Below are 72089 nucleotides of genomic sequence, written 5' to 3'. Positions count from 1 at the left end.
ATTCCTGGAATGATGCAATAGATCGAGCTGGCAAGCTGGAAAGCCATCGTAAAGCTTCTTCTTTTAATGTAAATGAAAAAAGTTTGCATAAGAGGGGGTCATCTCTGCACCAGAGAATTAGTCTGCTTTTAAACTCCATAACATGATCATTCAGGTCACCTTCTGCTTCTTTGAACGTAGGAAGGTCTGGTTGTTTGAATCATTCCTGATGCTCTGCATTTTATATCTTTAGGGAAAATCTCCCGATGACATCTTCGTTCACTACAAGGTTTTTCTATCGTGCTTCAGCGACACCCACATTGGTCATTGTTTTCTTGATAATGTCTTTGATTTGTTGTTCCGTGAATGGTGCTCTTGTGGCTTCTAGATTTCCGACTTGAGGTGGCTTCTAGATTTCCGACTTGAGGAGTAACTTCACTACGTTGCATCTCACGGTATTGTCACCCCCAACTGTTGCTTGCTTCTATATTTGGCTGGTTCCTTGGGCTGCGAGACCTATGCCGATAAAAAGGGCTAGGCTGTCGAACTGGGGAGCCGTTTCTTTGGTGTCGCCATACTCTGGGCTGACCTTTATTAACCTATCTATATCGGTTTGCTGCATTCAAGCCATGTCTAAGGTCATGTTGCAATTCATTTCTGAGGTCCTGATCTTGGCGTCCAGCATTGCATCTTATGGTGGATGTTGTCCACCTTTCTGATGCGATATGATCAATATTCAATGATCTTGTCATGTTATGACGACTGCTACGCCTAGTGCTGTTGGTATTTCGAGATCTGGATCACCTTCTTGAATGGGATGAATGTTTGCTTTACCTTGAATGATTTTGATGATGCTCAGGGACAGGCTCCAATGGATGGGATGTACCATAATTAAATTATAGTCGGTTGAATACACTCTGGTTTTCACCAGACTGGGGGCTCTTGCTAGTATGGAAGATGCAGCATCGACGTCATCTCTTTGTATTTGCTTCCCTTTGTCTAGTTGCTTCTGTAAGTAGTTGCTATGCTCCTTCTCTCTTCTGAACCTCGACGCTAAAGACTTCTTAAGCGACGCGTCTTCATCTCTTATCTCCATATTTTCCAAATCTACTTTGTTTGCATTTGTAACATCTAGATCTTGAAGGTGAGTGACTGGAGCCTAAGATGGCAGACGTCTAGATCTGGGTTGTCGTGCCACTTGGAGTTGTGAAGGCTAATCTTGCAGATCTGTTGCAGTGGGCTGATCTATCACTTCCGGATTTCTTGTTGTTGTTGTTGTTGTTGTGTTCTTGTATTCTTGTTCGCCTGGGACCTTGTAGTTTTTGCCATTAATGGAGCTTGAAGAAAAAACGTGGAAGAGGGCCCGTTGTTAAGAACCGCAGACGATGCCAATTATGTTTGGGCAATGATTCACCCAAACACACTAATGAAGTTGTAAGGGGTGTTGATTGTGGTAGAGGAGAGACTGAACCAGGTGGCTGCCTACATATCCAGAGTGTTTTCCATAATCAAGTCTCCATGTGCGTAGTTCTTTGTTTCAAAGGAATGGGGTATTTATAGGATAATAAAAAGAAATATCATTTCCTTAATTGCTAGAAAATCTTATGTAATTATGTAAAGTCTTAATATATAAGCATATCTTGACAAATATGTCTTCTAAATATGAACCTGCCATATCTAGCTTATGGTGCCATAATTTTGGGCAGGGCAGGCGTGCCATAATTTTGGACATAGCAGGCGTGCCATAATTTTGGGCAGGGCAGGCACGCCATAAATTTGGGCAGGGCAGACACACTATAATTTTGGGCAGGGAAGGCACGCCATAATTTTGGGCAGGGAAGGCACATGCCTGCCAGAATTTTGGGCATCGTACCTAGTAGTGAGTGGCACTATAGTGGTACTCGACAAATTATGTTTGTAAGGGTACGAATAGAGTGATACATACAACACCTATTGTAATAATCATTGTTCATACCTATTTAGGATATTAACAATCACTGTTCATTCATCAACATAATGTATAATTAATGAGAATGAACAATCATTGTATACCTCATTGTGCATAACAAAACGATGAAAAGGTAAAATTGAAAAAAAAAATTAAAAAAAAAATCAAATCTGGGATATTTGTCCTTACGGGTTATTTTCACCCGAAAATTAGCTTTTTGGGTTATTCACACATGAAAATTGTCATTATAAGTGAATTTGAAAAAAGGACTGTCCTAGAGAGTGATTTTGGCCCGAAGTCCAATTTTTTGTTTTTTTTAAAAAAAAAATTTTTTAAAAAACTTGTTTTAGCCCCAAGATTCTTTAATGCCTATATTATTATAGGTATCCGCTTCTGAGCACCTTCCATTTTGGGTTGGGCGGAAAAAAAAAAATAATAATTTATTACAAATCTGTCATTGCCCTAAAAAACATAATTTGTATTGGGCACCTCTCCAACTGCATCAATGGTAATTGGTAACCTACTGCAACCTCTTATTGCCTTACCCTCTCTCTCTCTCAAAACTCTTAAGTTTTTAACAACAAACTCAATTTTCTCTTCATATATATATATATATATTATAGCTTTACCCTCTTCAATTGAGGAAGCATTTCTAGAGTGTCCACGTGTCATGGCTAATTAAGAAAAAATATGAGATAAAATAGGAAACAAATATTTATCTTTATCCTTAGATATTTATTATAGTTATACCCTCACATAGAGACTCCATTTTTTCCTAAACTCTATTACTAAGTATGATATAAATAAGAAAACAATCCCATCTAGAGTTTCACAGACTCCCCAACTTTTCCTAAACACTATAGCTAATTACAAAAAAACAATCTCATCTAGAGTTTCACAAAATCTCCAACTTTTTCTAAACAATATAGGTAATTACAAAAAAAAAAAAAATAGGAGACAAAAAATTAAATTGCTAAAAACAATAATTTCCACCGAAAACGATTTTACTAAAACCTTTTCGATTTGATGGGCGCCATCCACTGTGTGATTTAGACATTTATTCAGTTAATGATTTAAAAAATCACAATTACGGCCACAATAATTATGATATATTCCAACTCCTTAGATATTTATTATAGTTATACCCTGATAAGCACCCAAAACTATAATATTAAACCCCGAGAGACATAGCATTTTGATCAATTATGTGTTTAATAATCATGTAATAATTATAATTTCGTACTTTTGCAGGTTTTCATAGATTAACATGAATATAATGATAAAACATGCATCGAAATCTTGGAATCTTGGAATATTTGAAGTTTCCCACTCAACCCCGATGAAGCCCAACAAAAGCGACTAGAGCGAAGTTTCCAAAAGAACAAAACCCGGTCTGAGCGGGTCACATATAAAAAGCAACAAACTTCGAAGCTCACATCGATAAATCTAGATGCCGGCGTTGGCTATTGAACTCGCCAGATCGATCGACCAACTCTACGCAAAAGACGGAAAGTTGTAAAATGCTAATATCGGTGCTTAATTGGACACACTAAGTGGACCCTCTCATGAGCCCAAAGGCATGACGAAGTCGAAGATAGGCGGTGGCAAGTGATAATCACAATTTTGTGCCACCTTGCAGAAGGAAAAGACACGTATCAATTCAATGTTTGAATTGAATTGAGCAAAGGGACAAAAGAAAAACGCAAAAGGACAAAACATTCAATGAAAGTTTTGTTTCGTAAACAAAACTATGGATAAAATGAATTCACTTGGAGACAAAACGAACGTCTCAATTTGAGAAATGGCCAAAACTCAATTAAATCCTTCTCCAGCCATCCCATCCAGCCTATATATATGAGGGGGAGGTTTTCAAATATTCTCCTTTAGCAATTATGCTTTAGCTTATGCATTAGTTAGTTTTCATTCCAGCACTTACATTCCATCCTTTTTATTCCAGCAGCTTAAATATTGTAAGTCATTTTCTTTTTAATAAAAGTCATTTCTTTTCAAGTTTAATTTCTGTCCTGCATTTATTTATTTAATGTATACAGCAAGTTTAATTATTCTTTCAATGACCATGAGCTAATCCCCTCCCCCCGGGGAGGGTTATGTTGCTAGTGTGAGAATCTGGATTAACTCTTTAATATTCTAAAATCACTACTTAGGAATTATGTGTAGATTAGACATCCGGTCCCAAAATGATTGAGACTGTACAAATTTGGAGTGCTGATGCTCCAGAACAGTCTCGCGAGATACCCAAAATGTCTCGCGCGCGACTCTCTGGTGTCAGACAACTCTCCAATTTGTCCAGTTGATGTAGAATCGAACCAGAGCTGAAATGATATTTCCAGAGATGAAATATTAGTTCAATTTCTTATGCTAGTGCGATGCGGCTCAGAGATGTAGACATTTAAGCTAGGGATCAAAACTTCGACGTCGTCTCGGATTTGTCTATGAACTTCGAGGCAATTAGAGTCATAGTGATGTGGTAATATAAACCGTCAAAAATAATTCTTGCATGAGCATGATTAACCCTCTCCCTGTTTCTGTATCTTTGTTATTTACATCGAAATCACCATTAGTAATTTACATTATTTACATTTCCGTTAAATTAATTAAACCAACTAAAAAACCTAAAATCCTACTCACTAAAAGTTGTAATTCCAGTTGTGAACCTTGCCAAGCCCTAAGGTTTGGACGATCCCTTACTCGACCTATCCTACCAAACCCATGTGAGTAAGGTAACTTGACTATACGGACTTTGGACTTTGGACTTTGGACTTTGGTCTTGGACTTGGACTTAGGACTTTGGACTTGGTTGTGGACCTGGACTTAAGTAAAAGAATAAAAACCAAATGAACATACTTAATTAATGTTTTATCAAATGGCGCCGCTATTTTGCTGACCGAAGGACTCTAGACATTTAACGTAATAATTGGAATACATCAAACATAAACCCCCTCCCCTGCCCCCTCATCGTTTTGATTTTCATTTCCTTTGCAATACTAATGTATTACGTACCTATTTGCCCCAACTTTTTCTATTAACAGATATCTGTGAACCAGATCTTGTTTATTTTTATTAGCACAGTCTAAGTATTCTGTAGGAACTTGAAGTACTGAACTGACAAAAGAGTCTCAGACGAGACTAAATTAGTAGCGGGCGAGACTAACCTGGAGTATCAATACTCTAGTTTTCAGGTACAGGGCCACTTTCCCTTTCAGTACTCTTTTGGACTCTTTAGTCCAGTTTATCTAGTAAGTTCACGAGCTCGGGAGTTAGTTCGATCATTGTACGAGGAATCGCGGGACACCAGGTTTCAAATTTTTAAACTCCTCAAACTTTGTCGAGGATATTATTTGGTTGTTGCTATAACCTGTTTTACCTTGCATGTTTGTGTGTTGGCATGAGAACTCTTTGCATATAAATGTGGTTCATCATTACGTCTTCACGTTAACACAATTAATATGATTCGAATATATTTGGATGTATGTGTAGTTTCAAACCACCTGCTTAGAATACTTTTGTATGTGTTTGTTACATCAATTCACGTACGTGGTATTCAATTGTATGAGTTCGTTCTCGACATTCCCCTAACTCACATTTAAGTTGCACGTATCGATAGCTATAGATTATTGCATGCGTAGGACACATTTCTATTCGCATAGATTTACATATGTAGACTTCCTGTATAAAACTAGCATGTGTTAATTGTATGTTTAATTTCTATTTTGACATCTATCGTTTTTAATTGCATGTTTCGTAATCACGTCTCCATAATACATTAATTACGTAAACTAAAAATTAAAAAAATTAAAAAAATAAATAAAATAAATAAATAATCCTAATAATCCTAAACATTAAAATTTCATCATAATCATCTTAATAATATCCCGCATAATACACCATCATCCTATTCCATCAGTGTCCAGGAAACTTGAAAGATTGAGGTTGCCTAATTAAGGAACGTGCTAGCACGAACAACCTCCCTCAATTCTCTTAGGTGACCTGGCTGCTAGAATATTTATATGTTATCCTAGCTTACTTGCTCAAGTTAGCAACAGCTCAGGAAGACGTGCTTCACCTCCCTCCTTCCTTAATTCTAAAACCTCCAGTCATAATTCGTTTCTTATGAGCCTTGAATTAAAATTTGTATTTGTATGAGATTACGGTCTAGTAAACATAAGGAATTAGAACTTACATATCGTCGTCGGAAATACAATAAACAACTGCTTATGCTATCTCCTAGACATAGTTCCTCCTCCGTAAACTAACCTCGTCAAACATCTCCGTTGCCATTATCTCTCTTAATTATGGCCCAGAAAAATCCCACAGTCGAGAAACCCCTTTTGGATTTCTATACTACCTTACAGAAAGGACCTGCTTCCTGCATTAAACTCGATGCGATTGTGGGTGATTTTCGCATTCCGCCAAACATTTTCAGTTTGTTACCTGTTTACCATGGTTTAGACCATGAAAAACCGTACAATCATCTTCGTCGAATGCAACAAGTAGTCACCACTTTCCACCATCCGACCGTTACCAACGAACAAGTCTTGCTTAGGTTGTTTCCATTCACCTTAGTTGATAAAGCTTCAGTTTGGCTCGCCGGACAAGCGCTGAAATCCATTGACACATGGGCCAAACTCGTACAAGCATTCATAATAAAATTCTATACTCAGAAGAAAACTACAGAAATGCTTCAGAAGATTCAATTCTTTCGCCAACACTCCCAGGAATCCTTTTCGGAAGCATGGAGCAAATTTACTGATCTGCTTCTCGAATGTCCCCATCATCAACTCAACACTGTTGTATTAGTTCGTTCATTCTTTAATGGTCTCTCTGACCATCAAAAGGAAACATTAGATATTATGAATGGCGGTTGTTTCATGGACAAAGGCGCTACTGAAACATACACTTTCCTTGATAAACAGGCTTCACGAAGCACCCATTGGGGAAACACTGATTCTTCTAGATCTTCTAAAGACACTCCTACCAAAGTTATGTCTATGTTTGAGGTCAAACCCGATCCGGAATCAAAAACCCTGATCAAGTCCCTAAACAAAAAGGTCGATGCTCTTTCGGTTCAAGTAAATGATCAGAAACCCAAACAGGTCATGGCTGCCAACACTTCCCTATGTCCTCTTTGCTTAAGTCTTGAGCACGCCGATTCTTATTGTCCTTTGGTATACGAGTTCCCTCCTCAATCTTCTGAAGAGGCTTATGCATTTAACATCCCTAATGCACCTAGGCGACAACATCCGAATTTGGCTTGGGCACCCCCTGCCCAACAACAAGCTTTTCCAGGTGTCAACAACACTTCTGCCCGACCACCCGCAAACTACAATTCCTACAGTCAAAAAAAATCCTCCACAATTTTAGCAAGGGCAAAATAATTTTCCCAATGCAAATATAGGGTACCAAAACAACCGCAACCTTGTTCCCGCTAATCAAGGATATGGCTACCAAAATCAACCTGTAAACAATAACCGTGAACTTGTTCCTACTGCTCCACTGGTACAATCCACTGCCGATAAAACAGTTGAAACTTTTCTGACTTACATGAATCAACAGAATCAAATCGTAGCACCTATCCAACAGTCTCTTCAGCTGTTATCACAAGATAAAAGTCAAAAGGGCGTGTTCCCTGGCCAAGCAATTCCAAACCCTAAGCCTACAAACACTGCATTTGAACTCAACAATGCACTAGGATCTAGTAATCCAAGCCAAGGTGAGGTAAATGTCATTACCACTCTTCGTTCTGGCCGAACCATCGACAATAACATACGTATTCCAGACGAAGAATCGACGGAAGCCACGACTAACGTCCTTCCAACTCCTACCTCACAACCTATAACGGACGAAGTTGTTCCTTCCAAATCTACACCCACGTCCCTAGGGAAAGACGCCACTGATCCTTATGCTCGATTCGCCCAAAAGCTCCGTTCCCTGCCCGTTTGGCAAAGAACAAACATGACGAACATTTCGATGAGATCCGTGAAACCTTCTAAAATTTGACCATAAACTTACCTTTTCTAGATGCGCTTAAGCATTTGCCCAAGCATGCCAAGTTTTTGAAGGACATGTGCACCACTAAATGACGTACGAATGTTCCTCAACAAGCGTTCCTCACTGAGCAGTTTCCCTCAATCACTACTACCAATGGTGTGGTTAAATACAAAGACCCAGGTAGACCAACTGTACCATGCACGTTGGGCAACAAGTATACCGCTACCGCACTTTTAGACCTAGGCGCCAGTGTTAACCTGCTTCCGTACTACTTATTTAAGCAGTTAGGTCTTTATGAATTAAAACCTACCAATATGACTCTACAACTCGCGGATCACTCCATCAAGTACCCAAAGGGCATAGTAGAAAACGTCATCGTCAAGGTCCAAGATTTTTACTACCCTGTTGATTTTGTCATTCTAGATACCGAAGTGGCATGTGATTCCATTCCTATTATCTTAGGACGTCCATTTCTTGCAACTGCTAACGCTCTCATAAATTATCGGGACGCTTCGATGACGTTGTCTTTCGAGAACCTTTCTATCGAACTCAACATGTTCAAATTAATGAAACAATTTCTCGATCCTATAATGGAGGGTGAGATTAGCTTGGTTGATAGCCTGGCACACGATTATTTCACAAACTCTTTTCCCGAAGATGAGATACACTAATTTCTTTCTTTTGATAATCCTGAGTTTGGCGATGACTCGTACATCAAGGATGTCCACGCATTATTACAGTCAGTACCACTATTTGATCCTACTACTGCGGTGCCAACTGATTCAGAAGAACCGGACTCGATCTTTTCCATTAAAGAGACGGTCGCTCACGAATCCTTAATCCCCAATCCTCCAACTCTAGATTTAAAACATCTACCCTCTTATTTGAAGTACGTGCATCTTGATCCCGATGGTAGTCACCCTATAATAATTTCTGCTCACTTAACTACCGACGAAGAAGCACGTTTGATTCGTGTCATTCGTGAACACCGCTCCACTATCGGTTGGTCCTTAGATGATATCAAGGGAATAGACCCTTGCGTATGCATGCATCGTATACATCTCGATGACGGCTCAAAGACATCACGAGAACTGTAACGTCGCCTTAACCCTGCCATGAAAGAGGTGGTGAGAGAGGAAGTTTTACATTTACTTGATGCAGGTATCATATACCCTATCTCTGATAGTGATTGGGTTAGTCCTGTCCACGTTGTTCCTAAAAAGTCCGTCATTCAAGTTGTACAAAATGAAAATGGTGAATGCATCTCCACTTGCATTCCATTAAAATGGAGAATTTGCATTGACTATCGTAAACTTAATGCCAGAACACGTAAAGATCACTTCCCTCTCCCATTCATTGACCAGATGCTAGAACGTTTAGTCGGTCATGCTTACTACTGTTTTCTTGATGGCTATTCGGCTACTTCCAAATTGTCATCGATCCATACGATCAAGAAAAAGACAACTTTCACATGTCCCTTTGGAACCTTTGCATACAGACGAATGCCTTTTGGTCTTTGCAATGCCCCAGGCACCTTCCAACGCTGCATGCTTCACATTTTCAGTGATATAGTGGAACATTATATGGAAGTCTTCATGGACGACTTTTCTATTTATGGAAATTCCTTTGATGACTGCCTATCCAACCTTTCTAAAGTGTTAACGCGTTGCGAAGAGAAAAATCTGGTACTTAACTGGGAGAAGTGTCATTTCATGGTTACCAAAGGACTTGTTCTAGGTCATATCGTTTCGAAAGACGGGATAGAGGTTGATAAAGCTAAAATTGTTAAAATTGCTTCGCTACTATAAAGACTCAAATTCTCATTAAGGGTATTTTCATAAATTTCATAGCAAACCTAGGGACATTTATGTAATTGGTCGGTCGGGGTTACATAACTTAATGAAACTTAACTCCGACTCATAAGCCACGTTAGGTAAGCAACTCACATACGAAAATTTGACAAAAATGTCGGTTAGCGGCTTTCTGCGTTCGAAGCTGGCACGAGTTAATAGCTTACACGCATGAGTGGGTTATTGTTATAGCCTGCGGTGGGATAGAATGTAGGAAATTAATTAAGCTGGTTGGGCCAAAAAAATAATTAAGATGCTAAGTCAAATTAGTGGGTGGTTAGAAGTTAATTAGGACTTTAAGCCTAATTTGGGCATATTGGGTTTGGGCCTTAATTAGCAAACAAGTAAAGACAAAAAAAAATTGTATTGCACAAACCAAAAACCAAACCAACAGTAAAACAAAATCGCACAAACCCAAATTTTTCTCCAATTTCGCAACCACTTAAACCCTAAGAGAGAGAAAGTCAATTCGCCCAAATTCAATCGATCCAAACCCAAAATTCAAACACCCAATCCCTAGAAACACTAAATTGAAATGGGAGAATTCGAATCTCCTTGAAATTCTAGCTTACCAAGCGAAATCAAAGTGAAAGGTGAGTTATTTTCGCCTCAATTAAATAGTTTAAACTCGATTTCGATGGGATTGTGATGTATTGAAAAAAAAAATTGAAATTGGTTGTTGAATGTCGACAGTAGCTTGTTTGGAGAAGATTCAGTTGAGCGATATCGATTGGAGCGACTAGCTAGGAGTGTTCTTCTTCGACTTCGGTAAGAATTATATATATTCCCTCTATTTTAGAGAAGTTTATGTTAGTTATATACTTGTTTAGGATTAGGTCGATTGATGAACGATTGATAAGGAACACCCCCGTAATTATTTCTAGATTTAAGGTGAATTGAAGAGTGGAATTTGTTTGTAGTTGGAGTTGGGAAAAATCCTAATCGTTAGTGGAATTGATAGGAGTGGTATTGACATAAAGGCCACGGAGACCGTCAGAGTAACAGTGCTAGAAATGGCATGTAGCGCTGTTGACAGTCGTTAGAGGAAAATATTTACTGAGACCAAATTTGTAGCATTGAGATTCTTCTCGGCTTAAGTTAGATAAGAGTTCTCGTTAGTTATAAATTATAATGACCAATGTGTATATATGATGTTATAGGAGTAAATACGAGTGGATTCGGTTAAGTGGGCTCGATTCGGTTAAGTGGGCTTGAGGAGAACGGAGCTTGCTAAGGTAGGAACCTACATAGCAATATATAGCATGCTTATTTTCATGCATGATTTGATTTGTTTAAATTGGTAATAGATAGTTTGTGTATCAACCATGCATGTATATATATGATATTCATTTTTTGCATTGTAGTTTTCCTCGATATAAACTAAGTATATGGATAGCTTTTGTGTGAAAAGAAATGAGTTTGTGAAATCGGGTAGTTAGGATTGTTTTCTTTGTTAAAAGAGTAAAACTGGTTTTGGGAAGGGTTCTCGTCTCTTGTCCGGTGAGAAGAGAGAGAGAGATGGATTTTTGTAATGGGAAAGGATTTCCGGTTGTTTGTAACTATGTGTAAGGTTTGGATTGTCCTGGGATGGTTGTTGTTATTTACGATGATTCACCGTTTGGGAATCATCGGTTGTCATTTACTATGACTGGCCCGTTTGGGAGTCATAGGTTGCGTTTACTCGATTGTGGGAAATCCAGGAACTCACACATACAGAACCAACAGTTTTAAAAGAAAAACTAAATATGTAACTATAGTATTTGGAAATGACCGGTAATATATATATATATATATATATATATATATATATATATATATATATATATATATATATATTACTATGCTTATCACGAGGGGATTTAGAAAAGGAATTGTGAATTCCTATAAAGAAGGAACTGTTTTCGCATTTCCGGAGACGGCAGTTCGCTCTAAGATTCCAACTGTGGTGTATACCTTTCGAGGTGGTGGGCCACCTTTAAAGGGATGCACCACTGGATGTAGTCCGAGAATTCCTTTTCTACTTTTCTAGATAACCATGCTTGTACGTGTCACGCTGTATGGTGTTTAGCTTGTGTGAGGTTACATGTTACCTCGTTGAGGTGTAGACGCGAGGAGTGAAAGTTTAGTCCACTCCTGGATGTGTGTCAGGATCCTGAGCAGTCTGCAGTCGTCGAACGGTTGACCACCACCGTAAGTTAGGTGACAGCCCGTATGGGGGTCGTGGTCACAGGGCCCACTTGAGCCCTAAAAGCTTTGGGGATTTTGTGTGTACGAACACAATAACGGCATTTCAGATCCTTACCGATAAAATCAGGAAAACAATAGTGCATGGTTCACACTGGAAAGTACTGAACTGAGATATGCCTGTGACTGGAGCTGAGTACCAGTCGTACCCTCACCATTCTAATAGGATGCAGTGGCCACAATAGTTGTATGATGATTGTGAAAAACTATATTTTGAATATTAACGAAGCATGTCGAAATGATTTCTACTAGTTAGTGATGTATTATATAGTCATGATATTTGGATATTATTATAGAAACCCTGCATGTTTTAAATGTTTTCTATAAGTAGACTATTTATTGGTTATGTTCGTTTCTACTGGGCATAGTTGTTTTGCTCATCCTATATTAACATTTCAGCCAAGCCCGTTGCAGAGGAGACTTTCCCTACTACCGAGGATGATGGTTATGGGGATTTGGGTGGGTTCCCCCATGCTTGACGAGGGACAGAGTCAAGTTCATATTTTGGGTTGTATAGAGATAGTCTATTTCATTATTTTGTTGTATATATTGAGAGTTAGCTCGTTTTGGATGTATTTACTCGATGTATTGTAAATAGTTGCTCTTAAGCATTTTGTGGAAATGTAGGTAGATACACCACTGTTGTTTAGAAAGTTAAGATTGTATATATATAGGTGTTGGATGGATTTATTATGCGATGTCCAGGTTTTATGACAGGTTTTGAGTATACGAAACGTCGATTAAACAAAGGAAACTCTGCCAAAATTTTGTTAGAATTGGGATGGTGTCGGCCTCGAGATTCACTCCTCGTCCTCGGGATGTGTGTTGGGTCTCGGGGCGTGACAGCTACTGATAAGCACCCAAAAGTGTATTATGAAATCCCATTGAGACATATAAATTTGGTTAATTATGTGTTTAATAATCATGAAATAAATATGTTTTCATACTTTTATGCAGGTATTTGCAGTAAACATGGAAATATTGGTTAAACCCGCAATAAAGCACGAGGAACGGCGTATATATGAATTCTCCCAAATCCGCACAGAAGCATCAAACTTCCAAAGCTCCTACCTCTTGAACCAGGACTCCGAATGCGACAAGAGAGCTGCTCAGACAATCAGGGCGATGAACTCTACGCATAGGCGGGAAGTTGTAAAACTGCCCAAAATACCGGACCGCCACTGGACTGCACATGGGCCCACTATGTGGGGCCACAAGATTGGATGAGTCATCAATCATGGAGCATGTCAAGACAAAAATAACAAATTATTGGTGCAAAGTTGACACCTTGCATGTAATAAATTAGATTAGGTGTTAATAGTGAAAAAAAAAGGCAAGGTGTCACTTTGTTTTAATGTGGTGGATAAAATGAATTAATGTGGTTTGATGATTCACGTGGGAGGAAATGAGATTTCTCTCAAATGGAGAAGAAATTAGACAAGGGTGGGGGACACTCCATTTACTCCCTTGACTTATTTTCCTCACATGGCATTATTTTAGTTCCTTAGTGAAAAAAATCATAAGTTAGTTTTTAGTTTTTGTAAGAAGCTTGTAATAATTTTAATGGAGGAAACACTTGTTTTCTTCTAGAAAATAAATATATCAGTGAGTTTGATTGTTTATCTTCTTCCTTTCTCTATCTCTCTTTTGTTTTTTTAGTTTATAAATCCTTGTCCCAAGGATCATGAGCTAACTTCCCTTTTGGGGAGTTAATCCAACTCATGTGAGGGTAAATCAATTTTTGTTGGTTTGGTAGGTTGTTAGGAAGAACAACTAGCTCTACACCCTATCCCAAAATGATAGTTGGTGTAGTGTCTAGTTAGGAATCAAAGCAATGAGCTTAGAGATAAGTCATTGCTTAGTTCCACTTGCTAGCATGTGTGAGCTCTTAAGTGAGCCATACATGTTAGGGATCAAATCTTTACTTCCATTAGGGCCTTGTCTATGAGTCCAGGAAGGATCAAATAACCTTTTTCAAATCAACAACTAATGATAGTTTCACATGAGGAGGATTAACTCTCCACCTTTTCTTTCAAATCTCTATTTTGGTATTAAGTGCATGTTTTCAAACTTTAATGTCTTTCTTAATGTTTGTGTAGGAAGGAAAACCTAGCATTAATAGTATAACCTTACTCCTTAGTTCCCTTTATTGTAACATCCAATTTGTAGTTGTTCTAAACTTTAAGTTAGTTCGAATCCTTATTCAACTCTCTAAAGCGAAGATCGTGAGTAAGGAACTTTGAGTGCTTTTGCATCAATTTGGAGAGTTCAAACCTCTAAGTAGTAGTAAACAAGCATATATCAGCTACCTTTCCCAAGTACAGTTCGTGATATCCGTGCCTTTTTAGGCCACTCTGGATTTTACAGGCGATTCATTCAAGATTTTTCTAAACTTGCTCAACCCTTAACCAACCTCCTGCTTAAGGATGCGGTATTCGACTTCAATTTCAATTGCAAACAAGCTTTTTGATCCATTTGGATTATTTGTGTGAAATAGCGATTATTCATTTTGGATCCTTCTCTTGCAAGAATTCATCCTCGGAAATCAAAGATTATCTGACAAGAAAGGAATGCTTTGGAAAATGTACCTAGTTGGATCATCCACCATTTATCGAGAAAAAGGGCTGGTTGGTGACATTGATAGTAATTGGCTGACCAAGTTGGTGACATTGATAGTAATTACGATTCATATGTGATTCCTCCCGGACGAATATTTGTACTATATTTTCTCATCTCCATGAATGCTTGCGGATATCATTAATTACCTAGTTACTGAGGAAGTTTCTTCCTCTTGGTCAAGTCCCGATCGTAAAAAGTTCTTATCCACTGTAAAATATTATTTCTGAGATGACCCCTACCTCTTTAAATATTGTTCCAACCAACTCATTCATCGATGCATTCCTGACTGAGAGCACACCGACGTATTATCATTTTGCCATGAACAATCTTGCGGAGGTCATTTCCGTGGAAAGAAAACTGCGGCCAAGGTGTTACAATGTTGTTTTTACTGGCCTACCCTTTTTCGCGATGCACACGAACATTGCATAGCCTACATTCGTTGTCAGCACCTAGGTCGAATTACAAAACGCAATATGATGCCCCTAAATCCTATCTTGATTGTGGAAATTTTTTATGTTTGGGGCATTGATTTTATGGGACCCTTCCCGATTTCTCAAAGTTTTCTCTACATTCTAGTATTTTGTAGACTATGTGTCCAAATGGATTGAGGCACTTTCATGATGTCGCTCAAATGACCATAAGACTGTCGTGAAATTTGTAAAAGAAAACATTTTCTCGTTTTGGTGTCCCCAAAGCTATCATCGATGATGGGGTACACACTTTTGTAATAAAATTTTTGGGTTTTTAATGAAAAAATATGGAGTTACTCACAAAGTTGCTACTCCATATCACCCACAAACGAGTGGCCAAGTGGAAGTCTCTAACAGAGAGATAAAGTTCATTCTGGAGAAAACTGTCAATCCATCAAGAAAATATTGGTCTCTCCACTTATCGGATGCCTTGTGGGCATACCGAACAGCATTTAAGACACCTATTGGGATGTCTCCTTACCGCATTGTTTTTGGAAAACCTTGTCATCTGCCAGTTGAACTTAAGCATCGTGCTCTTTGGGCCATCAAAAGCCTCAATTGCAATATCAACGAGGCAGACGAGAAGCGAAAACTGCAATTAAATGAGCTTGAGGAGATTCGGAGTGATGCTTATGATCTCTCGAAATCCTACAAAGCTAATATGAAAAGAGTGCATGACAAGCACATTTTGTATAAGGATTTTAAAATTGGCCAAAAGGTTTTACTGTACAACTCCAGATTACATATTTTTCCTGGTAAATTGAAAACACGATGGTCTGGTCCTTTTATTGTGTCAGCTGTGACACATTATGGGGCAATCTCTTTGCTTAATCCACAAGATAACATCGAATTTTAAGTTAATGGACAACGCCTAAAACATTACCACGAATTACGCTCCCCAGATATTGAACAGACTCTTCTTTAGGATCCGGTCTTTATAGGCTAGATGTTTCGTTTGGTGTACTCAATCTTGTTTCTATAGAGGGTACGCCATTTTGGTAGCCGGACCATCTTCTATTTTATGATCTCAAAAGTTCTTTGAAGTGTGTGGTTGCAAGCGCCGAAACCTTAGTCCACGGAAACTCTATTTCAGAACTAAGTATAAATATCTTCTACAACACGAGCAAATGTGCCTGTCGGTAAACAATGGGTACCCAAAATTTCACTTCCTTCCTTCTCTTCCCTTTTCTATTCTCTGCCTCGCGAACTTCAGCTAATCATTTGGTGTAAGTCTCACTCATCACGAATAGGGAATGGTCGTAGTACTTTTGCTAAAAAAGCGGCGTCTTGTGAAAGATGGGATGGTGTATGCATTGTCAAACACCCTTATGTCAGTCTTGCCTTCCTATCCGATATTAGCCAATTTAAGGTATACTTTTATCTGACACCAGCTGTGCAGGATAATCTTCGCCGCCGAGCCGTTTCTCCTACGGGTTGGAAATCGTCTTGAGAATCTGACATTAAATGACTCACAAACGTCTTGAGAATCTGACAATAAAAGACTCGATTCGTCTTAAGGATCTGATGTTAAAAGACTCACCTTGTAGATATGTGTATATTGTTGCCCTTTATAAACAAATTCCCCGTGCTTTAAGTTGTACCCATAGAGATTTGTGTTCAACCTCGGATGTTGCATACTTGGAACACAAATGGGCAATGGATTCCACCAGACTAACCCCTATAATTGGTTACTTTGAGTTTCCTTTGGGGCGGTTTGAGGATAGTCTTATGTAATAAGGGCAATATTATTAGACCGTAGCGCGCACAATCCAGGATGGTACCGTCCTGCCCCTAACCCCATAATACATAAGGGTAAAGCCACAGTCTGGCTGGATTGGGTTCACTCCAGAGCCGACATGACAGTTGCCTATGAATTTAGATGTTAACTCTTCTGGACATCCAGTGTGTTTCACGTAATCTCCCTTGTATATAAATAAAACATTTGTTTATAAATAAAACACCTTCCTTTCTTTTCAAACTCTTGTGACCTCTGAGAATGACTCATATAATTGGATAGCACTTTTTGTGCCGATCATTTCGATATCTCGTTTATCCAATTCGGAGTCCAACGAGTCGTGGGTGAGTGTTTAGATTTTTTAGGCTTAAATCGGGATTTAGGCTTGATTTGGGCTTGGGAAATTTTTTTGGCCCAACCAAATCTCGAAATCTCGGGCCATTTAAACTCGACAAACCCAACCACACGCGTCACCATCACACACTTCGTCTTCCCAAATATCTGGATCTTGTCCCCTCTCGATTAAGTCTCGCACGAGACAAGCCCACGTTATATCCATGTCTCGCGCGCGACTCCTACAACTCCGACTCCAATTCCCTTCCGTCAGCAAGTCCCATTTCTCCCCCTCATCATAAATCAATAGCCAGCCACTCCCTAAGAGCAGTAATGGCCGGAAACAGGCGAATTTGTGTGGAGAAAAATTTTGGAAATTTATTCGAAAATGGGATGTTTGCTCCATTCTTTGATAATGAAATTCACTCTAGAGGATGGGAGTACTTGTTATATGCTAATGGCGGGCTTTATTCTAAGGATTTGGTGATGAAATTTTACGACAATGGGAGCTTTAATGGCGACCATTTTTGGGTTACCGTCGAGGGTGTGCGCCACGAAGTCACACCTATTTTGATCTTCGGGATCACGGGCATTCCTCTGGTCGACCACGTGCTGACTCAGCAGCAATCCGTGTACCCACGGACTTACGACCTAATGCTCGACACGCTAATCGAGGGAGAGTACAACATAGATGGGTATCGGTATTTCGGTCGCGATGGAACCGGTAGCCGTGTGACTCAATGGCTGGGACTGAACGTCATTGGCACCTCGAAGCCCTCGGACATCAACAAGACCTTCCTTTACCTTCTCTGGATCCTCCAAGAGCGAAAGGGTAACTTCTGCATAGTTACCTTTCTTTTTGATATTATTACGCATGCCACTCTTAGGTCAGCCCCTCTTGCCGTTCTTGTAACGCAAGTTATGATTAATTTGGGTTTTCTATCCGCCACCCCACTACTCCCTATACCACAATATGAGAACATGCTTGTCTTCAAGAAATGCATACTGACCCCTTGGGAACCCACAGCACCAATGGCTGCTGAGCACGCTAACGTAGGCCCATCTCACCCACCCTACTTTGATGAGACTGCTATGAGTAAGATGAGTCACCCTATGGATGCTTTACGTGCTATAAACATTGGCATGAGAGACATGTACACTTGCCAGGTATCGATGAAACATGCCTTGGGCGAGTTAAGGACAGACATGACCACTCGCCACGGAGCGTTGACAGACAGCATGGGCGAATTTCAGCAGGAAATGCGAGCTTCCATGAATGCATTTCAGGACCAAATGACTACTCGCCAGAACAAGTTCCAGCGAATGTTCATGGCAAACCAGCATCAGTTTCAGGCCCAGGTGTTGGATACTCTAGGAGATATCCAGGAGCAGTTAGCCTCCACAAGAGCTCGTCCTGCACGACGTCGCAGGACTCCTGGTTCTTCTTCTGCAGCCCCTGAGGATTCTCCTGCAGCCCCCGAGGATTCTCAGTAGAAAGTTTATTTTCACCGTTCTTGTATATTAATTATGTCGGATATTTTATTTACGTGTTTGCATTTTTATTTTCGAACTTAGGATGTCTGTCAATTCCTACATTCTCCAAAATTTCTGCCTTGTTAAATAGTATATTAGTTATCTCCAATATTATATTATATTATATAGGTAGAAACATATATAATAATATTAGTAATAAAAATATATACAGATATATATAAATATATACATATATTTTTAACGTCACAATTAACGGCAAAATTTTACCGTAAACCAACGTTTTGCAAAACGGTCAGAAAACGGTCATGAAATTGCATCCTAAAAACGGCATGAAATCGCATCCTAAAAACAGTCAGAAAACTGTCATGAAATCACATCTAAAAACGGTCAGAAAATGGCTCAATTTTCTTCTATAAATAAGTTCAATACATTCTTCACATTTCACTCCTTTCACTTTCTCCCCTCTCCACTTTTTATTCTAAAAATCGTTTTTAGATCACTCCAAGTTTCAAGATTCATGGATGCACTAGAAAAGTTTGAGCAGCAGCAGATTGAATATGCTACTCAAGTCTTCATGCTCGGTTGTTTTATTATAGTAATGTTGTTAATGTGGCATATAATTATATCTAATATTTAGGTTTGTATTTTATTTCACGTATCATTATGATGTGTTTCCAATCCTCTATACATGCTTATATCTTATTGTAATAATATATTTACATCTTCCTTTGCCTTCTACTTATGCTATTTCTTTTCAAAAAAAAAAACTCTTTGTAGTCACATGCCCCATTCTTCTCATCCACACTTTGCGCCATATTTTAGAAAATACACGTGGTCTAACTACCCTGTGACACCTCGATCCGTATTTTCTACATCTTCGGATTGGTGCCTATTTATAACAAGGATAGACACCCTAAATACCAACTTCCCTTTTTCCACTAAATTTTTTTTTTACCCTTCCATCCTTAATAGCCCTCACTCGAATTTTCGTGCCCGAGCAAAATTTTATGGAAAATTTCCAAAACGGTCTTTTTCATCCATTTTTTGACACAGAAATTTTACGTCGAGGATGGTACCCTCTTTTACATCATAAGCAGGCATTTTTTTTCCAGAGAATTGGTCCTATTGTTCTATAAACATGGTTATTTCCAAAACGGGCAATTCTTTGTCCGTGCAAACGGATGCGAGCGTGAATTGACTATGGAAATTATCTCCGAGGTACTTCAAATTCTCATTACAAACCAAGGGATACATCTTCAGGATTCACCATTCGACAATATTAGACATCTGATGTTTGCAACTATCCTTCACGATGAATACAAACAGAAAAACCGTGTTGTTTATCAGCGATCCTTGCAAAGGAACCAATTATCTGTGATCCAATGGCTGGCTCATAATGTGCTCGGCACGTCTAAGACTTCCGAAATAACAAAGCCCCTCCTCCATCTACTATGGGTCTTGTAGACTAACTGCAATGATTTTTGCCAGAAAAAAGGCAGCTCTTTTGCCTACCATTGTGACACTTATCATAATAGGTTAGGGTTTTTCTAGTACTTCTCCTAATACACCTCTTAGAAAAGCTAACATTCTTACCATTTACTCAGTTTGCAGGAACGATTTCTGGAATCCCGACGTTGCAAAAAACCATGTCAATACAGAAACCGAAGAAGTTTGTTCCGCTGACAACATATTACTGAAAATGCATTAAGCAATATATTTAATCCTATGGAAGGCCTTCGTTTAATTCAACAAGGACTGATGACATTATACAAACGTCAAAACATTATCATCACCAGTCTCCTTAAATTTCACGACCTGCGGACAATACAGGAAAAGGAACAAGCACAATTCTTGCACAGTCACAACCTATTCTTGGCAAATCACACTCTCATAATGGAGAACCATGCCGAGATTTACCAGACACAGAGTGAAATTATGCAACGAGCTGTTGCCAGAATTGATGGCATCGAAGATCTTATAAATGGATTCCTTTCACAAAAGGATCCTCGCCGTTACTTGGGCTCATGACACAATTTAAATTTTGCAATTTTATGTTCTGTATCATTTTCTTTTTAATTTTTTAAATATAGTGCAATTTCCCTATGGTAATTTTTTTTTTCCTTAATTATTCTCATCATATTCTAATATTTGTTTATCTTTGTCTAACAAGTAGCATCTTTTCTCACACATCTTCTACAATGGAAGCTCCAAAAATGATTCCAGAACAATCTTTCCATTCGTTCTTTGAATTCTCCGCAGATATGGACATCTTTTTAGAGACTACATCACTCGAGTCGGTTGGAACTCTCTTATTCTACACCCAGAGCAGACATACTTCCCAGGTTTGGCAACTTATTTTTACGATCATATGGAAGATCTACCTGCTGTATAGGGTTTCCCTTTGAACGGATTTACAATCCGTATTGGTAACACCCGACACTCATTTTACGAGCCAACAATTGATATGGCTCTAGACCTTCCTCCTTTTCAGCCAGACATCCCCATCCAATACATGGTAGAAAACAACTTTAACGACTATTCTTGGGAAAAATTTGCCGCCCGTTATGGCGATGGCCTTGGTCGGGGAATGTAAATGGCGATGGCGGACTTTACTATTCGACTTGCCAGTATGACCATGAATGTTGGAACGCCATGTTATTTATTCTTCTAAACATCATGGGGATTGGCATTTTTCCATCGCATCAAAGTCACTTTGTAAGACATTCCATGCACTAGCCCAAAGAACATACCGCGCCCGACATCACGGACCTAGTAATTGAGAACCTAAAGAAAGGCTCGGTATTTTCGGCAAAGACTATATCACCTTGCCGATCCGCACAAGATGCAAGATAGTGAGGACGTACTTCCCACAGTTTGCGGCCACCTTTCAGGACTGGGTAAAGGTCGACTCTATGTGTCCAACCAACAAGATCATTCGTTCCTTGCGATTTCGGACATGGCGACGCCCTGCAAGGTATCTAAAGAAAGTGCGTTCCTTCCCTAATGATGATAAAATGATAGCTCATCTGGACACTGCAAAGAAAAGGAAGTGGAGCGAAGTCTGGGAAGCTATGATAGATTGGCGTGATGCAAAGGAATGGCATTTCTACAGGGACAAAGCAAAGATGGACTACCCCCCAGTTCAAGGTTGGGGAAATGTGAGTTGATGAATGTACATATTTGTTTTATGTTTTGATGTGAGATAAATAAATAACCTAACAGTGTGCCAATCTAACAATGTGCTTTCACTTTTATAATGTATAATATATAGTATGTTACAATAAATTTTTGTGGAAGATGTCAGCTATATTTTTGCTAAAAGCCTCTCAGGTATACTCTTTCTTCCTCTTAACACTTTGAGGACACAGCGTCCAACTGTTTGGGGGTGGTGAGAACCTTTCGCAAAAATTAAGCATGCATAGTTGTATATAGTTTAATTTATGTCTAAATAAACGTATTTAGTGACAAATTCTCGTTTCCTTTTCTGTGATGGAAAATATTTAGAAATCTCACCCTAGCATCAGAATTAGGACTTGTTCTTAGAAACTTAATTTACTACGTATACAATAGTTTTTACATCTTTTCATGAGCATTCATGCACTGACTATCATTAAATGTACACAGCAGTAAGTTTCTGGGACCCACGGTTAGACAATTTAGTTTCCATATCCTGTAAGAATCTAACCAGAAAGCCTCAAAATGTGTGATATGTGAGTAATGACACAGAGGAGTAGTTTTTCCGAATAGAGAAGTTCACACGTCTACTTACTTGATCACTACCCAAATCCTAGGCGAGAATTTAGGCATTCTTTGATCGATATAGCCAAAAGTTCACATCTGTAAAAAAAAATTACCGCTAGTCGCCCCACTGAACCTTTCATTAACCCTTTCTATTTCACCAAAAATTCATTACCCATGTATTGACCATAAATAAATAAGCCTACCTAGATGATGAGTATGAGAAATAGGATGAAGTGCAGAAAAATGAAGAGAAAACCCTTGTCACAAACCAAAATCAGTTACATGTTTCAGAAGAAAAGAAAAAGGAAAATAGAAATATGTTTCCAAAAATCAAAAGAAATATCAAAGTTAGAATCCCCCCCCCCCCCCCAAAAAAAAATCTAATCAAAAGGGAATACAAAAGCAAGTATGGAAACCAATGTTAGAAGCAAGAAAGAAAAAGGATTTCTCTAATATAAATATCTCGAAGACCTTATTCTCTCATACTTATCAAATTTTTTGAATTTTCTATTTTATTCTACACTATCTCCTAAGCCCCATAACACCTAATAAAGACCTCTAGCTCAATTAGGAGTAGGATAGTGTGATAATAAATAGTAGTTGTGACTTCTCAACCTCAGCTCCTCTGATTGTCATTGAGTATGTGAGGAAATGTGTGCCCACTGCACACTGGAGATAGCAAAACTTGGGTGGAAAAATAAGAGAGAAATTGTGTTTCGACACATACCTGTGAGAACCTACTTAAGGACGTTATCCAAAGGATCCAGAAATGGCCCTGCTCGTACATTTCATTATAAGATCACTGCATGCATGCTCATACGTAGATGTTTTGATTATTGTATATATATTAACTTAAATTTTGAAAGAATTAAATCCTTGTTTCCCCCGCTAGTGAGATGTCTAGATACCTGAGATTATTTTAGGAAATAGGCCTTTGTTACTGAGTCGTTGTAGTATAAACAAAGTTTGTGAGTATCTTCTCTGGAAAACTCTCACGAGGCTATAACTCGTCCACTAGGGAATTCCTAGTGGTTCAAGGCCTTGTTGCATACGGTCAATGCAACGCACTCTGCGAAAAGAGATTTAGCTTATGACAACACATTTTTGACCACTTATCATTTTAATGTCTCTTCTTTGCTTGAGGACAAGCAAAGTGCTGTTTCGGGGTGGTGTGATAAGCACCCAAAACTGTAATATTAAACCCCGAGAGACATAGCATTTTGATCAATTATGTGTTTAATAATCATGTAATAATTATAATTTCGTACTTTTGCATGGTTTCGCAGTTAACATGAATATAATGATAAAACATGCATCGAAGTACGGGAATACTGGAATATTTAAAGTTTCCCACTCAACCCCAATGAAGCCCAACAAAGTCTGACTAGAGCCGAAATTTCCAAAAGAACAAAACCAGTGCAGAATGGGTCCACATATAAAGAAGTAGCAAACTTCCGAAGCTCACATCTGATAAATCTAGATATCGACGTTGGCTAGTGAACTGCCAGAGCGACCAACTCTACGCAAAGACAGAAAGTTGTAAAAACACCAATATCAGCAACACCACTGGACACACTAAGTGGACCCACTCTGCGAGCCCAAAGGCATGACGAGCCAGCATAGGCAGGTGGCAAGTGATAGTCACAATTTTGTGCCACCTTGTAGAAGGAAAAGACATGTATCAATTCAATGTTTGAATTGAATTGAGCAAAGGGACAAAAGCAAAACACAAAAGGACAAAACATTAAATGAAAGTTTTGTTTCGTAAACAAAACTTTGGATAAAATGAATTCACTTGGAGACAAAACTTTGAATCTCGTCTCAATTTGAGAAACGGCCAAAACTCAATTAAATCCTTCTCCAGCCATCCAGCCTATATATATGGGGGGGGTGGTGTATTCAGATATTCTCCTTCAGCAATTATGCTTTAGCTTATGCATTAGTTAGTTTTTCATTCCAGCACTTACATTCCGTCCTTTTTATTCCAGCAGCTTAAATATTGTAAGTCATTTTCTTCTTAATAAAAGTCATTTCTTTTCAAGTTTAATTTCTGTCCTGCATTTATTTATTTAATGTATACATCAAGTTTAATTATTCCTTCAATGACCGTGAGAATTGGATTGACTCTTTAATATTCTAGAATCACTACTTAGGAATTAGGTGTAGATTAGACATCCGGTCCCAAAATGACTAAGACTGTACAAATTTGGAGTGTTGATGCTCCAGAACAGTCTCGCAAGAGACCCAAAATGTCTCACGCGCGACTATCTGGTGTCAGACAGCTCTCCAATTTGTCTAGCTGATGTAGAATCAAACCAGGAGCTGAAATGATATTCCAGAGATGAAATATTAGTTCAACTTCTTATGCTAGTGCGATGCGGCTCAGAGATGTAGGCATTTCGCTAGGGATCAATACTCGACGTCGTCTCGGATTTGTCTATGAACTCAAGACGAATTAGAGCTGTAGTGATGTGATAATATAAACTGTTAAAAAATGATTCTTGCATGAGCATGATTAACCCTCTCCTTGTTTCTCTATCTTTGTTTATTTACATCGAAATCACCGTTAGTAATTTACATTATTTATATTTCCGTTAAATTAATTAAACCAACTAAAAAACCTAAAATCCTACTCACTAAAAGTTGTAATTCCAGTTGTGAACCATGCCGAGCCCTAAGGTTTGGACGATCTCTTACTCGACCTATCCTACCAAACCCACGTGAGTAAAGTAACTTGACTAAACAAACGACTATACGAACTTTGGACTTTGGACTTTGGACTTTGGACTTTGGTCTTCAGACTTGAGACTTAACTGTGGACCTCGGACTTAAGTAAAAGAATAAAAAACCAAATAAATGTACGAATTAACGTTTTATCATACCCTCACCAATCTATTTTTTGGAACACTCTCAGGGACTCCAATTTTTTCTAAACTCTATTACTACTTATAAAAAAGTAGGATATAAATAAGAAAACAATCACATCAAGTTTCAGAGAGTCTAACTTTTTCTAAACACTATAACTAATTACGAAAAAATAATCTCATATAGAGTTTCACAGAGTCTCCAACTTTTTCTAAACAATATAACTAATTACAAAAAAAAAATATGAGGCAAAAAACTAAATTGCTAAAAACAATAGTTTCCACCGAAAACGATTTTCCTAAAACCCTTTCGATTTGGTGCGCCATCCACAATGGGATTTAAACATTTATTCATAGTTAAGAATTCCAAAAATCATAATTCTGACCACAATAATTACGACATATGTATTCTAATTAAATTTATAAATTTATAAATTTTCAACACTATATATATACGGGAAGGATATAGGCACATTCACTATAGCCACATTCTAGCCACATTGTAAATTAATCCAAGCAAAAGCGTGGACTTAAAAGTTGAATTAAAGGCTGAATTTTTGTAGATATAATCTCCCCACCATGGAGAACATGCTCATAAAAATTCAGCTCATTCAAAGAAATCTAACCTTAGAACATGCTCACAAAATGTTTGGACCGTTAGATAAAAAGCTAAAAAATGAACACTAATTTTTATATGATTAGACATATCCAAATATTATAATTTTTGGTGAGAATGATCTTTATGGTGGGGAGATCATCTCTACAAAAAACCAGACCTTAATTCATTTGTATGTGAAAAATATGGCTATAATGTGCGCATAAAAATGTGCCTCTATATATATATATATATATATATATATATATATATATAATTCGGCGGAATAACGAGATTCAGTTAAAGTGGACGTTGGGCTTAAATAAATTATATACCAAACTATATATAATTACATGTGAAAAATTAAATTATCCAAAAAATAACATCACAAAATATATAATAGAAAAAAAAAAAAAAATAATGGCAAAGCAATAATGACAAATATTTTAAAACATATATAATACTGAATGAAACTAACATCAAAGAATAATTAATGGGGAACCGAAAACTGGATGCAAATGCATCAAACTAACCTTAAATAATATTTAATGAGAAATTGGAAAATGGATGCAAATGCAAGTGTTAAACTAATCTTAAAAAGTAATTAATAGAAAATCGGAATATGGATACAACTACATTAAACTAACCTCAAAGAATAATTAACGGGAAATCAAAACTTGGATGCAAATACATCAAACTAATATCAAAAAATAATTGTCGTGAAATCGGAAACTGGATGCAAATGCATTGAACTAACCCTCAAATATTAAATTAACGGGAAATCGAAAACTTGATGCAACTGCATTGAACTAACCTCAAAGAAAAACTAATTATAAATTGGAAACATGATGCAAATGCGTTGAACTAATCTTAAAGAATAATTAACGGGAAATCGGAAATCGGATGCAACTGCACTGAACTAATCTTAAAAAATAAACTGGTTGCAAATGCATTGAACTAACCTCAAGAAATAATTAACGAAAAATTAAAACTAGATGCAAATTCATTGAATTAACCTCAAACAAAAATTAATGGGAAATCGAAAACTATATGCAAATTCAACCTTATCAAATAATCAACGAGAAATCAAAAACTGTATGCAAATACATTAAACTAATCTCACAAAATAATTAACGGGAAATCAGAAACTGGATGCAAATGCATTGAGATGACCTCAAAAAATAATTAACATGAAATTGAAAATTGGATGCAAATGTATTGAACTAACTGCAAAGAATAATTAACGAAAAATCAGAAACTAGATGCAACCGCATTGAACTAACCTAAAAAAAATAACGGGAATCAAAAATTGGATTCAACTGCATTGAACTAACCTCAAAATATAAATAACGAAAAATCAGAAACCAGATGCAAATACATTGAACTAACTTCAAAATATAGTTGAATTATATGTTGTAAGAATGTCTCGATAAGTATAGTTTTGCATTTAAAATTGTATTTATCTTATCTCTTTCCGTATGATTGGTAGCTCCTTGCTATTCAAGTAGCTTCAATATATATAAATTTTGCCTTATTAGACAATTTCACAAAACTTCAATCAAACTTCTATTATTAAACAACAAAATGAAGTTGAAGGGTTTTATCAAATGTGAATTTTTTTTTTTAATGGAGAGTGAGATTTTCACGTTATAAGAAATTTGGATGAGTAATCAATATAATATTAATATATAATAGTTTTGTATATTTGCAAATATTTTTTAGAGTAATTAATATAACAACACCCGTTCGTAGATAATCTTTGTAGATTCAACATAGTGAGTCATGCATAATTTAAAAAATAATTAACGGGAAATCAGGAACTGGATAATCTTTGATGATTATTAAACAACAAAATAAAGTTGAAGGGTTTTATCAAATGTGAGTTTTTTTTTTAATGGAGAGTGAGATTTTCACGTTATAAGAAATTTGGATGAGTGATCAATATAATATTAATATATAATAGTTCTGTATATTTGCAAATATTTTTTAGAATAATTAATATAACAACACCCGTTCGTAGATAATCTTTGTAGATTCAACATAGTGAGTCATGCATAATTTAAAGAATAATTAATGGGAAATCGGGAACTAGATAATCTTTGATGATCTAACATAGTAAATCAAACATAATTTATTTTTTATGTCATGTTTGTAAGGACACTACAGATAGATAGTAGAAGTTGGCATTGCACACCACATTGGATAATTAAAAGAAAATCGAAAACTGAATTCAAATATATAACTTAGCTCAAAGAGTAATAAACGAGAAATCGAAAATTTTATGCAAATGCAATAAACTAAATTCAAAAAATAATTAACTAGAAATCGGAAACTGGATACAATTGCATTAAACTAACGTCAGAGAATAACTAACGGAAAATTAGAAATTGGATGCAAATCCTTGAAAAATATTTAATGGGAAATCGTAAACGGTATGCAAATACATCAAACAAATCTCAAATAATAATTAATGAGAAACCAGAAACTAGATGCAAATGTATTGAACTAAACTCAAAAAATAATTAACAGAAAATCAAAAACCGAATGCAACTGCATTAAACTAATCGCATAGAATAATTTGTGGGAAATCAGAAACTAAATGCAAATATGCATTGAAATAACCTCAAAGAATAGTTAACGGGAAATCAAAAATCGGATGTAATTACATCGAACTAACCTCAAAGCATAAATAATAAATTGAATGCAAATGCATTGAACTAACCTCAAGAAATAATTAATAGGAAATCGGAAACTAGATGCAAATTCATTGAACTAACCTCAAACAATAATTAACTGGAAATCGGGAACTAGATGCAAATGCAATCTTATCAAATAATAAACGAGAAATCGAAAACTTGATGCAAATGCATTAAACTAATCTCACAGAATAATTAACCGGAAATCAGAAACTGGATGCAAATACATTGAACTGACCTCAAAAAACAATTAACCTGAAATTGGAAATTGGATGCAAATGTATTAAACTAACCGCAAATAATAATTAACGAGAAATCGAAAACTGGATGCAACTGCATTCAACTAACTTTAAAATATAAATAACGAAAAATCAGAAACTAGATGCAGATGTATTGAACTAATCTCAAAGAGTAATTAACAGGAGATTGGAACCTAGATGCAAATACATTAAACTAATCTCAAAGACTAATTAACGAAACATCGAAAATTGGATGCAACTGTACTGAATTAACCTTAATGAATAACTAACGAAAAATTATAAAGTGGATGCAATTGCACTGAACTAACCTCAAATAATAATTAACGAAAAATCGGAAACTTGATGCAACTACATTGAACTAACCTCAAAGAATAATTAATAAAAAATTAGAAACTGAATGCAATGTACTACATTGAACTAACCTCAAAAATAATTAATGAAAAATCATAAACTTGATGCAAATACATTGAATTAATAACCCTAAAACATGTTTGTATTATATGTAGAGGGGATAAATGTCTCAACAAATATAGTTTTGTATTTTAAGTAGTGTTTATCATAATTTTTTTATTATGATTAAGAATGTCATGCTATTCAAATAGCTTCAATATTATATTCGTTACATTAAGCATTCTCACAAAATTTCAATCAAACTTCTATTATTAAACCTAACAACAACAAAAGTTGATAAGTTTTATCAAAATTTGATACTTCCTTTTAATAGAGAGTGGTACAAGAAATTTGAATGACTGAACTTAACCTATGTAACCAAGATGATATGATGACATATGTAACTTGAAACCACAAGTTCAAAGTCACGTGAATTCACAATCGTTTGGGATTTCAAGTTACTAGTTAGTCTAAATGTTTGCTGGTGTTGGCCTTGGGGCGACACTGGTGGGTCGTCTGGACAAACTTTGGGCGACACAACATATCGGTTGGAATTTGTTTTGCGAAATTCATTGGATTGATTTGTGCGGCCCTCATGAGTCACTGGAACTAGTTCAAGTAATAGTTCAAATAACAATATGACACTATCAAATTGATTGAATATTTAACTTGTGTTTTTTTTTAATCTTCTAATTGATCAATGCACCTGAACTCATTTCCTTGGTGGGTCCATGAGTTCATGTGATGATGGCCCATATATTTTGATGCCTTGGAGTTGCTGGTGGAGGAAGTTGCAGTTCTCCTCTCTTCATTTTTCGAATTCAACCAGCATTACAAAGTGACTGCAATAGATCACTTGAAAATATCAGTTATCTTGTTTAAATTTAAGAACACAATAAAAAATAGATATCAAATGTTAATGAGGGAGATGAAAATGAGCTAATGGAGAGATGAGGAAAAAAAAAGTTGAAGAAGGTGAAGAAAGTGACGAAGAAGACGAAAGAATGAACTGGTGGTAACCGGTTAATTTTTTGTTCATTTGGTTTGGGCTTTTCTAGTGGGGTCTATCAAAAATAGGACTCTTATGATATTAGCCCAACGTCCCGCTTTGCCTAATTAACACAAGTATGAGACACTAGAAATGGGTCAGGCCGGGCCAGCCCGACCCTCTCATGTAGTAAAGGGCGTGCTTATGAGGCTGGGTGCAATGGCTCTCCATTCTCTCAAAAGTGGAGGGAGTGGAGTGGCGGTGGTTTTTGCCCATTATCTCCATAATACTCTCTATATATAGAGAGTAATATTGAAAAATAGAGAGTGCATTCCACACGAGTTGAAATGGCGTGGTTTGTAAAAACCCAAATGGCGCTACTTGAAATGGCGTGGAATGCATTTTTCAATTTCATACAGCACCATTTGAAGTGGCGTGGTTTGTAAAATCCCAAACGGCGCCACTTGAAGTGGCGTGGAATGCATTTTTTTTTTTTAATTCCGCTGCTTGTCGAAGTGGTGTAGAATAGTCCAAACCATTGAACACCAAAATTGACTCCTCATCCTCAAAACACTGTTTTTTTGTGGAACGGAGATAGAGGGTGATGCACCATTAGACTCAGCCTAAGGGCTAATGCTAAAATTGTGAAACCCCCAACCCTCACCTCAGCCCTCTCTTTAGATAATTGAGGGTTGGGCCAGAGAGCCGGGTTTGAGGGTCTGACTAGAAGGCTGGGTTTGATTACTCTCACAAACTCTTTATTTACATTATAATATTGCTAAATTGATACGCAATAAATTAATTATCACGATTAAATAATAGGTTTTCTCAATCTTGACTTTGGTTAATGTACTTAATTAATAATTTAGCTAAAATTTAAAAGTTTCGTTCTTAGGTTTGATGTGCCGATGTATTACATGAATCAATAAGAAGTGTATATGAAACCAAAAATATGATGTGATGTTGTAGGTTGTATAATAACTTGTGTCTGATTAGTTGAAGTTGATTAAAAACTTCATTAACATATACCAAGGATCATATCACATCACTCTGATTTATATTTTATTCTTGTTTATATATGGTAAAATGACCGGGTTCATATCAATTTGTTATTTTGAACTAGATTTTTCATATAACGTTGGAGGAGCCTACACAAAGCACTAATTTATGTAAAACACATTTTTCATTTTGCTATTTAATTTATACATTTACGTACTTTTTAACAAAATATAAATAAAATTACATATAAAAGTTGTGAGGGACTTAATGCGGGCTTTGTTTGGCCTTTGAGGGTTGGGGTAAAATTACACCTCCACCTTAAGCTTCATGAGGTCATGATTTTACTTCCACATCTAGGCCCTTATTCTCTCCTCAAAACGTAAAAACCGGGCCGGGCCGCCCCACAAATTGCATGAGAGCTTAAATTTGAGAACTTTTTCGACCCATGGACTGAGCGCTTGAGGGCCTTTTTTACACCCTAAGGACACGGGAAACTTCGTTTCTTCTTTTAGAAAGTACATTCCTATAGTGTTCCAGCCAGAACGTGCCTTGTGTCACCCCCATCCACCATTATTTTCTATAGTAGCTCCAAATTTGCACACAGAAACATAGAAAATGCATTTTAATTTTTATATTTTTCTCCTATTGAAAATTGGCCCTAATGCTAATCGAGCACGGAGCTACAATAGGCCTCTAGGCCGTTTTTATGAAGTATCGACATCAACTCCACCTCAGAAGAACAACCATGTCTTAGACTTGCTTTCTCTTTGGTCTGGCAGATTTACAATATGTTGGTCTAAAATCCAAATCTGGCGCCCATCCACACTCGCAAGTTGGCAGTTGCAAGTTGCAATGTTGATCCAAGGTGAAAAGAATAAAGAGAGAGAAGACTGAAAGATTGAGAATTATTGGAAGGCCCATGATTTAAGCCCAATAGGCCCATAGGTATTGCTTACACCGGACCTCCCTCTGTGGACCTAACATGGGCTTTTGTGTACACAATATTTATGGAGGGAAGAGAAATTAAGTAACTTTTTTGTTTCTTTCAACTTGTTCCAAAAGCAAAGTATGGTGCGCAATCCCTAGAACCAAAACACGGTGCGTTCTCTCCGTTCCTTATATGTTGTTCTTTTTTAGTTATTTGAATACCAGGGTTTGCAGTCAAACGATATTACATGGACCAAAACTTTACTTACATGATTTATATCGGAAAACTAAGGGCTGTCCTTTTATATATCGGCGATATTGATATTTCAACATCTCTTTCGCAAAAAAAAAAAAAAAACGGTTATGTCAGTTGCATGTATAGACTAATTAACCAACGGTAGACACAAAAACTATTCGACTAAATTCCCGACAGAGAAGAGATAATTACTTGTTCAGACTTGAGAGGAGAGAAAAGGATAATCATTTTGATAAATAAACTAAACCAGTGACTCTTTGGTTAACTAAATGTCAGGTCAAGTTCATACTTCACATGCTGCTTGACTTTGAAGTGTCTGTTAGTTACTACATGCAGTGTAGACTTTCCTCCTATTACAATTTTATGGCCTCTACCTAACCAAATCTATATGTAGCGACTGAGTAATTGTAATCATATTCTCAAACACTGATATTTTGCTTGCGGATAGATTTTATTTACTTATCGTGTTCATGCATCAATTGTTTCTTTAGCTTTAGAACTGATGCTGAGTGTGAGTATAATTAATCACAGATACTCATTAGTCATTACATGCGCGAAGTGGTGTTAGTTGCATAAGATATGAAGCTCACGTAATCAGTGTAGTTGCACGCTTATACAATTCCTTTCCATTGTCAACGCTTACGCTTGTCAACTCGTCTCATCATCTGGGTAAGATCACTCTCAAAATCTGTCGAATGCATGCTCCGTCCATGTTAGTCAACTGATTCAAGTTTGAGTAAAATGCTAATTGAGCGCATTTGACTCTTGTCCTGCGAAAAATCCTGAACAGAAAAATAAGCAGTTCCATATCCATTTTTCTCGAATTCTATAGGGTCATGGACCCTTGGAAGTTATTGTTTTCCCTTTTGCTTTCTCTCCATTCTACTGTATGAACTAGTTTTCTAATAACGTGCTAATCCAGGTAAGACCAACTAAGATGCAATGTCAAACCATTAAAGAACTAAATTTAGTCAAACCAAGTAAAGTGGTATCTTTCTTTTGCTTCACTTTCACTTCAGAACAAAGAAACCGTGCAATCAAGCGCATTTGTATATATTTTTGCCTACTTTTGAAGGTCCTATCATCCACGTGTTTAGCACAAGACTTGTACTGTTGTCCCTTTCTTTCTTCCATTAAAGAAGTTTTATTATCACCTTTCAGCAGTTTAGTGGAAAAAGCCGTGGATCAAACACTTTATGATTTCGAGTTCTAATTTATAAGAGATTGAGTTTTTGACTTTGTTGGTGTGGGAAGAACAAAGTGGTCCTGCAAAGGGGGTTGCATGAGAATGAGACAGTACAAATTGAAGGTGGTCGGTTCTTATTAAGAGGGACTGAAAGCTACTTTAGTCCTTAGCTTCTAAAGAGACAAGGTTAGCCCTGAATTTCTCAAACTTTCAAGTCCTAGCTGCGTTAGATTCTTTCATCCATGTCGTACAAATTATGAGTCCCCCTCACACACACACACAAAGTGCTTCCTATTATTAGTACTCATGCACCAATAGAACTCGTCGATAGTGACTAAAAAAATAATAGTATGTGATATTTAGTACTTGATGGTTTATCTCCCGGTCCCTCAGCATCAGATCATAATTCAATGCCATATGTTGTATTGACCACTCCATTGTTTGAAAGATCAGCATAGCCAGTGATTTCACTGCCTGCCGTGAAGGCGTAGGACATATTTGTCATAATAAAAATGTGACGGACTGCAACGAAACATGTCCCTCAGCGTGACACTACTCAGATGGGGGTTGAGCTGGTGTAGCCGCCAGTTGGGGTTTGTTGACTGAATTATAACTTAATAAGTATAATGCTTAGAAACTCCTAAAATACCATTTTTTTTAAACTACCCTTTGAAAGCTACCTGTTTACTTCTTGAGGACCCATTAAACACAAAATTAGATGCAAAGCCTGGCATCTTATTGGACATTTGCGTGGTGTTATGTTGGGACAGAGGACGCGGGGTGGGGGTGGTGTTGTAAGTGACTCTTTATTATCCTTTGATAAATGTATATGCCAAAAGGCATGTTGAGTTGGTTTGACACAAGTGTTGTACCTATACCAGTAAGGTTTCCAATCTTCTAGCCTCTTGTGGTAAAATTTAAAATGTGTATGTTCTGCACTCAAACTCACACTAAGTGCTCCTTTTCTTTTAGCTTTTGCAATTTGAAGATAAAGAGCACTAACAATTTCTGTTGAGGGATACTTTGGAACGACATTAGAGGCAACGAAGAAGAGTGCATTACTATTTCAGGTAAGTCTCCTTTGTAACACCATTAGAGAATTGTATAAATAAACTTGCTTAGTTGTATGGAAACTATATTTTTTTCCTTTTCATCACACTTTTGCATGTTTTTTCTTGCGTTACCCTACATCCACCAATGATATGGGTCGGCTGCTGATATACTAATAAATTGATTCTTTTAGATCAATAACTAACGTTATGTAGTTATATACTAATATACTAGCTAAAAAGGTTGGCAATAGATTATAAACACGTGGCACTTTGTTGTTGAGCACTTATATGAGAACGCCCAGGGTGCGCCACGTGGTGCGAAATTATTAAAGATTCTCTGCAGTTACAATAATGGAAAGGGTGATCGTAGATTGGACTTTGATAGTTCTCATTGGCATTTAAGTACAGAAGCCCTTTAGTCCTTTACCAACAAAAATAAAATAAAATAAAAAAGCAACTTCAAAGGTGTTCCTTCACAAAAATGTGCATTTTCTTATTAAGTGTTCCTTGTTCCTCATTGGAGAAATCAAATACTGTATTTTGTTTGTTTAGTAGATATTCAAAGTGGGTTTCATATATATACAATTAAAATGTTTGGAAGACAAACTGATAATTTAAGGACATGGAATGGGAAGAGAATAAAAAATATGAGAAGATGAGGTGTGGGGTTTGCTTTATAGCTGGCAAATTAGAAGCACATTGCAGTGAACAATTCATTTCAGTTAAGTGAAATCATTGTTCACCTAATCTGACCAGAAAGTGAATGTGGACAACTTTTTAGTAAGTAAGCCTTGGAGGCCTAGTGTGTAGGTAAAGCAGCAAGCTAACCTAAAATTAACGTGGAAATTGTGGGTAGTGCCGTAGTGATGTGGAAGAGCTAAGGAAAAGGATTTAAGTTTCTTACTAATTTAGTTCCTCGTATTTGAACAATTGTAACTGTTACCTATTTGAACAATTGTAATCGTACGTAAACGAATACGGAAGCGTGATAATTGGACAAAGAAGATTGAATGTGGTGATAGAAATCGACAAAAAACAAATCAATTAAAATACTTACCAATGCAAAGCGGATAACCAATAAAAGTGGAGACGAAATTTACGTGGTTTAGCGTTAGTCTAATCCACTAAGCAAAAGAGGATAACTTTATTAATCAAGAGATAAACAAATAGAGTACAATCACTCACAAACGAATTCCGAAAAATTTACAAACTCTCTCTTACAAACTTGAACATAACAAATCCACAAACCGGTCTCGTATTTATAGAGGTTGTGGGTATCAAATTGGAATTCTATTTAGATTAGGAAAGGAAACCAAAACCAAAACCAATATGAATTTGGTAACCGTATACCAACAATTCTCCACCTCGGTGAAAATTTATCCAAATCTGAGCCGATCAACCAAATAGCAAATTCTCTCTTCAATGCACAAATATTCGAAGGATCAAACACGACTGTATCACACAGTGGCTGCCTACGTACCCTTGTTAAAGGATCAAGCCGACCGTAGTTCACCAATGCCCCTAAGAGCCAAATCATCTCAAATGAAAGATACGAATCAAATTCAAATAATGTTGAAACTTGATTCAAGAAACCACTTTAGTTAACATATCAGCTGGGTTCTCCTTGGTGTCTATCTTAGTGAGTAAAATATCACCCTCCTCTAAAATTTCTCTGACAAAGTGAAAACGCACATCAATATGCTTCGTACGGGCATGATGAACTTGGTTTTTGGCCAAATATATAGCATTCATGCTATCACGATGAATTTTGAGCTGACCCTACACGTACAATACCCAAGTCATCTAACAAACCCTGCAACCAAATAGCTTCTTTCATAGCCTCAGTCACTGCCATATATTCTGCCTCTGTCGTAGACAATGCAACCGTAGACTGCAAAATAGACCTCCAACTTATCGGAGCACCAGCTAAAGTAAATACATACCCGGTAGTGGACCGGCGCTTATCCAAATCACCTACATAGTCAGAGTCCACATAACCCACACAAAGCTTACCAGTATCCCTCTCAAACATCAAACCAACAATTATCCTCTTTTGTGAGAGAGAGTTTGTGAATTTTTCGGAATTCGTTTGTGAGTGATTGTACTCTATTTGTTTATCTCTTTCTTAGTAAAATTCTCCTCTTTTGCTTGGTGGATTAGGCTAACGCCAAACCACGTAAATCTCATCTCCACTTCTATTGGTTATTCGCTTTGCATTGGTAAGTATTTTAATTGATTTGTTTTTTGTCGATTTCTATCACCACATTCAATCTTTTTTGTCCAATTGTCACGCTTCCGTATTCGTTTACGTAACAAATAGGCCAAAATGATGCGTATAGAGGAGTGCTTCACAACCGGAGAAAACACCTCATTATAGTCAATCCCCTCCCTCTTAGGGCCTTTAGCTACCCATCTTGCCTTGTAACGTAACTCATCACTTAAAGATCCTTCTTTCAATGCAAACACACATTTTCCGCCAATCGCTTTCTTACCCTTAGGTAACTTTACAAGCACCCAGGTTGATTTCTTATGAAGAGATTGCATCTCCTCATCCATAGCTGTCTTCCACCTTTCTGACTTGGAGCACTGGATTGCTCCATAATATGAGGAAGGAACATCTTCATCAAGACTTTTAATAACAAAAAGTGCATAGGTAATGTAATCGTTTAGCCAATACAATGGGAAAAAATTCCATTTAGATTTACCAGTTGTAATAGGCTCATGAATCGGAGCCAAAGGACCAACATTCATCTGCTCCTCTAATGGAGCCATATTCTCTGCATCATCATTTGTTCCATCACCTGTATTCACTATTTATGTGTCTTCAACTAGAACATCAATTGATTGACTATCCATGGTTGCCAATCTACTAGATACATAACCATCTAGACTAGGTGAAGATGCATCAATCTCCACCTGCTGCAATACCTATTTGGCCATACTCTCTACTTGCTGAGAGTCAGTAGACTTCAACATAAAAACCTTATCAAATGTTACATCTCTGCTCAAAACAAATTTCTTATCTTTCTGATCCCATAGCTTATAACCTAATTCCACTTTTCAGACCCACAAAGATAGTTTTCTTTGCTCTAGGATCTAACTTACCATCTTTGACATGAAAGTAAACAGGACACCCAAACACACGAAGGGAATTATAATCCTGAGCAGGTTTACCAGACCAAACCTCCATAGGAGTTTTACCTCCAATTGCAGCCGAAGACAACCTGTTAATAAGGTAGCATGCATAACTCACAACCTCAGCCCAAAACGCTTTGCCCAATCCAATATTGGACAACATACACCGCACTTTCTCTATTATAGTACGGTTCATGCGCTTAGCTACCTCATTCTGTTGCGGCGTACCTTTCACTATGAAGTGCCTCTCTATTCCCTCATTTTGACATACTTGCAAGAACGAATCACTAGTATATTCACCACCATTATCAGTTCGGAGTCTTTTGATATTTCTGTCAGTCTGAGTTTCAATCAATTTTTTCCACTTCACAAAGATATCTAGGACTTCATCCTTGTTTCTCATGGTATATACCCACAAACGCCTAGAGTAATCATCAACAAATGTCACATAATAATGTTTGTTCCCTCCAAGAGATGCATTCCTAGAAGGACCCCAAATATCCGAATGAACATAATCAAGGGTTCCACGCGTACGGTGGATAGCGGTGCCAAACTTTACCTTTGTCTGCTTGCCCAAAACACAATGCTCACAAAAATCCAACTTACAGGTCTTAGCACCTTTCAACAGTCCTTGCTTTATTAATGTTTGCATGGACTTCTCACTTGCATGTGCAAGACGCATATGCCATAATCTGGTGGCCTCCTTAGCAATTGCCTCTGAATGTTCAGTAACAGCTACTTATCCACTAACTGTACCACCCTTCAAATAGTACAAGTTATTCTGACGTATGCCTTTCATGATAACCATTGCTCCATAAACTATCTTTAGAACACCACTGTCAATAACTATCTTGTAGCCCTTAGCTTCTAAAGTACCAATAGAGATAAGATTCTTCTTCAAAGCGGGAACATATCGAACATCCTTTATTTCCATAACCGTTTCATCATACATCTTGAGACGAATATTACCCATCCCCATAATGCGACAGGGTTGATCATTCCCCATCAACACATCACCACTTTCAAGTTCTTTGAAACTTGTAAACCACTCCCTTACGGGACAAACATGATAGGTAACACCCGTATCCAAAATCCAATGACTGGAATCAATGAAACAAATACTCGATGTAACGGGAAAAGAGAAATTGGAACTATCAGAATCATTACCTCTTTGAGCAATGTTGACATTGGACTGTTTCTGCTCAGTATCTTTATGCTTGTGTTTCAACTTCTTGCAGTCCTTCTTCTAATGTCCAACCTCATGACAAAAAACACACTCATCACGGGCTAGATTTCGCCCTCTCGACTTGGAACGAGATTTACTTCTTCCACCACCTGAGTTTGGGCGGTCATTAGGCCTCCTTCTAACCACAAAAGCAGTGCTCGTCGACTCTCTTGACTCATTTTTATTGTTGTTCATCATATCCCAACTTGTCAATGCAAACTGCACCTCAGAATAGTTCAAAGGGTTTATTTCCGAACATAATGGTGATTTTTATATGCCCATTACTCCTCATTGGGAAGAGATCTCAACAAATAGAAAGCTTTGTCTTCATCCTTTGTTTCTTCTTCAATGTTCAACAAGTTAGTAAGTAACTTGTTAAACTCGTTCATATGCTGGGACAATGAAACACCTTCTTTCTTTCTCATATCATACAACTTTGATTTCATAAAGACACGACCTTCTATTGTCTTATCTAAGTACTTTTCTTTAAAAATTCTCCAGATTTCCTTGGCCGAAGTCTCATTGAGAACAAGGTATTTCACATCCCTAGCCAAACACGATCTTATGATACAACAAGCTCGCCTATTTTTCTTAGCCCAAACACTCTCCTCTATATCCAATGGTTTTTCGTTTAACACATCATCCAAGTCTTGTTGGCATAGTGTATCTATAACTTCACAACGCCACATACTAAAATTGTTAGATCCATCGAATTTCTCCACATCAATCCTTGTATGGTTAATATTCAAAGTCGTAGGAGGTGATTTCTCCTTATACGTCGTTGAAGTAGTACCCGATGGAGGATCCGTCGCCATACTTTCTCAAACTTTTATATACCACAAAACAATCAATAAACCAACAAAAAAAAACCCTAGGTAAAATCTTGGCTCCGATACCAATTTGTTACATAAACGAATGCGAAAGCGTGACAATTTGATAAAGAAGATTGAATGTGGTGATAGAAATCGACAAAAAATAAATCAATTAAAATACTTACCAATGCAAAGCGAATAACCAACAGAAGTGGAGACGAGATTTATGTAATTTGGCGTTAGCCTAATCCACCAAGTAAAAGAGGAGAACTTTACTAATCAAGAGATAAACAAATAGAGTACAATCACTCACAAACAAATTCCAAAGAATTCACAAACTCTCTCTCACAAACTTGAGCATAACAAATCTCACAAGCCGGTCTTGTATTTATAGAAGCAGTGGATATCAAATTGGAATTCTATTTAGAATAGGAAACCAAAACCAAAACCAAAACCAAAACCAATATGAATTTGGTAACCGTATACCAATAGTACCAACATAAAAGAAAAGAAAATAATCCATATATAAATCTTAAAATTGCAAAAAGAATCGGCAAAAGTTGTAACTACTAAACTTTTCTTCCAAACTTCTGTCATCTAATCGGAAATCAATGGTAACTACCTTAGTCTAGTTGCTTACTTACTTACAAGTACGACCTCATTGAACTTCAATCTCTTTTTCTTTTCCTCGCGGAGTTGGAGGTTCAATTTGTGCCTGAACTTGATATGTAGTTTATGATCATGTAACTTTCTCATCTGTAGTAAATACTAATATCTAATAAAGAGAATACTTTTCGTAATTATTCGTATTTATCTGCCGGGTAGTCCTTTTGAAGTTCTTCTGTTTTCGTTGTTAAAATTGATTAACGAGAGGACTTATGAATAAATATATCCTACATTATTGACAAGAAGTTGTAAGTTGTAACAAAGGAAACGTTGTGGTGACAAGAAAACACCACCGAAGGGACCTTGGTTGAGGGGTGGGGTTAATCTTTTTGAAAATTGAAACTATTACCTATCAATCTATCATGTTGATTTAAATCTGATATATGAATATTTGGTTGTAAAAACAGATTAATCAATTCCATTACTTGAGCCTCACATGCAGCCACCATCACCAGTCACTTCTCAACCGCCAGTGTCATAAAATATCCCAGTATTGAGTTAGCCACACTTGAGAATATGTACGATTCAAAGGGTGTAAGATTCAGAATCTATCACAAGCTATAAAGAGAACTTTTGCCACCTTGTTCCCAACCTCACAAGAAAACAGTGGAATAGATAACCATGTAATGGTTAAAGAAGTACTTGTATTAATGGTTAGAAAGACGCAGATGGTGGGGATCAAGACAGAGATGGGCAGTAAAAGATAAGAATAAAGATAGGAGAGTGTTGAGATGTTAAAGATAGGAGGGTGTTGAGATGAGAGGAGGAAGAGCGTGTAAAGTGTGGCTACAAAATAAAAAATCCGAAAGAATTCAGATAGTCTTAGGTGTATCACTCAAAAAGAGCAAAAAGGGACGTGGAAGGGAGTCACGACGATCCTCCTATTATATTCAATTTTTTTAACATATTCTTTTTCTCTCTTGGTGAGTTGGTGGTGTTTGTTTTGGTTGATTCGTACAAGAGGGTGAGTTGTTTTTTTTTTTCTGTGAAATGGACACAAAGGAATGTGGGGTGGAGGAGATGAAAGAGAAGTGAAAATATGTTCGACCCATATCCAGATGCCTTGCAACAGAACATTGGGATGCTAAAGAAACAACACACGGCATCCGGGATACGTAGAGCCTGTTTGAATATCTCTAGGGAGGTGATTTTTTTTGTTTTTTTAAGTGAATTGGGAGGGATTGGGTTGTATTGTTATGCCAAGACACTATGCCATTGCTCCTACTTTTGTCATCTTCAGAAGTAGACAGAAGCAATAATAGCTGAATTTTGTTTCTTCGGTTACAAGCAGGGGACCCCCACAGGCCAGTGTCCCTCTATGCCCTCTTCTCTAGTACCCCAACTATCATCATTTCCTTAATCAGACAGATAAGGTGGGATACTGAGCCATTATACAAGCCATTTTATAACTTGAAAACCTGTTTTCTGTTTCCAGTGACACTGAAAGTATTCCTGGGAAATCTTTTACATGATGAAATATAAGAAAGTTGTAGACTTATAGCTGTTTGGGAGACAGGGTGAGCTTCAACTTTTAAATTAATAGAATTAATAATTATTTGAATATAAAAAAGTGAATATATTTTTTATTTTATTTTTTGGTAAAAGAAAAGAGGATAGCTGCTTTGTAGAGAAATAAAAATGCAAGGAAATTTTGGACGAACTCTTGGGAGTGGTACGTTGAACTTTTCCTTTTTTTAGCACTCGGCTGTGGTCTTAAATAGAAGGGAACAATAGAAAAGGTGGGCAGATCCTCCCTCCAGCCTTAAAACCAACCGACAGCTCTCCCTCCCTCTCTCTCCCAGTGAATATTTTTTCTTTAGTGTCAAATTTTCGCTTATAGTACAACTGAAGTGAAATCAAAACTTAAAAAAAAAATTGAAAACCGGTTTTATAAACAGACAATCTTTCTATAAAAAAAAAAATAAAAAGAAATAGAAATAGAAACCGAATTTGTACTCATTTGTAAAACTTTTCTACAATATAAGTGGGACCCAACCAATAATCTTCACATCAGCTCTCATTTTCAAGAGGCAAAATTTTGTAAAAATGGAAATGTAAAAAAGAATTCTCATTCACTGACAACAGGTGCAGATATGAGTGGGTCAGTTTCTACTGATGCTGACTTCCCAAATCCATCACCAATGCACAAAATCTCCTCCAAATTAGCTACCCTTTTAGCTTCTTTAGCAGTTGGTGGTGGCGGAAAGGTGGAAGAAGTTTGTGTTAGTTCTCTTGCTCTCTGCACTTGAAGCAGCCAATCTGTTTTTCCTAGCACATAAAACATGAGCAATGCACATGAGGCCTGAGCAGCTAGTAATCCAAACCACAGACCTCCAAATCCCATTTTAGCTACAAAGCCCATCAAAATGGCCACAGGCATACCCACCAAGTAGAAAGAACCCAAGTTGATGTTTGCACCAATGGTAGGCCTTGCACTTCCTCGTAGCACTCCACAACCAGTTGTTTGTGGACAGTTCCCTATCTCGCAGAGCCCTGCAATCGGTAATGCGATCGCAGTAAGCTCCAGAATTTCAGTGTCACTAGTGAAAAGACGACCCCATTCGTGCCTCATTAATGTAGCAAACAACATAGCAACAATGCCTAAAGCAACTGCACATGCGAGTGATACAATCATGGAGATGCGCGCTTTTGCAGGTCGGTTTGCGCCGAGCTCATTCCCAACTCTTGTTGACACTCCAAAGCTTAGAGATGATGGAAAGACATAAACCAATGAGGTTGTTTGTATCAAGATACCCATTGAAGAAATGGTTGCTTTGGGATTTGCAAGCAGTCCACACAGGATTATCATGAATTCATACCACCACCATTCTAGGCAGACTGAGAGGCAAGTCGGCACTGCAAGCCCTAGCAATGACGACCAACCTCGAAGGCAATCCATACTTGGTGTAACCCATGAATCCTTATAAACACCAGAGAATACCACAAAAGCCATCAACAAGAGGAAGAAGTTGAGATTAGTCCACACCATGGCAATGGCCACACCTTTGAGGCCCATTTTAAGTTGCACAACTAGGATGAAGTTTAAGGGAACATGGAGAAGAACAGAGATGGCTGAACAGTATGCCAATGGTAATGTAATGCCTTGAGTCCTTAGATATATTCGAAGAGGGTGAAGGAGGGAAAGAAAGAAGAGGTCTGGTATAGAGAACAAAATGAACACATGAGCTGTCGCTGAAATTTCTTCATCCTGACCACACCACAAGAGAATTCTCTTCATGTTAAGCCACATAAAAGAGATGGGTATGGATGCCGAAAGGAGGAGAAGTACTGTTCTTTGCAAAGTCAAGCCAAGGAGTTTCCATTGCTTCGCGCCAAATGCTTGCCCACATATAGGTTCCATTCCCATGGCTAAGCCAGATATGACAGAGTAGCCAGTGATGTTTGCAAAGCCAATTGAAAGAGAACCAGCTGCTAACTCAAGCTCTCCTAGGTAACCAAGAAAGAGCATAGATATCATTGCTCTTGAATATAAAACCAAGCCAGTTAAAGCTGTTGGTCCTGATATTTTTCCTATTTCTTTGATCTCTTCTACAACCTGATAGCAAAGTACATAACAGAGGAAAATAAGTTGGTGAATAAGTAGCTGTAAAATAATGCTGTTTCTTTAGATGGTAAAACATATTATTTAAAGTGATTTTTTTACACAGTACCTCAGTTGGTGTTGGCCATCTATGAAGTTCTCCTTCATCAATGTGAAGATCCATCGTTTTGTGGGGATTCATGAAAAGGTTTTTCTTTGGAGAGATGAATGAAGAGGGAGGAGATGGTTTTGGGTTACACATGGCTAGCTAGATAGCTTAAACTACGTTTTAAACTCGACTAAGATTCTGAACTGATGAGAATGAATGAGCTCTTCTTATGTATGTGCAGTTGCTTTGTTTTTGTTTTTGAATGTGGACTGATGATAGATGGTGGCTCTATATATATACAGAGAAGGATTGGAATTGCTTTTGGGTATCAACTAACAGGTGTCACTACAGAATGAGGAAGAAAAAAAGCGGCTTAATGGTGTGGACTGCTAAGAGTTCTGAGGGGGGGAGGGTCCCTTGTTCATCTCTCTTTTAACCCCCCCCCCCCTGCACTTTCTTTTCTCTGTTCTGTTGCTCTCCTGGTGTTTGAATCTCATTGTTGTTCAAACCATTTGGCAGAGAAAGATGGATTGGACATAATTTAGTTTGACTAGGCAGTCTTTAAAGAAGAACAAAGATTTCAGTGTCATTGTGGAGAATGACAGAGATTCTTATCTCAATTGAAGTGAAGGGGAACTCCCATATTTGATGATTGTTTGTTTATTATTATTTTTACCGCCATATTTAGAGAGTTTGTTGGGACTGGGGAGATTAACACCCATGATAATGTTCTTTTATCGCACTCTTTGTTTGGGTTTATAAGTTTATTCTATAGTATTCAGTTATTCACCTTTCTTTAGGTGTTGAGATGGAAACCAGTATCTCGGTTTGCCAAATGGATTGTATCAGAGCAACAAAGGAGATCTTTTACTTTTCACTAGTAATGCGTACTATATAGTAAGAATGAGATCTACCTTTTGGTCTAGAATTATTTCTGCTACAGCAGATGAGCAGAGTGATATGGTCGAATTGTGGGTTGCCCCTGGAGGCGCGTGACTAGATTTCTAATGTGTGGCGGGGTGCGTCAAGAAAAAGGATGCTAAAAAAGATTTTTTAAACTAGTATTACTCCCTACTAGATAAGTCAATTACAATTTCTTCTCTAATACATGAGAAATTAGAGTCTCTTTCTCAAAATAATATAATTATTATTATTATTGAGAGACCTTAATTTCAGAAATCCTAATTGACTCACTAGAGGTAATACTAATTAACCCAAAGTAATATTTAGAACTTCACGGAATAAGTTTTTACTCCCATTCTTATATGAAGTTCTGAATTCACTCTATGACGTAGAGGATTTAGATTCCAGAAAATCAGTTTAAGAGAGTCTGTTAAGAATTTTTTGGACTCCTAAGACAGAGACATAATATTTTGGACTCCATCACGTAGAGGATTTGGATTCTTAGGAGCAATTGGCCAACCCTAAGCCGTTTGAGAGCCCATTTTGCTTCTTGTCTGTTTTGATTTTTTGTTTTGACACTAAGGTGACACATGCATGAACACATATATGGACAAGTATTTACTCGCACCCATGTAGTATTCTTCAATACTCACATATGTGTGTGCTATTTGCCTAGTAATTAGTGTAAAAGCAAACAGAATAAATAGATCAAAGGCACCTTTTGGCTGTATTTGGTTTGTGAAAAAAGTGCAAGTCGAGAACACAATAAATTCTTCACTGACTGGATGGGATAAAAGAATGCGTTGCAATATGATAATGCATGACTGGAGAAACCAATTACAGTACTAGCACCCACTGTTTAGGCAGTCTGATAGAAATGTTCCTTATGTGGTTCTGTAGCAAGTTACGAATCATGTAGATTTATTTTTCTTTTAATTATCCCTTATTTGTTTAAAACGAAATTTTGTTCCCTAAATCATGTTAAATCATTTAATGCACGATACTCGTGCCTATACAGAAGATCGAATATCCTTTTGGAACTCATGAAATCCCAATAAATTGACAAACCAAAATTTTCATTGAAAACCAACACATTTGACGTACTTTTTGATAAGCTAAAAAAAGTTGTTTTCATCAAATTTGTCAAAGTTTCAGACCAATTATTTTGACACAATGATGCTGAGATATGTTATGCCCTGCCTATAGATCCTGGAAGGGAATTGTGGATACTTTCCCCCTATACGATGCATTGCGTCCTCAAATACTTCAAAGTTCAAAACCTCCAATGGGGGTGAAATGGACCTTGATAGGCCAAACCTCATAATCACTGATGAAACTCGATTCAATCATATGATTCAACTGTTTCTTAACGTACATCATGTCATAATATGGTTGTTTTTTTTTGCTTGTTCTCTTTGCCATATTCAATGTACTTCAATTTTCATTGTGATTTGATTTCGTATAATATCTTTTCTCTTTCTTTTCAATCATGATTCTTGCTCATAGTTAATATACATAATAATAGGTTATGCATGCATTTATTATCGGAAAATTTAAAAAAAAAAAAAAAAAAAAAAAAAAAAAAAAAAGAAGGTTATGCATGCATTAAAACTTAAAAGTGCTACGTTCGTAAACCGTTTTCTTCTAGGTAACTAATGAAAATTTTTAGAGGAGTTTATATTCTCCCATGCACTCCTTAGAGAAGCATACATATTATGTATTAAGCTTATTTTGTCTTATTCTGCACTCTGGACGGCTATGATGGGTATATATGGGTAGTAGATGCAAATGAATATAAAAAGAGGTTCGAAAGTTGCTGTATCATCAAATAGCAGTCACTTATAAGTTATAATTAAGAATGCGTTGGTGATGCTCTTATAATTTTACTAACCAATTTAATCCCATCGATCCCAACCCTCCAACCTCGTGGTGAACAATTGCGTGTTCCATCATTTGATTAATTATTATGTGTACCTTGTGATTGAGATTGGTACGTAGTAGCAGACATGAATATAGTGAGTTAACTAACAATCAGTGTTCCAAAATTTGGAATTTTTGGATGTACTTGGCCAAATGACTTGGATCAAAATTAACTCACTGCAGCCTCCATACTTAGTGTGTTGGATTGTACGTGTTAGTGTTCTTTCTTACATTGTCTTGCTGTTTGTGGATCTAGACTGAGATCACGTGCGCATGAAACTTTCGTTGCAAGTGTGGGCAGACATTATACATGTGCTTCTATTGCGAACCATGTGCATAAACGCTAGTCATGCATCGATTGTTTGTTTTGGATACATACAAACTGATACACCAACTTGTTATTTGTAACTATTGTTTTAACAGTACCTTTTATATTAGAACAATATGGTTTTGGGGGCAATTAATATCTTGCCGAGGAACAGTATTAAGGGATTTATTTAAGTGGTCAAGATAAGTGTTAGTTCAAGAAAAAAAATCTGAGAGAGACCGTAAAAAATCATTAGTACTTAATTAGTTGAATACTTTGATCTTCTTCGTACCCATGCATAGGGCACTTCAGTATCCTGTAGGAGGCCGTGACCCCAGTTAGCTCCAGCCCGATCAATCATGACTGCTTTAATGACACTGGAGTAAGTTCTAAAATTTCTCTATTCCAAATGAAAATTCACCACTATGGGAGTCATGGTACGATGGTGGAGTATTTAAACATTGATCTAGGCTATTCGCCATCTCAAATGTTTCCTTCGCTCCTCTTTAGCCATGTTCATGTTTGTCTCAATGTTGTCAAAAAAAAAAAAGTAATAAGAATTAAAATTCTTTCTTCTTTTCTTTTCTTTTTATTATTATTTTATTATTATATTGTTTTGCGATAAACTAGTGGAATTGCTTATTCAGTACTCAATCTTGTACTCCAATGAAAAGATTTGTCGGGATCTTATGTCCATAGAGAATTGCTTATATCCTGATCGAAAAAAAAAATAAAAGAAAAGAGAGAATTGCTCATATCCCACTTATTAGTGGGTTTTTGGTGGGCCTCAATTGTGGATTTTGTTTAACTTAACGTCCTCAATTGGTTTCCATTATGCATCTTTTCCTGTTTTCAAATAGTTGTTTTGTTGGATTTCAGGTATCAAATACAAGATTTGATATCAATCCATCATTCTTGTTTTGTCATTTGCAAACATGTCCTTGATGGGGATGTTAGGCAGGAATTTGATGACTCTATGATTAGGGTTTTTGTCACTATTTCAGATGATATAAGTGGGGTTCCTTTTTTTTGGGTAAACTTATGTATGGAGTGGGGTTCTATTAGGGACTTCAAATCATCAACTGGATCCTGCATTAAACATCTTATCTATTCCCCTGTGTCAATAATGAGTTTTGTTTTTATAAAGAGAAGACTTCAAATTAATGGGTTTGGAACTCATCCCATCATTCATGATTTGGCTTCTGGTTTTTCAATGGCGTTTTCAAGTGGACTCATTGTCAGGGGTCAACTGATTTTATGGAGTCCGGATATGTCGAGACCAGCTTTGTGCTAACAAGGCTATAAGATAGAATGCCTTTGACCATAAAGAGAACTAGCATGCTGCACCTAGAAACATCACAATTATCTGTTTGTGTGTGAGAATCTAAAGACCAAAAAACTTGTATTTTCCAGCTTGATGTTTTTCTTTATTTCGGCGACATGCTACTCTTTGAGTTTCGACTATAGAAATCTGCTGTTATGTTGGGTTGGATTTGTCGTTTGTGTATATAATCGAACTTAATAGATAATGCCATACATGAAACGCCACCCTAATTTGTATATTAACTTACTGTTATGCAATTAGATAGTAGTCATATATAGTACTGATCAACAAAGTAGCCTTATTTATCTAATATATACATATTTCAAGTCTTAAGTATATTACATTGAAAGTGGAAGAAAATTGATCATATCGCTGTGTTGTTGAGTTTTCACCTTGGACCACACATGTGTTGCCTTGATTTCATTTTGTGTATATATCTTGGCAGAGTTCTCGTCTTCGGTCTCTCTGCATTGGACGTGGCTTGTTAGTCGCCACCTCTTATATTTACTTAATTTCTACTATGTAAATATATAATTTTTAAGATTATTACATATTATATATATATATAATATGTTTTAAAAGAGATCAGTAACTCTTTAATGTTGGTGGATTTAATTCTCAAACTTCTAGTATTATCACCCAAAGATTTTACGGACTTTACTAATCGACACCTACTATTTTTATACACTCACATCTACATAGATTACTCTTAGAAGACTCAATCCATTCTTAGATCGATACACCTCTCAATCTCTCATGAATAAAATTTCATGTGTTTGCTACTATATTTTTTGACATAATTTAAATTCATATATAATTTGCGCAACCAATTAGCATGTAGCTGTCACTTATGAAGTAAATTTCCTTGTGATCACGAAACATTTAATCTTGGACAGACTAATTCAAGTTTTCAAAAATACAAAATTGAATATCCTATTCGCTCACCATTACAAGTGGATATATATGTGGCCAAATTTAATAGGACAGCTGTGTAGAAAGGATATGTGAAGTGTAGAGAAGCGGCAGTCGGAAGGAAGGGAACATGGCTAAGACAAGTAAACAATTACGTGCACCATTTGAAGCCATTTATACATTATCCCTTTTCACACAACACAAATATAAAGCTGAGAACGTGTCTTTTAAGTCGGGGGGCACTGTGGCTGTTACTGTGAAGCGGCAGAAGGCCCCACCACTGAAAGTTGAAAGAGCTAGTAGTGCACCTGTTTGTTCTTTTTCCTTTCATACAGACATACAATATTCTGATCAACTACAACGAAATCTGTTTCTCTTTGTTTCCCTAATAGTGTTTTTATTTAATTTCCGTGAATTCCTCAACTCCCATATGTCAGATTCCATGTGTCTCCACATTCAGAGGCTGCATGTAGATGAGGATTTTGTGATTTATAACCAAACTACAAAAAACTATTACTTTCCCTATCTAGCTTTTTCTTAAACTAGATAAATTTAAATGGAAAAGCTGTCTTATTTATACTAGAGTTAACTAATATCACCTCCACCCCTAGTCCCCTATTCTTCTATTTGAATTGACTCTTCTATTTGGATTTACTGTATTTTTTGTGTGTGTATTTGGAAAAGATATCTTAATTTCCCATCTAGTAAAGAAAAAATCTTAATTAGCTCATCTAGTGAGAGATAATACTAATTCATCCTTTATTTTAAAATTCCAACATTCAACGGGTTAAAAGGCTTTTACAGCCTTTCCATAGAGAAATAAATCAAATGTCATTTTTGTTTTTTGCTAGGTAAGAATATATTAATAAGAATAAAGAATTACATTGTTTTGTGATCTAATCAGTAATCACTAGAGCACTCTGCAAAATATCACAGTCTATTCAAAACGAAAATACACGGCATTTGGGTTAAATATAGGGGAATATACACATTAGCAAAGGTATGGACTTATTATATGTTTGGAAGGTTAGTGATGGCAGCGCAATTGTTGAAGGTGATAATGAATATCTAGAAACTTGATGAAGAGATAAATATCCAAGAGCGTAACACAACTGACATATACCTTAAAAATGGGAATATATATTTCAACCATTAGATGTCTGACAGTTCACATTTGTGCGTTTGAGTGGGAATATATATCAAACTCTTTGGCTTAATTCGATAACATCAAAAAAAAAAAAAAAAAAAAAAAAAAAAGATACCGGATAATGGATGTGGCGTTGCGTAAACCAGGCCAATTGTAATGACAAAGATATTTGGAATTTCATCGTCCCGAAAAACTTAACTTTTTTTTGCAGGTCAAATCAATGAAAACCATATTGGTAAGAACATAGTGTGCTCGTGATTCCATTATGCTGATGTGGAAAGCCTCTCATAAACATTTATTTGTAGGAATATTAATTTCATTTTTTTGTTATCTTTAAGCACAGTCTATGCGTAGACACGTTAGCTTTCATTGTAACAAAACTTAGTGTAATTCTTCTTACTTTTGCCTCCGAGGAAGAAATGTTAGGCCCCTCTTTTTGATGCAATTTTGGTATGCATAGTTTGTTTCTGTCCCTATGAGAAGGTGCAACGTGATTAACTAAAACAGACCCCGTTCCACTTTCGAAAAAACAAAAACCCAACCAAATAAAGTTACCAAACTGACCTCCAAAAATCATCTAAGTAGCCAACATAACATAAAACGATTTTAGATAATGAACTAGTTTTTGTCTTCTCCAAAACCACTCCCACCACAGCTCACTTCTTTTGGTGATTCTTCAACTGCAACCCCTAAAGTATACAATATTCCAGTCGAAACATGTTTGTGATATTAAAAGCTTATTAGAATCAAAATTAAATTATATTTTTATTATTAAGCAAAACTTGAAAAATTCTAATTGGATTTTAGTTTGAAGTTTGAATAAACTTGAATAGTACTTGATTACATAGAGTTCGTCATGAATAGAAGCGGTTTTTGACTACTTTAATTTCTTGAGATCAATCAACTTTAATAACCCTTGCTTTGAACCAATTTTGTTTAAAAAATTAAGTTATCTTGAGATTTGATAATTGAACTGTTAGTGAGAGAATGATAAAATGAGTGGTGGTGGATTGGTGGGTTTTGACTTTTGAAGTGGAGGTGGAAGGAGAGGGGAAAATAGAAAGAATAATAATTGAGAACAGAACCTATTTTCGCTACTTTTTATTTTGTTGGCTTTGAACAGGTGGCATATACTCATTAGGCCAAAAGCAAACTAAAATAGAAATTGTAGCAAAAATGAATTTTTTGGCCACCACTAAACCCGGGCCTACATGCGCTTATGGGACCACTAATACAGTAATACTGATATTACTTGGTCAAGGTGGGGGGTGTTATCTAAAAAGACATTGGCCACTAGTTGGTATAAGATCCCTCTATTTCAACCCATTATGAATTCCTCTCTTGTTCCATGCACGAGAGACTATTTCTCTTTTTGGTCCACATACTCTAACACGGAAGCCCTGTAGCAGTATAATTCATATACCATCTGTCTGCCTCATAGTAATCAATTTCATACACAACATTCAATATCAACTGTGTGCTTCCGCCCATTAAAATGGAACCAACCAACACACGAAGGCAGGGATCAAAATCATCAGAACGAATAATTATAGCTATGAATGAGTATCATATACTATTGATTGATGTTAGGGTTGTCACTGAAAAAGATGGAAATGTTCCCTATTTCAATTTTATTCCACATTCTCCAACCAATCAAACTGGTCATAATGTAAGAGAATTTTCAATAAGCATTTTTGTGCTTTCCTTATGATTTACTCTTGTTTGAGAATCATTTGATTGTTATAGCTTTCACTAAATAGATGCTTTAGATATTTTTGCATGATCTGTTCTGTCTTGTATTAAGAATAAAACCTGGTATCTTTGGTTCTGTTGGAACTCTTGGAAATCTCCTATGCCAACCTCAAATGTCTTAAACATTCTCCCCTAAAAGGGATCGGATAAAGGGCGGCATTTAGCGGGAAAAATAAAGGGATTGGATAACTGAGTTTGTAAAAGGATGGCTAGAAGTTTGATCCAAAACTTATCAGAATTAGGTTTTCAAAGCAAAACCATACAAATTATATCGCAACAGTATAAGTAAGAGAAAAATGTAAATCCTATCAATCTTGGATGCTGTTGATAATGGTTGACTTGTTGCAAAAACAAAGCTCAAGGCCCAGGTATAGATGATAGATCATTGTTTGCTTGGTTTTCTCTTCGAGGACGATTTTCATGGATGTGCAAAATAACCGAAGCCTAATGGATTCGGTAAGTTCGAGGTGATAGAAGGCCCGTATAGTTTGAGTGGTTGGCCTTGATTAGCATTTCAGCCCAAAGTTTTTAGTTTGGACCTGGTATCATGGTGCCATATATATGTACAGACTACAGAGAGTCAGAGAGAGTGTATTTATTTGTACGTGGATCGAACGTACTTAAGTACTAGGGGGAAAAATGACAATTCAACCAATGCTCAAGTTCGGTCTGAACTTACAGTGCTCCAAGTTGCACAATCTTGGTTATTCCATTCAAGAAAATGTAAATTACAATTACAAGTGACTAAAATAAGCACTTTATACTTGAGCTTCAGTACCGAAAGATTGCACAACGTGAACTTAAGTTTTCAAGGAAAACAGCATACAAGTTACGCATGCAAACTGCAGCCTTTCCTGGCCGGTCACTTACTGGATTGCTTTATATAGTCGACGACAAAGATTGCCTAATGAACTGCAATAGCTGATTATGAAATTAGTTGTAGGACGGAGGGAGAAACCAGTTTAATAACCCTCTAATTGTAGCAATCTGTTCAACACTTTGAAATAATTCACATAGCATGCAATTTGAAAGACCATTTGCAATATTTAATTAACATTCATCAGCAACTAAATCTCATACAAATAATAAAAAGGTCATAACAAAATAAAATTTGCACTAAGCCCCCTAATAAACCACATAAAATGTTGAAAACCCCCAAACTCTCTATTCAAGTTTGATGGCAGTGGAATCTTGAAAATCTTCATCCGAGGAAGATTTGTTAGTACCGAAATTGACACCATCCTCGTTGTCGTCAGGATCGCGAGTTGGATCGGACTTGTCCATAGCATCACGAGCTTTTTCAAGAAAGGGCTTGCAAGCAATTTCAATAGTTAACCATCCAAATGCTAGTGCTCCCAACACAACTACTGCTGACTTGAATGAATTCACCTTTGCTGAACTTCCCATTTTGTTCTTCAGACTAAATATACAATTAAAACATTCAAAATTAGTAAAGAAATTTCATGGTTTCTAAACCAAAAGGAAAATGAGAAACTTACTGCTTAATAAGGGAGTTTTGAGTGAGAAGTGAGAATGGAGAGAAACTAAAGACTAAACTATGTTGGGTTTCTTAGTACTTGAGATGCCATGGTATAAAATGCCGTGATATATCGTCATATCTGTTGAAATTTGAATAATCAACAGTACGGTACTTTACAATGTCGGTATGTTTTCGGTTTTCTAGTATTTGCATAATTATGTGCGGCGGTATTAGCACCCAAATTTATGGGTTCATCAACCCCCCTTTTACTAATAAGTAATAACTAGCCGATTAGCCCGCCATTGATAGTTCACGATGAACTATTTTTACTTTTATCAAACTATTAACAACTGTAATACAACATTACCTAGTGTTACCTACCATTAGCTGCATTACCTACCATTGGCAGAGTATTGACTGACCTTCCTCCACTGAAATATAATTGATGCATCAGTAGCATAAAAAATTAATAGCAGGCCTGCCATATGAAATTAGTTTTCCTTTGTACTAATTCTTTTGAGAAGTATAATGATTCTTTCAAAGAGTAGTAAAGAGCATCTTTAGGAGAGACATTATTCTAGCATCAAACAATTTCTCCTAAAGATGAAAAAACACCAAAGTAAACACCAAATCAACGAAAATTTGGTATTTGCTTTGATGTTGTATCAAATCTCTCTCACGGCTTTGGATAAACTGCGCGGTTTTGCGCACACCGCGAGGGCTTTGGTGTTAGTTTAGGCCTCTGTTTCGTAGTGTTTCGAACACCAAATTTTGATGTGTCGTGGTTTACCGAAAACCGCGTGGGCTTGATCTCTTGCGCGGACAACGGTATATTCAAGTGCAAAATATTCTCAAATCAATTCAAAACTTGAGAAAGATCTATTTCTTTCTTCATTTTTTTTTTATTGGTAAGCAAGGTTTTTAAAGAGGTCCCTACCCCTTTTTATTAGAAAATAAAAGTAATAATTTTGTTACATTCTCTCTCTCTCACATATTGTTTTCCCCTTACATCATCAAGAGTAATTTTCTTTACATCTTCGGAGAAAAGAACTTGGTCCCAACTCTACATAAGTTGTTTGAATATTGGTAGCTAAAAAATCATCTATCTTATTGGACTCCCTAGAAGCACGGATAAAGCTAAAATGTTCAAACAATTCCTTCGTGCAGTCAATGCTTCTGAGCATCTTCTCTGGTTGCCAAGGATGTCGACTCTTCTTAGTTAAGAAAGAAATAACACTCATAGAGTCATTTTGTGCTTTAATCCTCATGATTCCATGCCGAATTGCCAAATTCTTACCTTGCTCTACTGCTTGCTTGCAGTTCTTTTGATTCTATCGAATGCTTGCTGGTCTGCCCGTGACTTGCCACATTTACTTCTCCCTCATCCATTTGAAAGCTAGCTGCCCAACCCCCTAACAGCCCTTGAATTCCGTTTGTGTTTAGATTATACATACTCATTTCTGCCTCCTGCCGTCACTACACCAGAATTGTGTAATTAGGACGACCTATTGAGACATGCATTCATGTCTTAAATTTAAGACGGGCTTTTGAGTCCCATACATGAGAAAACTCGTCGCAGGCCTTGACCCAAAAAATAGACGACAACTTCTTCTGTCCTTAATCTAGGACGGGGAAAATTGTATCTAATTTTCTTTGAAGCCGTCGCCACTCAAAAGTCAAAACTAAAGTTTTGCCTTCTTCGTCCAGCCTCCAAAAACCTTTGTCTTGCTGTTTTTTTTATTTTTCTGAAACTTCTTCAACCCATCAATGATTTCTACACCGACGAAAGTATTCAATCAACACCAGCCGTAGTCTTCCTCCTTATCTCTTCTTCTCTTGGATTAGTGTACTTCATCTCCTTCCTATAAGGCTTCAAGCTACGATTTTTCTTTCCTATTGATTGGAGACTCTCTATTTACTAGTTAATAGCATTTGGATCGATTTTTCTTTTTAATTTTAGTTTGTTTGTGGGTTAGGGTTCAAAAAATTGGTTAATCAGTGCTGAGAAATTGATTTTCGTGTTGGGGCTAACATGAAAATCCTCGAATGTGTTGGGTTTACACTCATTTGGTGCAGAAAATTCCAAGGTTAGCTAAACCCTCAGTTTGTGTTTTAGTCTGTTACAAGTTTTAAGAATTCAAATACTTATTGAGTAATAGGATGTGATTTAATTGATGAAATTATGCGATTTGTGCTAGATTTCTCAAGGTCTCTTTTTTTTAATAATTATCATTTCATTCCATTTAGGGGTGGACGGTTTGATATTTGTGTGCATCTTGGAAAGTCTGTATAATTAACTTTACAAGCATGGGGGGATGATTAAGATATGTGTGGCTACTGCCAGTGTTTAAAAGATGGAATAATAATGACTAATCCATGTCTACATTGTTGAATTATTTATGATTGATTTACTGATCGATTTGTGCTGTTATCAAAATCAAAGAGCAACCAATGAAAATGCTTCATTTATTTAGATTGAAGGATTGAATAGAGAAGAAGAAGTTGGTTAGTATTAGGGGAAGCGTGAGTTATATTTATAAGGCGGTATGGAAGTCGTTGCAAATGCATTTTGGGGAAGGTTACTAGGCCTCGTGGTAATAGTTATGTTTTTCGTGTTAAGTTCAATTCAAACTTGCCTACTAAATCTATTAGAGAGATAGAAATTTGTGTGTGTGTGGGGCGTTGATATTTTACAATGTAATTTGTAAAGTGATTGTTTGTTGGGATTTGGAAAGTGATTGTTTGTTCACACTTTGTATAGGAAATGAAGGTTTGATTTTCCAAGCAATATCTAAGGAAGATGATAGGTCCATTGTTTTTATAGAATTACCTTGATGATCTTCTCCTCAAAATTTATACATATTGGTCATTAGTATGATCTTGGAGTGCAAAAAGATGAATGAAATTACTTTGAAAAAATCATTGTGACGACACCAATGCTTTGAGGCCATTTTATGTTGCTTTGACACATTGGCCCACCTGTCTCCCTCCATTTTGTCATTACAGTGGGGCAATGGACTGAAAGCAACAGTGTGTGATGCCTAGTAAGGAATGTTGCTGTCGTAATGTTTTTAGGGCAATATTTGTTTAAATTTTTTACCCTTCTGTTGCTTGTGATATTCGGTCATTCCTATAATAGTCATGACAATGGATTAAGGAACAAGAAGTAAAAATTACCATTTAAACTACCTGGCTAGTGGCTATAGTTATATCAAAATATAAACCATTTGCATATTGCATGTGTGATAACATTAGACTTTAAAAGTCCCTATATGGCAACACATTCATGGTAATCACAAAATATAATTCTGTTTTGACAATCTACTGAATTTAGCATGGAATGTATGTTACTCATATTTTCATTTTTCAGTTCTAGTTTTATGATTTAAGCGAACTGTTGAATTTCACTGCTGGTTTCCTGAATAAGAATTTGAGAACACACTTTGAAGTCTCTTATACAAATGCATGCTGAACAAAAAGAAATGTAGGTAGCTCTTGTTTTGAGAATGAGAGGTTGTCTCCACCTGTTCTTTCTTTGTTTTCATATTCTAACGGTCACTTTTGGATCCGTGTAGAGTGGTGAGCACCTTGAAAGTTTACACCATTAACGGTCTTGTTTATATGGTGGATTATTTAGATTCCATCACCTATAGAGTGACAGATCTCTTGGATGAAACGGTTGACGAAGTTTATGGAATAGAGCTTTGAGTTTCTTGCATTGAACAGGTGATCTTTAGTTGCTTTCATTATTATTTAGTTGATATTAAATAGGAATAAATTTTATTTCCCCCCTCCCTCTCTAGTGAATGATGAATCATTGCCTGGTTTATTTGTGGCTGAAAACTATATTCCTAAAAACTATTTCACCAAGTATTGGACACACAAAACTATTTTCAAGCTCTTAAATTTCTCCATGGATCAACTAGGGATCCACTGTAATGCTTTGAAGCAGTACATATGACTTCTCTCAACAATTTAGTTTAAATTAAACTGCTGTCCTTAGAGACTCACTACACCAAAATTGCTTAATAACGACACCTTATTAGGACTGTGTTGACCGTCCTTTATGTAGGATTGCAAGAACCGTCCTATATGGCCTAAGCTCGTCGTATATTGGCATTAAGGTAAAATAAAAGACGAGCTTTAGTGTAGTGCATCCACGACGGTAGTGGTAGTGCTTGAATTTTCAAGAACTCGTCGCGGAGTAGTTTTTCATTCTTGCACTCACTGCTTTTCATTCTCGTGCTCATTATACCCAGTACCCTAGTGGAAACAGAAGAGATAAAAAAAGGGTGACTTCTAAGTTCTAACAAGCTGTGAGTTTTGTCACTGAATCAAGAGCTCTATTGTGAAATTGTAAGCTCTCTCTTTCTCCCCCCCAAACCATAATATTTAGTCAATGCTTTAAAGCTTCAAGTTCGAGTTTTTTCGTCCGATATTTGTTTGTTAAACTGAAATGGGTATATTTCTTTTGCCAGAGTTCACTCAAATCAAAGTTCCTTCTCCAAATCGAGGTAAATTTCTTTCCTTTTTTCATTCTTCTTGTTTAATTATTATTATGGATTCAATGGGCTTTGCTGAACCGTCAAAAATTTAACCAAAAAAAAAAGAAAACCAAAATTAATAACTTGCCAAAAAATAGAACCGTCAACATACTTACTGAAACAATTAAAAATGGAAGTTTCCCTCGCACCCTCACTTCCTAATTCATCTTACAGTCTTCACTTTAATTGGGGTTGATTGACACGCGCTTAAACTAGTTCGAAAAGGGATTTTTATTTCAGTTCGATTCGTACGTACTACAAGCTAGGTTTTTATTGAGATCGAAAAGTAAGTCTTTTTTAGTGTATTTCTACTTTATTCTTCTCTTAAATTGTTTGCATATAAATATACTTGTTGATGCATATCTTTTTGCCGTGGGAAGTTTTGTATACTCGTAAATTCATTCTATTCTACGTTCGTAAATTCATTCTATTCTACGTATTGTTTTTATTGTTGTGTGGAATTTTTTTACATTTTTATATATTGGAAAAAAGAAAGAGCATTACTGATGGTTTTTTTCCTCGTGATATGGATGTTCACTATTGTTCGATATATAGAGTAGTTATGAATAGGCTTTAAGCCTTTAATCTTTTATACTAATATATATTATCTTTTTCTTATATGATATTAGTCATCTTAGTTAATTTGTCTGTGAAAATACCCTGTTATGTCTTGATTCTTTTGTTATGCCGTGAGAAAGCTTGAGATAAACCGACTTAAATTAATAATATACCGGTAGTGTTTGTAGACTACCTGAATTGACCAATTAATCCTCTGACTTTCGTCCTCTATCTTTCCCATGGCGACACCATCTTCATCCGAAAATAATAACACCAATTCGATGGACACGGAATCGTTTGACCCTCTTAACATGTCCAAAAACACCACCCCCGAGGCAAGAAAATATGAGGACGAAGATGATGAGGAAGATGTTTGTAGAATATGTAGAAATACTGGGGACGATGAAACCCATTGAGATATCCATGTGCTTGTAGTGGTAGTATTAAATATGTTCATCAAGATTGTCTCTTACAGTGGCTTAATCATAGCAATGCTAGAAATTGCAAGGTTGGTACACCTTTTTAACCTTTTATTATTTTACCCACTCTATTATAAATTAGAAATTAATTTAATGTTTTTGTAGGTGTGTAAGCATCCGTTTTCATTCTCACCAGTGTATGCTGAGAATGCACCGGTTAGGCTACCTTTTCAGGAGTTTGTGTTTGGAATTGGGATGAAAGCTTGTCATATTTTGCAGTTCTTCTTGCGTCTTGGCTTTGTGCTATCTGTCTGGCTTCTGATTATACCATTTATTACATTTTGGATATGGCGTTTGGCTTTCGTGCGGAGTTTTGGTGAAGCTCATAAGTTGTTTTTGAGACATATATCTACTACTGTGATTCTTACTGATTGTGTGCATGGGTTTCTGCTGTCCGCTAGTATTGTTTTTATTTTTCTTGGAGCTACTTCTTTGAGGGATTATTTTAGACATTTACGAGAGCTAGGTGGGCAGGATGGTGAGAGAGAAGATGAAGGGGTACTTGCTGCGAGAAGGGCTGCGACAGCAAATAATAAGGTTAATGCTGATATTGGAAATGGTGAAGATGCTATTGGTGGGGCTGGTCAGTTAATTAGGAGAAATGCGGAGAATGTTGCTGCTAGGTTGGAAATGCAGGCAGCGCGTCTTGAGGCTCATGTCGAACAAATGTTTGATGGCTTGGACGATGCTGATGGTGCGTAAGATGTACCTTTGACGAAATGGGTTGGCATGCAAGGCCCTGTTTTTCATTTGGTTGAAAATGCGTTCACTGTAAGTATCTTATTTCGTTTCTGCTTTTAATTTCTACATGTTACTTTATGTTCGCATGGACACATGCACACTTATTTGATAACACTGCAGAGTTTTTGATCAATTTTTCGTTCAAAATGAAGCTGATGTTGACTGCTGCAATTTAGTAAAGAATGGAGCAAATTTTATGGAAGCTGTATTGACAGATTGCCTTTTTTTTTAAGATTTTGATTGCACATTTAGACTTGTAGTTTCTGCATTGTCTTTCCTTCTTAACTCTCCTTGATAGGTTTGTAGGTTCTGTAACACAGTGAATCACTTTACCGATACCAAATAGATAAATAGTAGGCGTGGTTTGTAGCACGAAACTCGAGATTTTGCCTCTATTTATTAGATTTTAATTCTAGTACTACCGGTATATTATTAATTTAAGTCGGTATATTATTAATTTAAGCCTTGTTGCTACTGCTGGAAAGCAAGTGCTGCTGCTGCCGCCTACTGCTGGAAAGCAATTGGTTCAGAGCTGATTTCCTTTTGTTGTCGCTGCTGCTGGTTATACATGTTTGCTGGCAGATGGTAGCAGGCAGATTTGTGAATGCTTATGCTACAAGTGATTCTCTAGTGTAGTGTCTCTTCACATGGAAAGAGACACTATATTTAATAACTAGTAATCCCAGATTGGATTTCCTTGGTTTCAGGGGAATTTTTCCAACCAATACAACACGTAAGCTGTGTTCTGTTGATTATCTTGAAACTCTACATCATTCAGTAGTTTAATTATATGTGCTACCTATGTACTCAGTAGTTTTATTATGCATTGAGCTTTATATATTTATTTATGTAGGTATTTATTTATTTTTGTCCTTTGCAGCACCATTGGTCGAGGCTGACAAAGATACTAATGAAGATCCAAAATGGGGTGGGACTGCTGCACTATGAACTTATATACTTAGAGAACGGAAAGAATTTTCTTCAACCACTTGCTTCACATTTGCTCCTGGTATGTCTCTATAAAATAAGTTGACTGGTATTTGATGTGACTACTGTGAACTGTTAATAAGCTCATAGCATCCATGTCTCTAGTAGTACTCAGGTAACTTTGTAGCAACTTTGAGAACTTATGTCTGCTTTTGAGCAGCTAGGGATGTGGTTTATTGTGCTAAATGATTATTTCGAACAATTGATGTTACAAACTTCTTATGCTTCTGTTAGAATTTGAGGAAATAATATTGTCTTTGCCGAACAAGTATTAGGCCGCAGAGAGGATAAATTGCAAGGCATTGCCTTGGTGGTTTGGCCTTTCTCTTTGGTACTTTAGTAGCACATTAAGCTATGTGACATGGACACTTCATATTTTGAAAGCCTCAGTAATGAATTAACTTGCAGAAAAAAAAAATCTTTCTAGTAGGGAAAGGTTTGTTTTGTGTCCAAAACAAAAGCTAATTTGTGCCCAATAAGATAAATATCCGCATATCCGTGTGGACACAAGCACATTGATGCATAAAATTTCTAATTGTGGTTACCCTTATAGACTATGAACACTCCCTATTAACATAGTCACAATTCCATGAGATGCCCCTAGCATAGATTTCCTTGTAAGGAGGTGCTTTATAAGGTTTTAACCCTAAGAAATATCTGTGTAACTAGAGAATTGAAATATTTTTTTACCTAGCTATGTCCTACTTCATATAGGTCGCCATGTCAGAAACCAACACACACCTGTGTCAATGTTTCTCAGATATTAATTAAGCGAAACAATTTTTTTTTTGCTAGGTTATAATTTTTTTTGCTACATAGCGAAACAAAATGTCTTTTCTTGTCCCGATGCCGATCGATGCAGGCTTCTTGTTGTTATTATTATTAGGTTTAACTTGGATCTAAAGTATGAATTTTGTTTTTCATGTTGTCATTATGATTATATGTTGGGTACTTCCAGCGTTGTCGGGACCTCGTCATCTCTATCGTCGTGGTCCCCAAGATGGGTGCTAGTCGCCCGAGTGTAACTCCATTACCAACTTCTAAAGAGGGATGGAGACGGATCAGCTTCTTTTATCAAATAGAACTTCGATGTTTGTTGAGATTATTTAGTCATGAAAGGTTGTGCGACTCAATGAAAGACCAAATTGCATAAAAGTGATGAAGATAGGAATTTCAAAGCAATTTTTTTTTTTTTTTTTTTCCAATATGTTCTTATTATGCTTTATGTATTTTAAAAGCCTAGTTATTTATTGGCAATCAATAGTTTGTAAACATTGTAAATTTTGGAAAACCAATATATAATATATCAAATTTTGAAATGTGTTGTTTTAGTATGTTTGTGTAATTGATTTTATGATATGAGAATCATGTAGTATTAGTAGTTCTACCAAATATGACGGGACGAAAATTTGTTACTTGGACGAAAATTTACGACGGTTCAGTACGTTCTAGATTTGAAAATATATAGTTCTAGCAAAAAGGAAATTTGTGACGGTTTTGAATGTCCTGTAATTAATGACGGCTTTAAGTGTCACACACCCGTCGCATTTCTAATTCGCTTTACCATGCATTTTTCCGTCGTTAATATTAACAAATGGGGCTATTCACTTAATTTAACGAGACACCATTTCCGTCAGAATCTCGATTTAGGACGGCAATTTCCATCGTTTTTGGCCTTTTCTGATGTAGTGCGTATGCTGAGCTTCGGTTTCCTTTCCTTACTTTTTACTCTAGCATATCGTTGTGTTTCTGGTCCTTGTTCCATCTCTGTTGCACCTGTCATTAGCTTGATTCTTGTTTCCTCAATCACTGCCCTCACTAACTAATGTGCGTAAGATTTTTTATTATCAAACTTTCTGCCATTCCTTAGATTGAAGGTTTTTGTAATCACTGTCTCTCTCTTTTCCTGCTTGCCTCGTTTCTCTACCATGCCCATTATACTGATGTCATGCTTCCTAAGCATTTCGTTAACTTCCACTTGCTTACATGCTTTGTTAAGTTCCCTCATATTATATTCCAGCAATCAACCTTGATCATTTAAGCAGGTGGGGGATGTCTAGGGGGTGATATTAGGCCCTTCTTTTCTGCTGCTACTAACCTTGTCACTATTTGATGAAATTCCTTGATGCACTGAGTGTGGTGTGACTTTCTTTGTTTCTATACCCTCTTCATGCTGTGCTGCTGCTATACTCAAATGCTTAACTGTGTTTTCCCCGTGTTGCAATAGAACCCTTGGCCTCATGTCTTCTGATCTGTCTACAACTCCTTTGTGTAAGTCCTTGTTGTTTGCAAAAGCCCTCGAGAATCAGTCAGTCATCTCATTGCCTTCTAATTTCAGCTCATTAGTTGTGTTTCTCGCTCTGCATGTATGTTTTTTTGTTGGAGATTCCCACCCTTTTCCATCATCAACAGAGTGCACTTCTTGCACTTCCTGTTCCTGGGTTTGTGCTATTTTTCAGAACCTCTTTCGTAGACCTTCTTTTCAATAATAACGACATTCACCTCTTCAGTTTTAGTTTCTCTTTTCAGCCAAACTTTTTTAACCTCCTTCTCTACCTTAGGTTCCTTTGGGCATGTTTGGTTGGTATGCCCAAAAACATTGCAAGTACTGCAACACGGTGGCTTCCAGTTATATTTGAAGGCCACTTTGTATACTCGTCGTTGATCTAACACTACTGGTATATTTGTTGGATATGGGCATGTTGAGTTAATCTCTATGCATAGTCTTGCATAAGATGTTCTAGCCATATTCTCTGTAAGACGGTCTGTGAACATAGGTATTCTTTCTTCATTTCATTTAATAAAAGTCCAAGAGAGCAATACCATAAAGAGCTGCTACTGTTGGCAAAAGGCCGGGACAAAGAGAGCTGATAGGACAGACCAAGCTTGAGACAACAATATTAATGTGATTAAAATTATCGTAAGGAGCAAGGAAAATGATAGAATTCCAATCAGATGACTTAAATATAGATGATTAAATTACTTGAAGGAGTATGAAAAAGGAAAAACATTCTAATCACATGATTTAAATAGATATCAGAAGACAAAAAATAGCATTGTTATCCAACACCAATACTTTTGAAGCATCACAACTATGCCTTGCCTTGGCAGTCCTAAACCAAAAGCTTAATTTCTCAGTGCATGCAATATCTACATACATATTACTCAATTCGCAGGATCCAAAGATCTTCATTGCCGAAAAAGTTTATAAAAAAATCCCACAAACAAAAGCATACAATGTAAGTAGTTAAAGAGAGAAAGCAGTACAGCAAGTACATCAGTACCGTTCAAGAGAAGCTTTATGAGGTTACTATAATCAGCTCTCGCAGATGATGGAGACTATTACAAACAACGAAACAGTGAGCTTGAACATAGAGCCAAAATCTTATTCGCTCTATAAAATACATCTTCAGTAGTAAAATACCATATGACAAATTTAATCTTTGGCAAGCTCATACTCTCTCAAGTAGTTAAGTCTCTCTCTCTGAAAAATACCAAAACCCCTCTCGCGAAACATAGCTGACTTTTTTCTTCTTTCTTTACAGAGACGAAATCATCAATCTGATTAAATGAAGTCAATTTGTATCCCGTCATTTCTAGAACATCTTCTAGAAAGTGTGATCTTACGGGGTACATAAATCCCTGAAAAAAGGAAGTGCAATAATAAGAATAACAATAACACTATAACAGCTATACTACTACTACTACTAATAATAATAAATATACAAACTTAAATTCAGACACTGACCATACACAATAAATGATGTAACTCGGAAATTATTTCACCACTACAAACTTTTACACTAATACTATGTATTATTGGTACTACACATGTTATACACATGTTATAGTACCTGTAAACTACAGGCAACTCAATGGGACCAATGGGACCGATATAAACAAAGTATCCCTTCAATTAGAAGCTTTTGACTGATAAGTTCCTTCAATGTCTTGAAGAGCATTGGCTTTGCAACAATGAAGCCGACAATACCGTTCTGTTTTAAACTCTAAATGCTGCGAGCTCTTGAGGTTTTTCAAGAAACAAAAAAACAGATGTCTTAATTATGTTGCCCAAATTATAAACCTAAATGGTTATTATCATCCCCGTCAAGTTCAAACATTATTATCCACTTACTACTTTTTATTGGGAAAACTATGTATGTAGGGTTAAACTGTCAGTATGCAATATCAACTAATAACTTAGTTCAATGTCTTCACCATACAAATTATTGATTAGTTCAGGAACTCTGACTCTCGTACTTACCAAATCGCTAAATATTTTCAAAGTTCAAATTACTAAGGATAGATTTGCAAAAAAAAAACCCAATAACTTAATGTAAATATGTAATACCTGAGGGAATAAATTTGAAACATATTCATCAGCCAATTCAAGGCTTCATCCATTTCATAGTGCGTAGAAAGTGGTCGTATATATGATCACCGTTCACTTAGCTAACATTATTCTCATGTTCATCCATGAATGCCTGTCTGCAAGAAATCTAACACCACAAATGAGTGGAAATGTTCATCAATTAGAGAATTGAAGGTAGTAATATTACTATCTAAGATCAATTGAAAAATATAAAAAGGATATTGCCTTGCTGTCAAGGACTAACGTTTCAGGCTAATACTAATTGCTAACATATCATGCTTATATCAAATTCATTTTGTAGATTCTCAAGTTATTCCTACAAACAAACACTTTGCGCATAGTGATTAGTCCTAGTAATCGGAAATAATCGGGAACTAATTAATCGAGTGATTATCCCAAATACAATTTGTTCCCTCCCCCTAGCTAGGTAACACATAACACATGCTACATCATATAACAATATAAATCGAAAGAAAGTCACAAAAGTACTTAAGTTTCACCATATATGAGCTTCTTTGCTTAGTTGATTATATGAGTATGTTGTCATCTCACATATAAGGTCTGCACTTCGCAGGATACAAAAGCAGAAATAAAAATGAAGGCAAAAGAAAAAAACAATAGGTAGGAAGTGTAGACAGTTGGTAATCTTATTAATGAATTTACGGTTAAGTTCTTGATTCCTTTAATCAGGTGTTGGATCGACAATTTGGGGCTGGAGTTTATGTTCTTGTTAGAAAGGTTGCTAGAGAGCATTTTGGACCTGCGCGCCCTTATCAAGAGGAACAACAATGTGCCCCTTCGTAGGTTAGGTTCCTAAGCAAATACGTGCTTGGATCATGCCTTGAGGTTTTCTCTTTCTCAGTTTATGCTTAAGCCCTTGCAGAATGTGTAGGGTGAGATGTGCTAATGGTCACAGTGTCATTTCTTAAAGGTTATTGAACACTTACATAAATCTAGCACTTATATTATTAAGTAGATGCTTCAAAATGAAAGTTAGTAGAAGTTCACTCATAGGTGCACGCTTCAATATATGTGTTTAGATCTTTATCTATAAGATAACATTCTAATATCTCTATGGAGTATAGACAATCCATTATTATGCAAACTTACCACTCTATCTTGAGTTTCAAAAAAATAAAATTGCAAGACACATCTTGGCTTTTCCAGGATCAATAAAAAAGAACAACTCAATAACTAATTATCAAAAAACAATTTATTCCTCTATAGGTAGAATCCCCTTTCTTTTGAAACGGAGTATTAACTCTCTCTCGAGTTCACTTCCTTTAAAGATATTGAACCAAGTCAAAGGGAAGAACTAATCAAACTAACCAAAGGTGATGCAATGGAACTAAATAAATGGGATCTATCTCTGAAAGGTAAATAGAATAGCTTAGATTCGAGCATCTTTTTTCCTAGTGAGGTTGGTTGTGAAAATCCAGTAAGTGTGAAAATATTGGAAGCACTCTTAAGGTTATAACAAAGCTTCAAGAATCTGCACTATTAGAGAAGATCTCTAAAGATTTATGAGGATAATGAAAGTTTTTTATTAGATTTTATTCCTTTCTAAATTTTATTTTCATCATTAAGAAAGTTAAAGATTGAAGTTTCTAAATTTTGAAGTGAATGTTTTACATTAGGAAACCTTTTAGATTAGGACTCTTTTCTCGTAATACCCCTATGACGTGGACAACCTCATAGAGCTCGAAAGTTCTTAACTGAATCAGAAAGATAGGTGAACCCAAAAAAAATCATTCTAGTGAGAGAAGTCAGAGTTCGGTGAGAAATATTAAAGACCGACAATCCAGGGATAACCAAATTTATGAAAGGAAATTCAATTGATATAAAAATAATAGTCATTGAATCAAAGAACAAATAAAACCCAAATAGATATGGTAATTAATTGACCACAATTGATTGATAGATGATCCAAACTACAATTGAATATAAGGTGTGAGAAGCATATTTGAAAATCAAGTTCTAATTTTGTGAATTGTGCATCTCAATTGGGTCTTAAAATAATTTAGTATATGGTCGAGCAAGATGAGGTTGCCTACTTAATCCACCATGTATATTTATCATACTTGATGAACAGGTAACATCAGATAACTATTGGAAAGATATAATTAATAAAAAAAGTGAATGGTAAATTAGAAAATGGTGATCATAGGAAATAAACAGTCATACCTGATTCGGAATCAGAAACATGATTGAGCTACAATATCGATGATATGTTCTACCACCGTCAAGACCTTGTACCCAACTGGAACTGAGCCAAGGGGATTCTTCATTTGCATGCATGTTCGTTGTTACCTGTGAAGTACTACTGGAGTCTCATGGGTAGCTTTAGTTAGGCACGTTGTAAATTTCATTACACTCTAAAACACATTTATATTTGGTACCGACTTGACTGTTAGTCATGTAACTCAGCGAGTGAAGACCTTACGATGGATAGCACGCGATATTGCTAGTGTAACTATGCAACAGGGGTTTGAATGGAGTTATGAAGAACATGGATCATAGCTAGCAGCGAGGTTTGGAATCAAGCCATAGCATGTCATCCGAGTATAGGAAAGTATAGAAATAGAATTTATCCAAGACACAATGACAGTTTATATGTGTTTGGATAACAATTGTTGTTAAGGTCTATTGTATTTTGACTTTATTTTATGGTTGTTTCAAAAGACATACTATTATTATTAATGTTGAGTTGTATTGTCTTTAATTTTTTTTTATTTTGTATTTTATTTTTAGCTTTTTTTAGACTTCATTGAGTTTGGAAACAAAAAAAATATATTTCCAAAAAGTTGACATATTACTTGCCATGGGAAAAAAATCATGTAAATAAACATTGACAAATCTAGCAAATCCCATATTTACTTATATTTTCCCACTACAAATTAGCCTAGCAAAACTCTAGTAGGAAAATAATGGCAAATCTAATATTTTCCAACTAGAGATTGCCATAAACAAACACAGCCTTATGGTATAGAAACGAAATTGGGAAATCATGTTACCGACACAGAAGAGGATGTGATATTTCAGTACGGGCAGTGGCACAGAAATTCCTACTCCACTACGAAGCCAACTAACTTTTCACTATTCCTTAACCGTTTACCTCAAAAAAAAACAAGTTCAATCTTTTTCCATATCCTCAAAACTTACAAAAAACACACAATGGCAAAAAGTGAAGGAAAACTGAGACTACGTGAACTAGGCAACACAGGCTTAAAACTAAGTTGTGTAGGCTTTGGTGCATCACCACTTGGCAATGTATTCGGCCATGTTTCTGAACAAGATGCTATTGCTTCAGTACGTAGAGCTTTTCAGCTTGGTATCAATTTCTTCGACACGTCTCCGTAAGTTTTTATTTATTTATTTAAGTCCCAGTAAAGTTTTAATCTTTGAGGTGTATTTTTGTTATTATTAATATGTTGTTTAATTTTTTGTTAGTTATTATGGTGGAACATTATCTGAAACTATGCTTGGTAAAGCACTTGAAGCACTTGGTGTTGAGAGGAATGAGTTTATTGTGTCGACTAAATGTGGGCGTTATGCTGATGGGTTTGATTTTAGTGCTGAGAGAGTTACTAAAAGTATTGATGAGAGTTTAGCAAGATTGAGACTTGATTATGTTGATATACTTCAGTGTCATGATATTGAATTTGGAAATCTCGATCAGGTAAGTTTTTGATTGACAAATTTTTGTGATTGTGGAAATTGTGTGTGTGTGTGTGTGTTTTTTTTAGCTGAAATGAAGATATTGACAGATTATAAGTGAAACAATTCCTGCACTTCAGAAGTTGAAGGAAGTGGGAAAGATTAGGCATATTGGTATTACTGGACTTCCCTTGGAAGTTTTTACTTATGTGCTTGATCGAGTACCGCCTGGTTCAGTCGATGTGATTTTGTCGTATTGTCATTATAGTATCAATGACACTACTCTGGAGGATTTGCTTCCTTATTTGAAGAGTAAAGGTGTTGGTGTGATTAGTGCTTCCCCTCTTGCAATGGGGCTTCTTACAGAGAATGGCCCTCCAGAGTGGCACCCAGCTTCACCTGAACTCAAGGTTTGTGGTATTTCTTTTGTTGTATCATTGCGTTATATCTGGTCATGGAATTGGATTGGGGGCTACACTACACAACTGTTCATGGAAGAAAATGTGGATACCCTATTACCCACAATCAATTTATGTTGTAATGCAATGATAAGCCTGCAACTAGCATCAGAAGTTTCATAGAGTTTTAACCATTTATAAAATGTTATAATTGGAAAAGGAGGGTACTAGTTTTATTTGTCTCCGGGATGGTTCTCTCAATGTCAAAGATATGGGAGGAATGCAGGAATTCTCCATTTGGTAGTTTTGTCTCAAGAGGATTCATTTTTGTGAAAATGGTAGCTTGATCTTTGTATACGTACTTTTATAGGGTGCATCTTTGGTTTACCGATAATAAGAAAGGCACTCATTATGGGTTTATATTGTCATACTTCCTACGTGGAACATGCAACTAGATAAGGGACAAAAGACTTGCAATGAGTTTGTTGAGGCATATTTACAGTGAGCTTACACATGGTGTCTACGTATTACGGACAAAATATCTTTACTGTTTCTTTTGGTAATAAGTTCTAAGATGAGCTACTTGTGAATTTCATGTAAAGTTAAAAATCATTTGTCTTTAAATTCTTGTCTGGAGGACTGTAAGGTTTAATGTTGCGTTAGAGATTAAAAGATAATAATTTATTCTGAAGCTGATATTTGATTATTGCATAATATAGGCTAAGAATTTACTATTGAAATGTAAATGTAAACTCTTCTTTACTTTCAGAAATTGATATTTGAGTGATCTTATGAAAATCCAGAAACCTCAATGGTTTGAAGATTCAGATATAGATCAATAGTGCTGTGTCTAGCTATTGGAGAATCCCATACTTCTTAAAACATTTTTTTTTCTCTCTTAACATGACTGGAAAAATCTATGCTCTTCCATGGGACTAAATTTAGTTTCTGCACATACACAATTTTCATATATCTCTTACCTTTTATTTCTCTTTCATTGTAGAGTGCATGCAAAGATGCAGCAGCTCATTGTAAAGAGAAGGGCAAAAATATTTCAAAGTTAGCTATGCAGTACAGCTTGTCGAATAGGGAAATATCTTCTGTCTTGGTGGGCATGAACTCCGTTAGACAGGTACTTGTTCCTTGTATTTCTTAACTTTTAAGTTTGCTGGTATTTTCATATGACTCATATCTTTATCTGCTGCTTTTAACTTATTTAGCTCTCTGTAGCACCTCATTTTTGTGTTCGCTGTTGCATGTCTCTCAAATAAATGAATTGCATCGATATTTCTCCTGAAACCTTAAAAGCTCAACTCCATAAGATCAAAAGTGCACGCTTTACCACCCACGTCAATACTTTATGTCATACTACATGAAGAGATCGACCAATAGGTGGTCAACTTCAAAATAAGCGTTCTAGTAATCTCGACGTGATTATTCTAATTAGGACTAAGAATGCTCATGACAAAGAAAACTTTCCAGCATTTTGTCTCTAAATTCTTGCATGCTGAGTTCCCTTTACAGATGGAATGAGTTTTATCTCAACGTAAGATTGATCTTCTAACAATGTATTACAGTTCACTAACCATAAAAGTTACTCGTGACTGCCCCATTAGGCTCCAGTAATGAGCAACGTCACAGTTAATTGATCTCTGGTCCATCCTGCATCCAATGGATGCCTAAGATTTTAAACCAATAGACCATGGTGATTACCCAAATCAAATGTGATTCAGATCATCTTCTTGCTAACACAAGGAACAAGCTATATTTGTTGGCTTCCTTTTCAACCTGAATCCAGAGATATCTCTCCGATATTAGGCAAATCTAGCTAACAACTAGATAATAGCTTTATAGATACACCGATGGCTTAATTTTTTTAGGAAAGCATTTTGAGATGATTATCTCATATCAATACCAATTCCCTGTTCAGTAAGAGAGTCCACACTAAATCACAGGCAAAAAAGAAAAAAAAAAATGAAAGCGTAACTCAATTGAGTCATCACTGATAAGCAATTTTTAAACGAATGGACAGGTCGAGGAAAATGTTGCTGCTGCTGTAGAGCTTGCCATTTTCGGCAACGATGTGGGAATTCTAAGGGACGTTGAAGCTATTTTAGAGCCTGTGAAGAATCAGACATGGCCAAGTGGTATTCAGAAAAGCTAAACTACGTTCTCTCAATTCCCGTGGAATTTCGTATCTGTATAAGTAGGAATACACTTGTAACATTTTCCATGTATGAGATGGTAGGTCTGTTGAAGAACTGTGTTTGAACTTTGAACTTCGCTGCAGCCTGCAGGTTGCGCAGTTCTAAGGGGTTGTTAATACTTAATATGAACAATGCAAAAAAATAAAAATAAATAAATAAATAAAAAATCACATAATATGGTTTTCCTTCTGATAAAACTAGATCATTTTGCCGTACCATTTAACTCAAGTACAAATTGTCAATTTAAGTTTGTTAATATCCGTTTACCTTTAACACTT

At 36.4% G+C, this 72089-nt stretch overlaps 3 protein-coding genes, 2 long non-coding RNA genes and 1 pseudogene across 7 annotated transcripts; 3 read left to right on the top strand and 3 right to left on the bottom strand.

Moving 5' to 3' along the window:
• The first annotated feature begins 32253 nt into the window (after positions 1 to 32253).
• On the top strand, positions 32254 to 44916 carry LOC147502165 (uncharacterized). Its single transcript, XR_015221611.1, has 5 exons — positions 32254 to 32312; positions 32929 to 33066; positions 33559 to 33769; positions 34556 to 34653; positions 44426 to 44916. It is a non-coding gene; the product is annotated as an uncharacterized LOC147502165 (long non-coding RNA).
• Positions 42344 to 44426, bottom strand: ZF14 (MATE efflux family protein). Its single transcript, XM_086607119.1, has 2 exons — positions 44145 to 44426; positions 42344 to 44029 (listed from the first exon to the last, which is right to left on the bottom strand). The coding sequence occupies exons 1-2, from the start codon at positions 44274 to 44276 to the stop codon at positions 42542 to 42544; spliced, it is 1620 nt and encodes a 539-aa protein (XP_086463245.1). The 5' UTR covers positions 44277 to 44426; the 3' UTR covers positions 42344 to 42541.
• An 8508-nt stretch (positions 44917 to 53424) lies between the features above and the next one.
• Positions 53425 to 54018, bottom strand: OEP7 (outer envelope membrane protein 7). The gene is made up of 2 exons (XM_086607120.1): positions 53888 to 54018; positions 53425 to 53808 (listed from the first exon to the last, which is right to left on the bottom strand). Exon 2 carries the CDS (start codon positions 53793 to 53795, stop codon positions 53553 to 53555), a length of 243 nt encoding a protein of 80 aa, XP_086463246.1. The 5' UTR covers positions 53796 to 53808; positions 53888 to 54018; the 3' UTR covers positions 53425 to 53552.
• A 4379-nt stretch (positions 54019 to 58397) lies between these two features.
• On the top strand, positions 58398 to 60156 carry LOC147502163 (putative E3 ubiquitin ligase SUD1; annotated as a pseudogene). The gene is made up of 2 exons (XR_015221610.1): positions 58398 to 59478; positions 59555 to 60156. The product of XR_015221610.1 is annotated as a putative E3 ubiquitin ligase SUD1 (transcript).
• A 3561-nt stretch (positions 60157 to 63717) lies between these two features.
• Positions 63718 to 66546, bottom strand: LOC147502162 (uncharacterized). Its single transcript, XR_015219938.1, has 3 exons — positions 65529 to 66546; positions 64602 to 64819; positions 63718 to 64516 (listed from the first exon to the last, which is right to left on the bottom strand). It is a non-coding gene; the product is annotated as an uncharacterized LOC147502162 (long non-coding RNA).
• A 2024-nt stretch (positions 66547 to 68570) lies between these two features.
• Positions 68571 to 72008, top strand: LOC147502161 (NAD(P)-linked oxidoreductase superfamily protein). 2 transcript variants are annotated; one of them, XM_086607117.1, is made up of 5 exons: positions 68571 to 68905; positions 69000 to 69228; positions 69317 to 69616; positions 70608 to 70736; positions 71637 to 72008. In XM_086607117.1, exons 1-5 carry the CDS (start codon positions 68724 to 68726, stop codon positions 71766 to 71768), a joined length of 972 nt encoding a protein of 323 aa, XP_086463243.1. In that variant the 5' UTR covers positions 68571 to 68723; the 3' UTR covers positions 71769 to 72008. The 2 variants fall into 2 exon arrangements, with proteins under 2 accessions (XP_086463243.1, XP_086463244.1); XM_086607118.1 differs by having other exon boundaries at positions 68647 to 68905; positions 69347 to 69616.
• The last annotated feature ends 81 nt before the right edge of the window (positions 72009 to 72089 follow it).

The sequence above is a fragment of the Coptis chinensis genome, chromosome 4 (genome assembly GCF_015680905.1).
Source record: "Coptis chinensis isolate HL-2020 chromosome 4, ASM1568090v1, whole genome shotgun sequence".
In the NCBI taxonomy this organism is placed as follows: Eukaryota; Viridiplantae; Streptophyta; class Magnoliopsida; order Ranunculales; family Ranunculaceae; genus Coptis; species Coptis chinensis.
This window is presented reverse-complemented; position numbering and strand designations above follow the sequence as displayed.

Excerpts from the sequence above, each read along its gene's own strand:
- ZF14 (XM_086607119.1), bottom strand. The coding sequence starts at position 44,276 with ATGTGTAACCCAAAACCATCTCCTCCCTCTTCATTCATCTCTCCAAAG. Across the intron at positions 44,030-44,144 it reads GATGGCCAACACCAACTGAG|GTTGTAGAAGAGATCAAAGA; the intron begins GTACTGTGTAAA and ends CTTTGCTATCAG.
- OEP7 (XM_086607120.1), bottom strand. The coding sequence starts at position 53,795 with ATGGGAAGTTCAGCAAAGGTGAATTCATTCAAGTCAGCAGTAGTTGTG.
- LOC147502161 (XM_086607117.1), top strand. The coding sequence starts at position 68,724 with ATGGCAAAAAGTGAAGGAAAACTGAGACTACGTGAACTAGGCAACACA. Across the intron at positions 69,617-70,607 it reads CAGCTTCACCTGAACTCAAG|AGTGCATGCAAAGATGCAGC; the intron begins GTTTGTGGTATT and ends CTTTCATTGTAG. Across the intron at positions 70,737-71,636 it reads GCATGAACTCCGTTAGACAG|GTCGAGGAAAATGTTGCTGC; the intron begins GTACTTGTTCCT and ends ACGAATGGACAG.